We start from the raw sequence: 72089 nt of genomic DNA, 5'->3' as shown, positions 1-72089 counted from the left end.
CCAGGTGGCTGAGGTCTCCAGTAATTACTTTATAAACAGCTCGGACTATGGGGATATCTAGGGTATCCTCAGGGGGCCAGCCTACACCAAACGTAGGCCACTCTAATTCACAGAGGGTGCATAATTTCCCGGGGGTCGATCTGACCCCAGAGTCACCTGAAAATCCCTTAAAAAGACTTTTTAATGTTTATTTTTAAGAGAGAGAGAGAAGGAGATAGAGCACAAGCAGGGGAGGGGCAGAGAAAGTGGGAGAGACAATCTGAAGCAGGCTCCAGTTTCTGAGCTGTAAGCACACAGCCCAATGCAGGGCTCGAACTCCTGAACCGACAGATCATGACCTAAGCCAAAGTCAGACACTTAACAGACTGAGCCACTCAGTTGACCCCCTTTTTAAAATTCTTTTTTAAAAATTTATTTTATGTTTTATTTATTTCTGAGAGAGAAGGAGAGAGAGACAGCATGAGCAGAGGAGGGTCAGAGAAAGAGGGAGATACAGAATCTGAAACAGGCTCCAGGCTCTGAGCTAGTTGTCAGGACAGAGTCCAATGCGGGGCTCGAACCCACGAACTGTGAGATCATGACCTGAGCCAAAGTCGGCCACTTAACCGACTGAGCCACCCAGGCGCCCCTTAAAATTCTTAATCATATACTCCAAAACAGTTGGTTTTGAGGAATTACCCCCCATCCTGATATCCTTAGATGGGTCCCTCCCAATGTATGGTGTCACAGAACATACACAAGGAAAGAGGTAGCTTCATCTGCCTGGCCACTCCCATTGCAAGGATTTAGACGCCTATTAGCATTGGCAGGTCACTATAAACCCCTGACTCAGATCAGGCCTCTGCAAACCTGATTCTGCCTTAAGCAGTATAAGGTTGTCACAGAATCGCAGGATAGGACCCACTCGGGCTCCAAAGTCGAGACCGTGGAGCACAAGCACTCACACACACATTGAGACACATCGCAGAATTCCACCCAGGACTTCCCTGTGCTATGTGGCAACTATGTCACCTGGAAGGAGATCAAGCTCCCCTATTGCCTCTAGAGTAGGCCTGAATTTGGTCCTGGGTCCCCAGGGACATTTACCCCATCAGATGTCCCATCCTGGCAGAATTTCTGATTCCCCTGGTGTCCACTCAAGCACAGTGGTGGCCAGCTATTGTCAGGCCTGTGGATGGTTGGAGTCCAGTGAAATCACTAGTAGTGCACCTTACTTTCCATCACAGGGGTCCACGATGAGTGGCCTCTCCACTGGCCTCCCACAACAATGACGCAAGGGGGCAGGGCTGTCAACTTCCTGGTCAATGCACCAAAAGTGTTACAGCAAATACTTGGCACCCAGGAAGAGAGAGGAGACATGCACTCGGGGTGTGGTAGGAACCCCTCCCTAAGAAGAGAGAAAAAAAATGAAGGAGAGAGGAGAGAAGACTTTAAGGTCACCTAGATATGCACCCAGGTACCTACATCCCCCATGGCTTTGTAAACTGAGACAACTTAATCAGACTGCATGTTTATGTGTGTTACCATATATGGGAGACAAAGAAATAGAAAATGTATTAAAAAGCTATGCCATGTGATGTGGGCCGCTCAGTTCTTTGGGTACGAACCCAACTGAGAGGTGCCAGCATGAATAAAGTTGCTTCCTGGAAAGAAAAGCCTCGGTGTCAGTCATGACCAGAGAGTCATCTCTGTGCGAGAATCCTGCAACATTGCTTGGGGGCTCGCCCGGGACTCAGAAACGGTGCATTTCCACCTCCCTTGCCACCGGGGTAGGAGCCTCAGAGCACCAGGAGAAGCGACCTCACCTGGCGCCAGTGGACCTCTTGATCCGTAGGGGACTAGAGGGCCCTGTGTGCGCTAACGTAACCCCTGAGGCCCAGGAACCAGCTTAAGGAGCGCCGCCCATCTGACTGGTAAGAACCCGGGTTCGTTTTGGGGGACCTGCCCCTAAGAGGCAGAAGGGGAGCCTGATCACCTCCCAGAGTTGCACTAGTAAGTCCACAAGGGAAGAGGAACGAAGCTGCAACTCTAAGGTGCTGGATGTAAGGTGGTGGGCTGGAGTTGTTGTGTGACTGTGTGTGACTGAGACGGACAGTGGGAAGGTTCCGACCTGACCAAGGGCCGAAGCGAGTGTTGAATCCCAATCCGCGGTTCCATGGCCAACTCATACAGCTTAGGGTGGCGTCAGACTTCCTCTGGAGTCTGATCCGGGTCAGGGATTGAAACTTAACCCGCCAATGCTAAGAGGAGCCTGAAATATCTCCGAGAGGAGAGCGGCCGGAAATGGACAAAGCGGGTGTGCGTCCTTTCCAACCTGGTCCCTCTCCTTCCCTGGTCTTCCCCTTCTTGTGCATGAAAGTCGTCTGTTAGGGGGAGGAAATGGGTGGAAAGCAGAGTAAACCAACTCCCCTAGAGTGTATGTTGAGTAATTTCAAAAAGGGATATTCAGGAAATTATGGTGTAAAACTAACTCCTGAAAAGCTCCAGACATTCTGTGAAATTAACTGGCCATCATTCGGGGTGGGCTGGCCCTCTGAAGGCTCATTTGATAAGGAACTAGTTGGCCGAGTGTTCAGGGTCATTGCAGGGGACCCAGGCCACCCTGACCAATTTGCTTATATTGACTGTTGGCAAGACCTGGTCCTGTCCCGGCCTCCTTGGCTAAAAGTCTGTATTGAAAAGGGCTGTAAAGTAATCCTGGCTCCCCTCACGGCTTCCTCCAAATACTGGCCAGAGGTTAAACAGCCCATACTGTCAGGAGATCCTGAAGAAACCCCACCACCATATGTCCCACTGTACCCCTCCCTGCCACCTGAGCCTCCAGCAGCCCTCACTGCAGAGACCTCATCGGAGTCTGCCTCCAGCCCCAAAGCCTTACCACCCCTAGCACCGCCGACCTCCCCAAGTGTGACTGACTCACCTGAACCACCAGTCTTAACCCCTCATACACCTCCTGAACGGCGGCGACCAGAGATTCAGGCCAACAGAGGCAGCCCTTCCCTACAGCCACACTGAGGAGCCCCACAGATGCCGCTGAGGGAAATTAGGGGCCCTTTCTATTATGGTCAGGAAAGCCAGATCCAAGGAGGCCAGTGTATTTACATGTACCAGCCCTTTACCACTACGGATCTCCTGAATTGGAAGCACCATACCCCCTCCTATACGGAGAAGCCCCAAGCTTTGATTGACTTAATGCAGTCCATAATTCAGTCCCACAAACCCACCTGGACGGACTGCCGCCAACTTCTTTTGACTTTCTTCAATACAGAGGAGTGTCGCCGAATTATTCAGGCAGCTACAAAATGCTTGGAGGAAAATGCTCCAGCTGGGACACTAGACCCCCAAGCCTATGCCCGGGCTCACTTCCCAAGGGAGGACCCCAAATGGGACCCAAATGACTTAAGTATAGATGGAGGACTTACAAGGATTGAGCGATATAAAGAAGCTCTTCTAAATGGTGTAAAGAATGGGGGGTGGGGGGAAGGCCATAAATATGAGTAAAACATCAGAAGTGCTCCAAAGGCCGGAGGAGAGCCCGAGCCAATTTTATGAGAGATTATGTGAGGCATTCCGTCTCTATACTCCCTTTGATCCAGAAGCACCTGCCAACCAGCAGATGATTAATGCGGCTTTCATAGGCCAGGCCCAGGGAGATATTCGGCGCAAGCGCAGAAGCTAGAAGGTTTCACTGGCATGAATATCAGTCAGTTGCTAGAAGTAGCGACCCAGGTGTTCATTAACCGTGATCAGGCAGCACGGAAGGAAGAACACCGAGAGATGCAAAAACAGGCAGACTTGTTAGCTGCCGCTTTGGTGGAGCAGTCAAGACTCCCCCAGAAGAAAGCCCCACAGGGAAAGGGCCAAATCCAGAAAGGGGAGCAGCAAGGAGGAGGGTCTCACCCTAGATCAAAACTAGGCTGGAATCAGTGTGCTTTGTGCCGTCAGGAGGGCCACTGGAAAGGTGAGTGCCCCCAGCGACCAGATGATTCTCAGCAAGGTCCTAAGCAGAAAAAAAGGGGCCATGTGGTCCAGGGCTGGTACCAACTGGCCCCACAGCCTCATGGGGCCCCCAAGAATGATTTTGTGGGGCTGGCCGCCATGGAGGACTATGCGGAGGACTAGGACAGACCGGGCTCTATTTTGCTAGGCCCCCGGGAGCCCATGGTCAGAATGAAGGTGGGGGGCCGACCCATTGACTTTATGGTAGATACTGGAGCAGAGCACTCAGTAGTGACCCAACCTGTGGGCCCCCTCTCACGGAGACAAGCCACCATCATGGTGGCCACAGGCGATCAGATACATTGTCCCTTCCTGTTACCTCGACGATGCAGTTTAGGTGGCCACGAAGTCATCCATGAATTTCTGTACCTCCCTGACTGCCCCGTGGCTCTAATGGGCCGTGACCTACTGGGAAAACTGCAGGCCCAGATAATTTTCAACTCCCAGGGACAAGCTGCTCTGACCCTCCGAAAACCAGAGGCAAAGATTATGACTCTCACGACTCCTCAGAGGGAGGAATGGCATCTCTACAGCCTCAAGGAAAAACCACAACTGGTGCCTGAGCTTCCTTTTAAGGTCCCAGGGGTGTGGGCTGAAGATAACCCACCAGGACTGGCGCGAAACATAGCCCCTGTGGTTGTTGAACTAAAGCCTGGGGCAGAGCCCATCCGCCAGAGACAGTACTACATCCCTCACAAGGCACAGGTCGGGATCCAAAAGCACCTGGAAAGACTTTTAAGTACGGGATCCTCAGGCCATGCCAGTCGCCCTGGAACACACCCCTCTTGCCTGTTCAAAAACCAGGCACAGATGACTACTGGCCAGTTCAGGACCTGAGAGCAGTAAACCAGGTGACTGTCACCATACACCCAGTGGTCCTGAACCCCTATACACTTTTGGGGCTCATTCCTGCTGAAACCACTTTCTTCACCTGTTTGGACCTTAAGGATGCCTTTTTCTGCATCCGCCTGGCCCCCCAGAACCAATTGACTTTTGCCTTCCAATGAGAGGACCCTAAAAATGGTGACGGGGCCAATTAATCTGGACTAGGTTACCTCAAGGGTTCAAAAACTCCCCAACCATTTTTGGCACTGCATTAGCCTCTGACTTAGAAGCCTTCCCTAAGATCAATATGACTGTGTCCTGCTTCAGTACGTGGATGACTTGCTATTAGCTGGGAAGTCTCGGGAGGGTTGCATGGAATGGACTCGGCAGCTCCTTACCCTCCTATGGAAAGCCAGCTACAAGGTCTCAAGAAAAAAGGCCCAGATCTGTCAAGAAAGGGTTAAATATCTTGGCTTCCACCTATCTCAGGGGCAGCTGTCAGCTCAGCTCTGCCCAGAGAGAAAGCAGGCTGTTTGCTCTATCTGACTCCCACAACCTGTCCGCAGGTTCAAGAGTTTCTCGGGGCTGCAGGTTTCTGTAGGATCTGGATACCTAACTTTTCAGTCCTGGCAAAACCCCTCTATGAGGCTACAAAGGGGGGAGAAAGGGAACCCCTGATGTGGGAGTCAGTACAGCAAAAGGCCTTCAAGGAAATAAAGCGTGCTCTTACTAATGCGCCTGGTTTAGGGATCCCAGACATGACCAAGCCCTTCTTTCTGTATGTCCATGAGTGCACTGGTATCGCAGTGGGAGTACTGACTCAGATGTTGGGATCATGGCATTGCCCAGTGGCATATCTCTCCGAGCAACTTGACTCTGTGGCCCAGGGCTGGCCCCCCCTGCCTACGGGCACTAGCAGCCACAGCCCTCTTAGTGTCTGAGGCTGACAAGTTAACTATGGGACAGGAATTAACAGTCCGAGTGCCACATTCAGTATGAAAATTAATGGATTACAAGGGACAATACTGGCTCACCAACGCCAGGATGGTCAGGTATCAGGGAATGCTATGTGAGAACCCTCGCCTTCACCCTGAATTAGTGTTGACCCTGAACCCTGCAACCCTTTTGCCTGTCGGGCCAGGCCAGCCAGACCATGACTGCATTGAAGTCATGGATGAGGTGTTCTCCAGCAGACCAGACTTGCTGGATCAGGCTCTCAAAGACCCCGACACTAAATATTTCACCGACGGTAGCAGTTTTGTAGAAAGGGGAGAGCGTCTTGCAGGATATTCCGCGGTAACTCTAAACTCCGTCATTGAAGCAGAGGCCCTGCCGAAGGGGACTTCGGCACAAAAGGCAGAGCTAATTGTTTTAACCCGAGCCCTCCAACTGGCAGCAGGGATACGTGTTAATATATACACAGACTCTAAATACACTTTCACCTCTCTCCACGTACATGGGGCCTTATATAAGGAGAAGGGTTTAATAAACTCAGGAGGAAAGGACATAAAATATGGTAAGGAGATCCTTGAACTCTTAGACACCGTGTGGGCCCCTAAAAGTGTGGCAGTCATGCATTGCCGGGGACATCAAAGGGGGGACACCACAGCTGCACTGGGAAACCGAAAGGCTGACCTAGAGGCAAAGCTAGCAGCTTCCAAAGGAGCCATAAAATCAGCGGCTTTACCTGCTGCACTGTTCCCTAACCCACTGGCAGAGTGGGACCCTAATTACTCACAACATGAAAGTAATTGGGTTAAGACTGAGAGTGGCAACTACCTCCCAGGGGGATGGTGGAAAGCTGAAGACGGCCGAGTAGCAATTCCTGAGGCCTTTGCTCCAGCCTTTGTTAAGCAGTTCCATCAGGAAACTCACATCGGCCGGACAGCCCTTGAAACAATGTTAAGCCGGGATTTCTACATCCCTCGGCTCTCCAGCATAGCCCGAGTGGCATGTGAGCAATGTGAAACCTGCGCCTGAAACAACCCACGTCAGGGGCCCAAGGCCGCCCCTGGAATACAGAGCGTTGGGGGAGCCCCCTTTGAAAATGTGATGGTGGACTTCACGGAGCACCCCCCGGGTTCGGGGATGTAAATACCTGTTGGTCTTTGTATGTACTTTCTCAGGCTGGGTAAAGCTTTCCCTACCCAAACAGAAAACACGTGAAGTGGCCCGGCTTCTTCTCAAAGAAATTATCCCACGATTTGGGATCCCTATCACTGTGGGTTCAGATAACGGGCCAGCGTTTGTGGCTGAGGTGGTGCAGCTTGTGGCAAAAGAGCTAAAGATCACCTGGAAGTTACACACGCATACCGACCCCAGAGCTCCGGAAAGGTGGAACGAATGAACAGAACCTTGAAGCTGCAATTAAGTAAACTGTGCCAGGAGATCCATCTGCTCTTGGACCTGGTGTTGCCTTTAGCCTTGTTAAGAATCAGGTGCAGCGCCAATACGCAAACGGAGCTTTCCCCTTATGAAATCCTTTATGGGCGCCCTCCCCTAATTATTAAGGGGATAAGGGGAGATTTAAATGAGATAAGCAATTTAACCCTAAGGCAGCAAATGCAGGTTCTGGGCTCTACTCTAGCCAGTCTACACCGATGAGTTAAAGAGCGATTGCCTGTGAGTCTGTCCGCAGATGCTCACTCCTTTGAGCCAGGAGATGCTGTATGGGTAAAGGAGTGGAATGTCCAACCACTCAAACCTCTTTGGAGGGGCCCGTTTACTGTCATTTTGTCAACCCCTACTGCAGTAAAAGTAGCCGAGGTGGGTCCCTGGATTCACCACAGCAGAGCAAAGCCGGCATCTGGGGACTGGGAGTGCGTTCCTGATCCGCCCACGCCGTGTGAGCTGACCATAAGGAAGAAGAAGCGAGCTGCAATGGCGGAGACTGCAACGGGAGACGACAGCCCTGCGTCAGTCACTCCGGAAGCTGACTCATCTACGCACGGCGGAAGCTTGAGGAATCGCCGGTCTGGTGAAATAAATAGACGGTCCTTATTTCTTACATCTGCCTCTTACTGTAATGCACTGTCACCCCTTGTCTCTCACAAATTATTGCAATTTTTGCTTTACTTCTTGCTGTTGGATTGGCAGAGCTTGCCCCAGCCAGCTGGATATGTGGGAGAACAGCCTATACAGTACTCCCTTCAGGCTGGTCAGGGTCATGTGTGCTGGGAACTATTCGCCCATCCTTCTTCCTACTCCCACTTGCAGAAGAACATCTGGGAGTTCAAATATATGGAGATAGGAAAGTTCAAAGAAAGCGGAGTGCCTTGCAAATTGGCAACTGGAAAGATGATGAATGGCCTCCTGAGCGGATAATTCATTATTATGGCCCTGCTACCTGGGCTGAGGATGGGTCTTGGGGCTACCGCACCCCCATTTATATGCTAAACCGCATAATTAGGCTGCAAGCAGTTGTAGAAATTATGACCAATGAAACTGCCAGAGCTCTTAACTTACTAGCTATGCAGCAAACCAAAATGCGCAATGCCATCTACCAAAATCGCCTCGCCTTAGATCACCTGCTTGCTTCTGAGGGTGGTGTTGTGGAAAATTCAACCTGAGCAACTGCTGCCTACAGATAGATGATGAAGGAAAAGTCATAGAGGAGATCACAGATCGAATGAGAAAGATTGCTCATGTCCCAGTCCAAACCTGGAACGGTTGGAACCCCAGGGAGTTATTTAGAGGATGGTTTTCATCTTTCGGGGGATTCAAAACCCTCATAGGTATTGTCCTCCTAACTCTGGGAGGATGTTTCTTGGCTCCCTTGATTATACGATCGGTCTCCAGTCTCACTGAGACTACGGTTGAGAGAAAAACGGCTGCTCATGTAATGATGTTATGGAAATATAAACCTCTAAGCCAGGATGCTGCTCTTTGACCCAAAATAGAGGGGTCCGAGCATCAAAGGGGGGAATGTGGTAGGAACTCTTCCCTAAGGAGAGAGAAAAAAAAAAAAATGAAGAAGAGAGGAGAGAAGACTTCAAGGTCACCTAGATATGCACCCAGGTGCTTACATCCCCCATGGCCTTGTAAACTGAGACAACTTAATCAGACTGCATGTTTATGTGTGTTACCATATATGGGAGACAAAGAAATAGAAAATGTATAAAAAAAAACTATGCCATGTGATGTGGGCCGCTCAGTTCTTTGGGTACGAACCCAACTGAGCAGTGCCGGCACAAAGTTGCTTCCTGGAAAGAAAAGCCTCGGTGTCACCACTCTCTGTGCGAGAATCCTGCAACAGGGGAATCAGAAAAGACTGTTTATTTTGCACCTGTGCCAGCCTAGTGGATCACCTCCAAAGGCTGAGTACCCGGTTCGGGTTTTTCTGATCTTTTATACATATGTGCTTCCAGGTTGAGCGGGACTAGTATACTCAAGCTTCTGGCTCCTTGCTGCTGACTGATGCAAGAGGCAAGCAAGATGGTAGAAGCCAAAATCATGCAAGGGGAGTGTCTGTCCTCAGACACTGGGTGGCCCTTTTTTTTAATCTGCTCACACCAGCTTTTCTTCTCACTGGGATATGAGCTGGATTACATAAGAAATAAGTATGACCATCTATTCTAGGATATCCTTCTGGATATACATAAAACTTATACTAAACATTTAATCTGCCATTTAGAAACCACATCACAAGAAAATAAAATCCATGCAAGTAGTTTTCACATTAACTTTCATAGTTTCCATGCATCATTGATCCAGTGATGACAAAAATCAGGAGCTCTATGAAAGTGAGTTCCTGCTGCCCCTAAATACCTGTTTCTAATGAATGATGCTAAATAAAGTATAAATATTATCTAATAAGGTTTCCACTATTCATTACACATTATGAACATAAAAACTTTGTCCTGACTATTGGTCTTTCATATCTCCCATATAGTATACACTTCGTAGATATCACTTCTTGAAAAGAAGCCTTATAGGGGTGCCTGGGTGGCTTGGTTGGTTAAGCGTCCAACTTCAACTCAGGCCATGATCTCACGGTTCATGGGTTCAAGCCCCATGTCAGACTCTGTGCTGACAGCTCAGAGCCCGGAGCCCGTTTCAGATTCTGTGTCTCCCTCTCTCTCTGCCCCTCCCCCACTCATGCTCTGTCTCGGTCTCAAAAATAAACTGAAAAAATAAAAAATAAAATAAAATAAAAATACTGAAACAAGACACTTAAGTGGTACCATATGAAAAAAACATCTGAAGAAGAAAAATGGATATTGTGCTATAGCAAAAACTGAATACCAAAATAGGATATTCACTCACTCCCTTTCACTTACTGTGTCTTTCCATTAGACAACCTGCACCCTGTATTTTAGCTTCTTTTTCTAGTGGGACACAATAACAGTGAAAACGGAAACCAGCGCATTTTGGCTCATCAGAGCCACCAAAATTTTTAAAAAAATTAAAAAATAAAAAGTTTCAGTCAAGACCACCCGCGAACTTCATCTATGCTCTGACTCTCTGGAAATTTTCTTTTCTTTTTTAATATTTTATTTAGTTCTGAGAGAGAGACAGCATGAACAGGGGAGGGTCAGAGAGAGAGAGAGGGAGGTACAGAATCTGAAGCAGGCTCCAGGCTCTGAGCTAGCAGTCAGCACACAGCCCAACGCGGGGCTTGAACCCACGAACTGTGAGATCATGGCCTGAGCCAAAGTCGGACGCTTAACCGACTAAGCCACCCAGGCACCCCTTTCTCTCTGGAAACTTTCTAAGTGGCCATGAGGACCCAAGAGCCACTAGTGTCTGCCTGGAAAGGTTGGAGAGGGTGTCTATGCTACTGAATTCCTATGCAGAAATTCCTAGGTTTCTTCAGGAGCCCGGGAAAGGCCACTGCCCCAAATGGGAATCTCACGGGAAGCTTCCTAGGCCTGCCTGGAAAGACTGCTGCCGGACTAGAAGTCGCCGAGGAGATGCACACACTGAGAAACGACAACAAATTTTCTAAGTCCGGCAGGGGGAGGCGGGGCAGGGAACGACTTGTACCATCCCTGAACACTTGTACAAAAGGATAAAGGAAACTTGAAAACGCACACCTAGTGGAAACCTTAGCCCACGGCCAGCTCAGTCAAAAGGTCACAAGAACGAAGGGAAGCTGTTAGACGAGGTCTGTTAATATAAAAAAGGATCATTATCCTCACTGAGGGCACGTGAAATTGGTGTAAAATTACTGAGCACCCAACAGTATTTTCAAAATGCAGCGAAGGCCGGGAAAACACGGAGGCCTCTAGCTTGACCCTCACACAATACGGCTACAAGGGAAAGGACCGTGGACAGCAGGAAAGGAATGAATGCGGGGTGTGCCCCCTGCTCCCCACCGCCCCCGCCGCGCCGACCGGTGAAGGCCCCTCCCCCAGCCCTCCGCTGCTCCCGCCGCGTCGACCCCGGGCACCACCGTTCACTAGGACGGCTTTCTCCAGGGCACAACACCCCCCACCCCCCACGTGGCATCCTCTAGGTTGCTCCTTTTACTCACTCTCCCTTCGCGGTCGCCCGGCGTCTCCCTCCCGGTCTTTCTTCCCTCAAGTCGCCGCCCACTCGGCACTCAGCGACGCAACGGATGCCGCCTGCGTCCTAGCAGCTCACTTTCCAGTGGGTTACCGGGAATGTAGACACGCTCTGGCAGGTACGGCCGGGGGAACAGGTGTGGGGACGAAACAGCAGGAGATGTCATACAACGGGGTGGTCCCTCCCCCAGCCTGGGGCCCAGGGGCCTCGCCCAGGTGACCGCGAAGGGGAGGCTTGGAGGCGGCAGGGTCTCACTGCGGGAGGATGAGAACCGCTCGGAGGTGGGTCTGGGCGAGGAACGGAGTTACGCCAATCTCAGGGCCAGGGGCGGAGGCGGCAGCCCGGGCGCTAGCGGGGTGTGAAGGGGAACGTGAAGAGCCTAGGACCCTAGCGAGCATAAGCAAACGGCGTGGGGCCGGAACTGCGGAGGGAAAGGAGAGTCCAGGAGGCGTCTTCAGTGGAGGGGCGGGGCCGGCGCGGGGCGTAACCGGCGTGGGGCGTGACTTAGGGAAAGTGAGCTGAAACCTGGAGGGGACATCAGCGGAAGGACCGGGTCGTTTGGGGGCGCAGCTAGCACAGGATGGGGCCTAGAGAGGGTGAGCAGAGAGAGGGAACGGGGACGTCCACAGAAGGTCGTGGCTGCTGTAGGACGTAGCGAACGTGGGGCGGGACCTAGGGAGAGTGAGCGGGAACGGGACAAAAGCCGAGGCCCAGGGCCGGTGAGGACGTGGGCCGCGTGAGAAGGGGACTAGGGAGGTGGAACGCAGACCAGAAAGAGACAGAAGCGGAGGGGCGGGGCCGGTGCAATACGTGTGCAGAGCGAGGCGGGACCTAGGAAGCGGTCGCGGGAACGGGGCGTCAGCGGAGGGGCGGGGCTAGTGTAGGACCCGGCCAGCGTGGGGCGGGGCCTAGGGAGGTTGAGCGCGGACAGGGCTTCAAGAGAGGGGCGGGACCGGCGCAGGACGTGGCAGCGTAGGGCGGGGCCTCGGGAATATGAGCGAGGCGAAGCGTAAAACGTGGTGGGGCCGACCGAAGGGCCGGAGCGGCGTAAAACGCGTTCGCCGTGAGGCGGGTCCTAGGGAGGGTGAGTGGTTTGCCCAGACGCGGCGTCAGCGACTGGCGGGCCAGCTTGGGGCGGGGCCAACTGAAGGGGAGCGAAGAACGAGAACGGCACGTCCGCGCAGGGGCGAGGCCGGTGCTGGACGCGGCTACATTGGGGCGGAGTCAAGGAAGTCGAGTTTGGGCGGGGGCGGTTTGGGGGCGTGGTTACGCCCCGTTTCGTCCCGCCTTTCCCAGCCAGCCCCTCCTTCGGTCCTATCCACCCGCACGTTGGTTGCTCCTGTGGGTTTGGGGGTGTTTTGTGTCCGAAGTAGGTGGCTGCTGCTTCCCTACCTGGCGTGACTGTTTCGGGCAGTTCCAGGTGAGACTCAGAGCCCTGGGGCCTCTTGCACTGAACGCGCCCGTGTGTCCCCGTTAGGGTGACCGGTGTGTCCGCAGCCCCCATTGGCTGGACACGCCGGGCTGGGGGCGTGGGTCTCGCGGAACCCAGGCAGCAGCGGCGGCCGCTCTTGGCGCGAGTTAGTGGACTGAGCAGGGCAGGGGGGGGGTCTGTGCTGGTGGCGGAGAGCCGGCGAGAGAGGCGGGACGTGGCCCAGAGCAGCGGGTGCTCAGCTGGATGCTGAGTGTCCGGAACCCGGGGAGAAGCGTGGGTGCCACCGAGAATCGCTTTGGGTCGTTAATTTGTCAGTGTTGCGGTTTCACATTTTCCTGGGGTGACTCCGAGCTATCTGAAGATTTCTTTTATAAGTATGGGATATTCTTTTATTTCTTTCCTTTTTATTGTATTTAGAGTACAAGTGGGTGGGGCAGAGGGAGGGAGAGAATGCCAAGCAGGCGGCACACCCAGCGCGGACAATGCAGCGCTGGATCGCAGACCCTGGGATGATGACCTCAGTGAAAATCAGGAGTCTGAACCTCAACTGTCTGAGACACCCAGGCGCCCAAAAAGTATGGGATATTCTAATCACTGTTTTTGTTTTCTATTTCTTAATGTTTTATGTCAAGCTGGGATAATGAATGAGGCTTATATAATGGGTACCACTTAGGAAATATGTGGATTTTGCTTCTAATTAATGGAAAAGTAATTTTTCAATATCTGAGGATATTTGATATCTGAGGGATGTTTCTTGTTTGCCGTTGTTAACCTTAAACACAACTGCCAAGGGACACCAGGGTAGCTCATTCGGTGGGCTTCAGACTCTGGATTTCTGCTCAGGTCTTAATGCCAGGGTCATGAATGGAGCCCCAAATCAGACTCCACGGTCAGCATGGAGACTGCTTGGATTCTCTCTCTCCCTGTTCCCCTTTTACCTCCTCTGCTGGAGAGCATATTCTCTCTCTTTCTTCCTCCCTCCAAAAAATAAAAAAGTAGAACTTCCTGTTATTTTAGCAGCAACTGATGGAGTTAGTCGGGAGTGAATAAAAGAGAATTACATTCTGGGACAAGCAAGCTTTAGGAAAACTGTAGGAAATACAGGAACAAAGAAGAAGCATGCTTATTTAAGGAAAAAGAGGGTAATCGGGAAGGTTGCTGTGTACTACAAATCCATTGGAGTAAACGGAGAGTTTGTAGTGTGGTGGCTTCTCACAGGCAGAACTGGTGTCCTGGGGGATAAGGAAAGCCTCTCTTCGTCCTGCTGGAGTTGTTGAGTAGTATCCACGTGCAAGGTCAAGTGCCTGAAGGGTCCAGTCCCTCTTCCCATTGGGTCTGCACTTGACTGTGTGTTGTCAGGTGGGAAAGTTTTCCCTGCCCTATCTCCCCACTCTATTTTACAGAGATTTTCTATTACTAGGTTTCATACCATAAACATTAAAAATTAGCAGTCAAATTGGATTTTCAAATTTCAATAACTTCATTTATACCTTTTAAAAGTTTTATTTATTTTGAGAGAGAGCATGAGCAACAGAGAGGCAGAGAGGGAGAAAGAGGATCCCAAGCAGGCTCTACTGCACAAAGCCACATGTGGGGCTCGACTCACGAACCGTGGAATAGTGACCTGAGCTGAAGTCAGGAGTGGGAGGCTCAACCCACTGAGCCCCCCAAGTGCTCCAATGTACACTTCATAAACTTTAACATGAAAGTGTAAGTTAACATCTCTTTTTTATGTTTCCTTTGGAAAATCTGATCCTGGTTGGAATTTGGCAATACCTGATTCCAACTACTCATGCTGAGTAACTTCTCCAAGATTATTTACAAGAGAAGACATTCTTCTGACTTTCTTGAAACTTAAAAAAAAATTTTTTAAATATTTTTGTGAGAGGGTGAGCCACAGGGGAGGGACAGAGAGAAAGTCAGACAGACAGAGGATCTCATATCCATGCTGATATGAGACAGCCCAACGTGGGGCTCAAACTCAGGAAACATGAGATCATGGCCTGACCCAAGGTCAGATGCTTAACCAACTGAGCCACCCAGGTGCTCTCTTTCTCAAAACTTTTGAGTTGATTTAATAATAGTATTTGAACTCAAATCAATTCAGAATTTGGAGTATATATTTCTGTTAGGCAACAGAACAGTAACCACTATGGAGTTCCTATAAAGACTGGCAGAATTGTTGTCCCATTCCCTGGGCTCGGTTTACTCTGCTCAGACCTGCTGGGAACTGGACTCTGATTAAGGAGTCAGGAGTTTACACCATTAGTGGTTAAGTGGCCTTGACATTTGGACTCTCATTTGGTTTTCTTCATCCCTTTCTGCTTACCTAGGAGTCAAATGACGGAATTCTTTCTGTGTGACCCATTCAGCCTCCAGACCACCTTCTCTATCAAATCTTTAATGTTTAGATGAACACATAATATGTACTTGGGAGTCTCCACATCAGATGGAGTGAGTTTTCCTGGGTCTATGTGGGGTGCATATCTTCCCATGAGAAGCTGAGCCCATAAGGTGGGTGCCTTGAGGAAACCAAACGCTGTACAGTGTCTCTGAGTCTCTGTTTTCTTGGGTCGTTTTTTTTTTCCCTCAGGAGAAACTTCAACCCTACATAAGTACTGTTTATTATAATGGAAATTATTCTTAAACTACTTTTCATTGAGGCTACAAATTATTTCACATAATTATGTGAATTTTGACATGTGCATGTGCTTTTTGTGGGTGGATCTTTGCATGTTATCAAAATTCTCTGAAGAAATACCTCTGTGAACACATGTCTACAGGAGCATACACACACAAACCAGCTGGGGCATTTGCCGAAATGTAGTAGCTGGTAAGGGCTGGGGATTATTGATGTTTTTGTGGCATGAAGAACAGTGATAGGTGATGTCAGCTGACTCAATACATGAAAGATCACATTTGTGATCTGAAAGACTCAAAAGGATAACCAACCTGATAGGTTGAAGATAACATCACCTCTCTCATCTGAATGACCATTGTCCCGTGACTGAATGTTAACACTGAGAATGGATAACTGAGACACAAATCAGGATGCCAGAATTTCAAGTGACCCACCACTCCTGTATTGAAACGTTGAGCCACTCTGCCTCTTCCTGGCAACTGGACATAGCAGCTGTCTCTTAGTCATTTTGAGCTTCCATCAAGGAAGCTTGCCTTTTCCAGTTAGAAGCCTTGTAGAAATCATAGATGCATAAAAAGCTGCAACATAAGGATACCCTAGGAAATCTTTGGAAATTATGTAGCTACAGGCAGGGCCTAGGGATTTGGTATTTTCTTATTGTTTTCTGAAATGAACACTGCTTATGTTCTGTCTGACAAACACTATTTTTCTTGGGCTGTTAAGTTAAAGAGTAGAAGGAACCATGGGTGCCTGGATGTGTCACTCAATTGAGCATCCAGCTTCAGCTCAGGTCCTGATCTCACGGTTTGAGCCGTGGGGTTTGAGCCCCACTTTGGGCTCTGTGTTGACAGCTTGGAGCCTGGAGCCTGATTTGTGTTCTGTGTCTCTCTTCCCCTACCCCAATCCCACTCTCTCTCTCAAAAATAAATAAAACATAATAATAATAATAATAATAATAATAATACAGATAAAAGGAACCGGGAATAGGAAGCTAACTATCTGAGACCCAATTCAGGTATCTGTCTTATTACTTTAAGATGTCTGCCTTCTCCACTCTGCCTCGGATATCATTATTTTAGGACAAATATAAGGAGCTCTGTCCCAGAAATTGTATCTTAATGCTTCTATCCAATTTCCTTTCACAAATAAGCTTCCATGTTGTCTTTTGTTTGCCTGAAAATTGCACAAACTGATTTTAATACTTTTTGCCAACAATGGAAACAGCACAAAACAAATGATATTTGATAAATATTAAAACATAGCTTATTAGCTGTCACCCGAGGGTGTTACTATGACTCTCTATGCAAGTGCCAGGATGCACTTGCTAATTCACAGTCCTGTTTGGCTTGTCCTACCTCAGGGCATTTGCACTTGTCATTCTTCTCTGCATGGGTCTTTCCCAGTCCTGAATGACTGCCACTCTCATTTCTCTTTCTCAGAACCATGTTCTCTGAGCACATGTTTCTAAATCAACTTTTGTTTCTAACAATATTTTCAGATTTATTCAGTTCTTTCATCTATAGAACTGCACCTACAGTTTAAGGAGGGGAACCTCCTGTATCTGTTTTTGTATTTTTTTTTTCCTCTAGAAATCTTTGTAAGCTTTCATTCCTGTATAATTTATCAATCTTCTGGGTCTTGCATCCATATGTCTGAGACACCACTGCCCCTGGCATTCTGCAGAATGGGTGCTGTGTTAGCAGGCATGAAAACTAAGTAATCTTACTGTCCATTTCCATGACAGCTCCTGGGTGACCAGGTGCATTGTCAGTGAGCAGTGATATTTTTGAAAAGAAGGTTTTGTTTTGTTTTGGTTTGGTTTCTGAGCTCTTGGTCTCAACAGTGGGCTCAAAATACTCAGCAAACCACATTCTGAACAGATGTGCTATCATCTAGCCTTTGTTATTCCGTTGATGGAGCACAGACAGGGTAGATCTATATCATCCCTAAGAGCCCCAGGATTTTCAGGATGGTACACGGGCATTGGCTTCAGCTCAGTCACCAGCTGCATTAGCTCCTACCAAGAGTCAATTTTGAGGCAACCACTGACTTCTCCCTGGTGTTGAAAGTCCTGGATGATATCTTCTTCCAGCAGAAGGCTTCCAGTAGATTCTCCAACTTAAAAGCAGTGGTCAGTGTAGCCACTTGCATGAATTGTCTCAGCTGGGTCCTCTGGATAACTGGCTGCAGCTTCTGCATCAGCACTTGATGTCTCACCTTGCAGTTTTATGTTATGGAGACGACTTCTGTCCTTAACTCCCACCAACCATCCTCTACTCACTTCAGACGGCTTCTGAAGCTTCCTCAACTCCCTCAGCCTTCAGAGAATTGAAGAGAGTCAGGGCCTTGCTCTGAATTAGGCTTTGCTTTACGAGGATGTTGATCTATCCAGACCTCAAACCTTCTCCATATCTGCAATAGGTCTGCCTCAATTCACTTTTTTTTTAATGTTTATTTATTGTTGAGATAGAGACCAATCACGAGCAGAGGAGGGGCAGAGAGACACACACACATGCTCTGAGCTGTCAGCACAGAGCCCGACGTGGGGCTGGATCCCACAAACTGTGAGGTCATGACCTGAGCCGAAGTCAGACGTCCAACCGACTGAGCCACCCAGGCGCCCCTTACTTCACATTCTTACCACCCGTTCACTGGAGTAGCACTTTTAATTTCCTTCAAGGACTCTTCTTTTGCGTTCACAGCTCGGCTGACTGTTTGACACAAGAGACCTAGCTTTCATCTGATCTCTGCTTTCAGCATGCCTTCCTCATGAAGCTTATTAATTTTAGCTCTTGATTTAATGTGAGAGACCTGTAACACTTGGGAGGCCAGTGTAGACTTATTAATTGGCCTGATATCAGTATTACCAAACTGTGACACAGAGATAACAACATGAGCAATTGCTTTAAGAAAACTGGCACTGATCAACATTGCCACACACCTTTGTAGAAAGCAGTATCTGTAAAGCACAACAAGACACGGTGTGCCTGCCTGTGGTCAGACTGTAAGGGAAAGAAGTTCTGTATCCTTGTAGGCCCAGGCCTTCAAACCCCCCTATACTTCATCTCCAGAAGGGCAAATGAAGTGCAGAGCTGACCCTTCATCTTCTCCAAGTCAGATTTACTTGACATCTTACTGACTGCCATGCTCTACACGCTTCAAAATATGATAGGCTTCATGAATAAATTATGAGCTCTTGGTCTCAACAGAGCTCAATTTATTCTCATGAATAAATTATTAAATGAACTTTTAATGTTCATTTTCCCATAAATAGGATGTGTTTCAACTAATTTTGAATAATATGAAAAAGTATATACATCTTAGGACCTGTCTTCATATACCAAAGAATAAATTACTGAGGAAAAACCAGGCAATATATTTTCATTTCAGGCACAGGCGTTTGGTTCCAAAAAGAACACTTTGTCTTTTTTCTTCTTCTTAATGTGTTTGTATCAAATATAAAAATGAACCTAGAGTAACTCTCAGAAGGGAGCATTATTTTTACAGCAGACATTTAAGGTAACCAAGTTCTCATTTCCTGGTTCTCTGACACATTCCCACTTGCCAGCCTCGACACACTGCACCATCCTTGCGGCAGTGAGAAAGGAGTGTCTGCGGTAGGAGACTGTGGACACGGCTTGTGCCAGGCAGAGAGTGGAGCTCTGTTACAGAGTAAAAAGGATACGTTATCAGATCCTGGGTTGTGTAATGCCTCATTTAGGAGAGATCATTTTAGAAATTGTTTTAAAAAAAGAAAACTTTTGGAACAGAATCATAAAGGGTATCATATCTTTTTGGAAAACTTGTGGAAAATACAAGTATTTTAGTTAATTTCTTAAACACTTATTTGAGCAAAGCTTTAGAAATCCTCATGGAGAAGGTAGGAATACTATTAGAGACTTCCCCCCCCCCCCCCCCCCCCCCCCCGCCCATGGTAACAGAACTTATATAAAATTGCTGAGAGAAGCCAAACCTATTGTGCCTCAGGAGCTGAGAGCAGACTACAGTCAGGTGAGTTGGGTGAGTTGGGACAGGGAGGCAGGCTAGTGGATTTCTGAAGATGGTGGCAGGTCTAAAGATCCTACCTGTAAGGCCAGTGAGAAAACAGGGAAGAAATTAAAGCCGGAGAGTGTTTATGATAAACTTGTGTTTGTAAGTGATGTCAGCCTCACCCAGCAGCCTCTGGGGAGGGACGTGGTTCCTGGAGGTTGAGCTCTATAAACACTCTTGAACACCCAGGTTTGGAGTTTGGAGACCAACCTCTGGGCTGGTGAGAGCTTCCATCTGCTGCCACCTCCATGGGGATGGCGGGACCTTGCACTCTGGGGGGACCCTTCTGGACCTCACCCCGTGTACCTCTTCCTCTGGCTGTTCATCCTTAAAATAAACCAGTAAAACCAAGTAAAGTGTTATCCTAAATTCAGGAGTCAGTCTAGAAAATTACCAAACCTAATTTGAGCGGTTGTGGGAACCCTAGACTCTCTGGTGCTCTCAGCAGAAATGTGGACAGCCTGGGCACTACATTTGTGGCTGGCATCGGAAGTAGAGGAAGTCCCATGGGGCTAAGACTTTGATCTTGCGGGGTCTGATGCTGACTCCAGGATGATGGTGTCAGAATTGAACTGAATCCTTGGACACTCAGGCAGTGTCAGGGAATTAGTTGTTGGTGTGAAGAAAACTCCTCAAACAAATATTTAGATTTTGAGAAATCTATGACTGTTGTGTTTTATAGGGTGTTGGTCATTTAGAGGGTTAAAGAAATGGACGTAAAAGTAAGGTAAGGCAGAACTAACAATATATGTTTTTTTAATCTCTTATTATTGAGCACGAGCCACGCAACCAGGCCTTGGGATAGTTCCTGCGTATGCAGTTGGTATAAAACTGCATTAAAAAATTTTTTTTTTCCTGAGAGAGAGAGAGAGAGAGAGAGAGAGAGCGTGAGCAAGGGAGGGTTAGAGAGAGAAGGAGACACAGACTCTGAAGCAGGCTCCAAGCTCTGAGCTAGCTGTCAGCACAGAACCCGATCGGGGCTCAAACCCACAAACTGTGAGATCATGACCTGAGCCAGAATCGAGCGCTTAACTGACTGAGCCACCCAGGTGCCCCTTTCTTAATATTTTTTAATGTTTTATTTATTTTTGAGAGAGAGATAGAGACAGTGTGAGCGGGGAAGGGTCAGAGAGAGACGGAGACACAGAATCAGAAGACAGGCTCCAGGCTCTGAGCTGGCTGTCAGCACAGAGCCTACGCGGGGCTGGAACCTATGAACCATGACATCATGACCTGAGCTGAAGTCAGACGCTTAGCCGACTGAGCCACCCAGGCGCCCCTAAAACTGCATTTTTTTTTCCTCGATGCATGCAGAAAGGATACATGGGGATTGAGGTAGGCAGTTAAAGGGCTGGAATCAGGGGTTGATAGACTTCAAGTGGTGTCAGTGGAATGTAGGTCTCCAGGTGTGGAGAGCGTGGGCATGGGGAATGATTCTGTGGGCAAACTGAAAGACAGAGGCTGTGGTTGCTGGAGGGATCTAGGATTCTTCATCGGACGGGGGGCAATCCTGGTAAGACCTGGCAGGAGGCTGTACCCCTTAAGAGGACCATGTTTAGAAATCTGCGTTTGGGAAACAACAGAATTGAAATACTACCTGTGTCATTCCTTAGCCATGTAATTTTCTCCTATTTCTAAAGCCTTTTTTTTTTTTTAAATATTTTTATTTATTTCTAGGAGAGAGAGAGGGAGACAGCGTGAGCAGGGGAGGGTCAGAGAGAGAGGGAGATAGAGACTCTGAAATAGGTTCCAGGCTCTGCAGTCAGCACAGAGCCCGACGTGGGGATCGAACCCACGAACTGCGAGATCATGACCTAAGCGAAAGTCGGACACTTAACCGACTAAGCCACCCAGGCGCCCCTCCTATTTCTAAAGCTTTCTGAAACTGTCATTCGTGTATATAATTCTGGGCTGCAGTAATAAAATACCACAGACTTGGTGGCTTCAGCAACCCACATTTGTTTTTCACAGTTCTGGAGCCTGGAACTCCCAGGACCAAGGTGTCAGCAGACTCAGTACTCACTGATGGACCGGTTCCTGGCTTGCAGGAGCCTGCCTTCTCAATGTGTCCCAACATGGTAGAGACAGAGAGAGAGCTGTGGTCTGTTCCTCTTAGAATGATTCCAGTCCTTTCACGGGGGACCTCTTCTCATGACCTCATCTAAACCTAATTACCTCCCAAATGCCCCCCCTCTGCATACCATCATATAGGGAATTAGGGCTTTGACATATGGATTTGGGTGGGGGTGGAGGGGACACAGGCATTCAGTCCATAACAGTGACTGTACTGAGATCAGCAGAGTCTTTGTGAGGATTAACTCAGTGAATGTTTTTAAGTTTCCAAGCAGAGTCCTGTTTATTAAACTTTGATTTTGTCTTCTTATTTTCTGGACGCTAGGTGTAAGGAGGTGAGTTACATCTACTACTTTTGGTGATGTAATGTCATTTTTTCATGGAGTACATTTAGGTACCAACAAAATTTTGGTAAGAACTCAAAGTTTACCAGTATGTTTCAGTATAAGATTTATGAAACGCTATGGTGTCATTTGTGGTAATGACTAATATAGGACAATAATCCAGTTACAACTTTACGAAAATGTCAGATAGAACAGATCTATTTCCTTGCAAAACTTCCGCACTATACATTTTCTAAGTCAGGGACTTTTAGGGTGGGGGATCAGGGAGGGAATTAAATAACCCTATGAAAAAGTTGCTAGTTAACGTAAAATAGTAATTTTCATTTCCTTGTCTGAAAATAAAAAAGAACATTCCTATTTTATTGACCACCAACAGTAGCCAAAGCCTTGTCACTTCTGATCCAAGCGGAAGTGAGAGCTCCACCACCTCTCTCAGTGCATGTGGTGTGTTCTTGTAGGGGGAGCTGGGGGGTTGCATGCAGGCACATCAGGGATTCGTGATCGGGGGTCTGGGAATTGTGCGTAAGACTGGAGTCTCTTGGCTTCTCTCTCCTTGCCCAGCTTTTCCTGCATATGGTTGGCACTCTCTGAGTGGAAATCCAGAGGAAGAGACGCGGTGGCCGAACCCTTGATGATGCAACTGCAGGTGAGTGGATATGTGATCCTTCTCCCGAATGAAGCCTCTGTTGCCTGTGGCTGGGAAGGCTTCTCTTGGCCTGAGTCTTCTAAGTGCATCCAGCCAGTATTCAAGGATCTGGGCTCTACTTCATTGCTCCCAGGACGCACGGATGCTATTTTGGTAGGTCAGGGATGGATCGGGAAGTAATCTCCTTCCCCTTATTTACAGCAGTGCATCTCATTCTCCATTAAAAATGTCCTTGCAGGAAAGAAATGTGCAGAGTTTTCTTTCCTTATCCGTTGTATGGACTTGGTTGGGAAATTATTTACCCATGGGCCTTAGTAGTTGGTGCAGTGGGCCTAGCACGTGGTCCCAGGTGCTAGAGATGAGCAGGACCAGCAGTTTACAGTCCACTGAGGGGGCAGGCATTCCAGCCAATTAGCTCTACAGTTTTCCAGAGAACACAAGAAACATTTGTGTATGAGAAGAAATCAGTATCATTTATTTCCCCCTTAGTTTTAAGCTTACTAAATGTTTGGAAACATATAGTTGACTAATTTGGAAACTCCCAAAGGTGACTAAATCCTCTTTACTACCCTTATCCCATTTCACCCACTTTTCCTCTTTGTAAGCGAAGTTTGATAAAATTGGAAATCTGAAAACAATGCCTAGGGAGTATTTTTTAAATTAACTCTGCATCTGCCTGAATGTATATAGAAATTAGAGTACAACTTAGAATCCTGTTGCAATTTTGGAAGGACTAATAGATGCTAGAATTAATCAAGAGGATTCTGTTGCCTTTGAACCAAAAAACAGGATTAATAGGGGCGCCTGGGTGGCTTAGTCGGTTAAGCGTCCGACTTTCGCTTAGGTCATGATCTCACGGTTCGTGGGTTCGAGCCCCGAGTCGGGCTCTGTGTTGACTGCCAGCTCAGAGCCTGGAGCCTGTTTCGGTCTGTGACTCCCTCTCTCTCTGACCCTCCCCTGCTCACGCTGTCTCTCTCTCTCTCCTAGAAATAAATAAAACATTAAAAAAAAAAAAAAAACAGGATTAATATATGGAGGATTGATGCAGTGATCATTGGTGTTAAGAATGGAGAGCTCACTGCAGGAGAGATCACTGTGGGGCTATCCTTCCAACGAGCCATCTCAGGAGCCCCTAACCGGACCGCAGGACCTGTCTGCCATGATATCTTATAAAGAACAAGTGAGTTTTTAGATGAGAGGTGCCACTTGGTGACCCCAAGTTCTGCATACAAGTTGTTCATCCTACAGACTGCTGGGCATTGCCTCATAGTTCTCTATCTTTGATATTAGTATACCTATCACTTGTACATATGAAGTGTTTGCTGTAAAAGAAGCATCAGCACATTAGCTCATTGGAATTCTCAATACCACTGTTTTTTTAGTAATTTCTACAGCAAACATGGGGCTCAAACTCATGATCCTGAGGCCGGGAGCCACTTGCTTCCAACCGAGCTAGCCAGGTGTTTCTAATACTACTATTTAACCCTTTAACCCAGGTTTATAACGCCAACCAGGAAATCAAACTATATCAGCTTATTGGAAAGTTGCCAGGTTATTTCATATTGAGATTTCATTATGATGAAGTAATTACGTGTATTTCCTTTTTAATGGGTCTGAGGACAGAAGGCAGATCCTAATGGGAGCACATTTGATATGTACCACAATTGAGCTTGAGCTTTCTATATATGCAGCTCCCCCCTCTGTTTTCACTATCTTGTTGACAGTTGTCCCCTAGGTATTGTTCAGCCTAGCCCCCCTTAATCATTTTCTGATATATTAGGATTCTGTGACCTACAAAGATATAGCTGTAGACTTTACCCAGGAAGAATGGGCCCTGATGGATTTATCTCAGAGAACGCTGTACAGAGATTTGATGCTGGAGAACATTAGTCATCTGGTCTCTCTGGGTGAGTCTGTCACCATCCATTCATTCATCCATCCTTACATCCATCTTTTTATTTATTAACCTTGTTCCAGGATAGCTTCCACATATTCTAATACAGCTGTCTGCTCTAACTCATATTCTTTTGTAGCATTTCCAACTACTAGATAAATTTGTATCGTTCTTTCATCATGTGCGTTACATGATAATTTGAATATAGTCTTGGACACAAGTGTGTATCTACTGTACGTTTTCCAAGACCCAGAACAATGCTGGTAATACAGTGAATGTTTTTTGAATGAATAAATAAACATCCTGAATATTTTCTGTCCTGGGCAGTATGGTGAGGCATGAGCATACTAGAAAATATAACATCTTGTATCACTTTCCACATAAATTCCACGATATATTGTTGTGGAGCTTATGTTCATTGTATTCCTTTGAAAGTAATGTTCACCCCATGTGAGAACATTTCCTTCCTTCTAGATGCAAACACTAAGCCTCTTGCACTCTCGCAGCTTGGGCAAGAACATCAGCAATTAGAGATCTTAGTGTATCGGGTGCAGTGTTTGGCTGAGAACTTTTTCCCATGTTTTTAGTTTTCAAGGTGTTACTCTCTGGGCTGTTCTTCAATGCTCACCTTGTTCTTCTTCAGTAGCCTGTACAGTAGAGTTTCAGGCACTGTTCTCGGCAAGAAATTGCAAATTCACATACCATTCTCCATTGATATAGGGTGTCCTTTCTTCAGATCAGATGTGATCTCCCAGTCAGAACACAGAGGGGAGCTGTGGAGGGAAGAAAGAGGACCTCCTCAAGGCTGGAGTCCAGGTGAGCTGCAGACATGTACTCAGTGTGAGAAGAATAGTGAGTAAGCAGGGTCTTACTGATGTCCGTGCAGATTTCCTTGAGTGAACGACAGCTTCAGGAACTGTGAGTGGCCAGTCAGATAACATTCCTCAGATTGTGTCATTATTTGGCCCATGTCCGTTTCTCTTCATGTGCCTGTACTTACATTTGACCTCAGAAAAGCAATGTCCTGTCCTCGTTGAAGGTCAAATTTCACATTGTGGGCTTTGTCATGATTTCTGGTCTCTTTCTTTTAGGATTTCCACTCTGATATTCTCTACAACAGCCCATCATTATATTATTTTTTCTCTTAACTTAAACATGGAGTTTTGTCCTAATGATATTATCCAAAATGTATGTCTTCACCAGTATTTTCCTCAATTTCACATCATTTGGTCATGTGTGCTTACCTGGTCTCGTGAGCTTTTCAACACTTTAATTCCCTACTCAAGGTGTTCTTAGGTTTATTTCTTTTTTTTTTTCTTCAATTATTTTAGGTACGAAAAATAGCCATAATAAGCAAGAAATAATACCTATGCAAGATATCTGCACGAAGGACCCACCTAACTGCTGGACAGTAGTAAGTGTCATGAAGACAAACCTTGCCTATCCGTGTTCAAGGCCTGGGAAGAGCCTAAGTCATCAATTGAGGAGAATCACATAACAGTTGTTAGAGTTTGCTATAAGTACCTTCTCACAGAATGTGATTGAAAATTTAAATCTGGGGAAGATACTAGCTTGGATTTGAGCTATAACTGTTCTGATAAATGGATAATTTCATAAGTATGGTTTATTGGCATGACATATAATGAAATCTTCTAAAACAGTCAGCCCTCCAGTAAAGATGCTTCTAAGTGTAAATATGTTTGTGCATGCTGGAGATGAACACCCCATGTACATGTAAGTGATCTAGGAAAGGTTTTATTTGGAAGGGTCATCCTGGAATTCATAGGTAGAGAACAGGATGCATAGATGTTCAGGAGAAGTCCTGTAACAGTCTTCTATCTCTTTCCCAAAAGCAGAGATATCACCCAAGAGAAGACCTCTCTGTATATAGTGGGTATGATGAAGTTTTCACTCGCGTCTACACAATGACTCAGTATGTCTTAAGTCACACTGGACAGAAACTGTATAAATGCAATGAATGTGGAAAACACTTCACCCGAAATGCCAACCTTCATACCCATAAAATAAGTCACACAGGAGAGAATCCATTTGCTTGTAATCAGTGTGGGAGGCGCTTCAGGTACTTTTCATCTTTAACTAGACATAACCGAATTCATACTGGAGAGAAGCCTTATGAATGTCATCTATGTGGGAAAGCATTTGTTCGTAGTTCCCTGAAACAACATCAGAGAACTCACACTGGAGAGAAACCATATTCCTGTCAACTATGTGGAAAAGGCTTCGTGACAAAGTCTAATCTTCGAGAACATGAGAGAACTCACAGTGGAGAGAAACCATATAAATGTCATCTATGTGGAAAAGCCTTTGTTCAAAGCTCTTGTCTTAGAAAACACGAGAAAACTCACACTGGCGAGAAACCATATAAATGTCATCTCTGTGGAAAATCCTTTGTTCAAAACTCTTATCTTCGAGAACACGAGAGAACTCACACTGGAGAGAAACCATATAAATGTCATCTATGTGGAAAAGCCTTTGTTCGAAGCTCTTGTCTTAGAAGACATGAGAGAATTCACACTGGAGAGGAACCATATCATTGTCATTTATGTGGAAAAGCCTTTGTTACACGCTCTGATTTTAAAAAACACATTAAAACTCACATTGGTGAAAAACCATATACGTGTCATCAGTGTGGAAAAGCTTTTGATCATCGCTCATGTCTTAGAAGACACGAGAAAACTCACACTGGCGAGAAACCATATACATGTCATCTATGTGGAAAAGCTTTTGTTCAAAGCTCTAATCTTCGAAAACATGAGAGAACACACTGGTGAGAAACCATATCAATGTCATCTATTTGAAAAAGCCTTTGTTCAAAGCTCCTGTCTTAGAAACCACGAGAAACTACACTAGACAGAAACCATAAGTATGTCATCTATGTGGAAAAGCCTTTGTTACAAGCGCTGATCTCAGAGACCACTAGGGAACTCACTCTAACTCTAGTGAATGAACATCAAAGTGCCTTCAGCCACAGCACTAATGTGAAACCAGCTAGAGGACTCAGGTGGGGGAAGTTCCATGGCCATATTCATTATGGAAATGCCTTCATTTTTAGCTTCTCCTTACACAACATGAGTGAACTGCATTTGGAGGAACCCTATATTTATAATCAAAGGGGAAGAGACAGCTGGCCTCTCATGATAGGGTGCACAAGAAAATCAAGTATGAATAATAATCTAATGTCCTTAACTGGGAAATTACACAGGAAAATCTTTACAGAAGGATGTCACTCTAGGAGAATAACAGAAAAGTTAATGCTAGAGAACTTATTCATTGTTATATGCCTGGAGAAAACGTTGACTAGTAAAAAAAACTACGGTAGGCATGTGAAGTTTCACACTCTATGTAATAGTGAATGAATAGAAGTCTTCAGAGATTTATAATTCCTTAGCTAACATGTAGTTTCTTGCACTGTATATATACCATTGCTAAATTCAGATGAAAGGTTACTTTGCATTAGAAATCCCTGACTAGGAAAAACATTTATCAAGATGTCTTAATACAGTTTAGACATTATTTTGTAATTTTACCTAATGACCTATTATTATAAAAATGTAAGGAAGATATATAGGACTATGATATCATCTGGAAATTCTAAATTCAGAATTTTGTAACTGATTTTTTTTTTTTTTGGAGTAGTACTTGGAACTGCATATGAAGTAAAGTTGTTGCTAAAAAGTCCATGATGTTGGTCAGGGCCTATTTTTCATGCAGCAGTAGTAATTATGATGATTGGATTCAACTAAAAAGTATCTTTGAATATTAAAATGAAAAACAAAACACAAGATGATGCGTCATTACTGCATATTGTTAACCATGTGCGTGGGTCATAATGATGAATTAAAGATTGTTTCGTAGGTATTGTGACTGAATTCTGTATAAATTTTCATTTTAAAATGCCAGTATTGAGACAGTGGCGGGTATTACATAACCATAAGGGTGTCCATTCAACAAGAGGATATAACATCTGTAAATATTTATGCACTCAACATAGGAGCACCTACATATATAAAACAAATTTGAACAGATGTAAAGGGAGAGACAGGTATGCAATAGAAGGGGCACATTAATACACACTTTCATCAATGAATGAATCATTCAGACTAAATCAGAAAACATGAACTGTCAGTGACAGATTAGATGAGATGGCCTTCACAGAGGTACACCACACACTTCATCCAAAAGCAGCAGAATAACACAGTCTTCGCAGAATTGTGACATTCTCCAGAATTGGTCATAGTTAGTACCAATGGGTAATTTTTCTCTTATCTAAGCCATGTAATTCTCCCTCTTCCTATCTGAAAACCCCCCTGCTTTCACTCCACAGATGGAACACTTTTCTGGTTACTGCTGGAATCGATGCTTCCCAAACTGCAATTCTTTAATCCTAAACAAACACTCATCTGCCTCTTGTTGCAGCTCTTGTTTTCAGGTTGGCAGAGGGGACAAGAAACGTTTCTTTTCCTTTCTTGGTCAGGCACTACAGAGCGAGGTCTAGCAGAGCTGACTTTGGAAGGAAGACTAACCCTTTTCTGGCTCTCCCAGTCTTCAGAATCCCATCTGCAGCTCCCAAGTATTTATTTTTGAGAGGGAGAGAAAAAGAGAACATAAGCAGGAGAGGGATGGAGGCGGGGCGGGGGGAGGGAGATCTAAGTAGGCTCTGTGCTGTCCCTGCAGGGCCCAATGGAGGGCTCAAACTCACGAACCATGAGATCATGACCTGAGCCGAAGTCAGTCACCTAACTGACCCATCCAGGTACCCCTAAAATGGCACATTCTTTGTTATGTTTATTTTACCACAATTATTTAAAAAAATAGAACTACTCTATGATCAGGCAATTGCATAATTAGGTATTTACCCAAAGGATACAAAAATACAGATTCAGAGGGGGACATGCACCCCGATGTTTATAGCAGTATTCTCAACAATGACCAAGCGATGGAAAGAGCCAAAATGTCCACTGACTGATGAATGGATAAAGACAATGTGGTATATATATATATTGGAATGTTACTTGGTGATCAAAAAGAACCATATCTTGCCATTTGCAACAGCGTGGATGGAACTAGAATGTATGATGCTAAGTGAAATAAGTCAATCAAGAAAGACAAGTACCACATGCTTTCACTCATATGTAGAACTTAAGAAATAAAACAGATGAACATATGGGAAGGGGGGGAAGAGAAGAGAGGGAAATAAACCACAAGAGACACTTAACAACAGAAAACAAACTAAAAGTTGATGGAGGAAGCTGGGTTAGATGGGTTGTGGACATTAAGGAGGACACCGGTGGGGCGCCTGGGTAGCTCAGCCGGTTAGGTGTCCGACTTTAGCTCGGGTCATGATCTTACAGTCAATGAATACGAGCCTCAAGTTGGGCTCTGTACTGACAGCTCAGAGCCTGGAGCCTGGTTCAGATTCTGTGTTTCCCTCTGCCCCTCCACAACTCACATGCTGTCTCTCTCTTGTCTCTCAAAGATGAATACACATTAAAAAAAATTTAAACAAAAAAAGAGGACACTTGTGATGAGCACTGGGTGTTGGTTGTATGTGACAAATCACTGAATTCTACTCCTGAAACCAATATTGTTATCTAAAATGCAAATTTAAAAAAGAAAAGAAAAAGGAAATAATTTGGCACTACATATTAAAGTAAAACATGTACATACTCTGACCTTCAGTTATACACAACCACAAGAACACACGTACTAGGACACACAAACATGGACATTCTTAGCCACAAAGAGACAAAATCTGAAACCAATCTGAATGCCATCAGAAACAGAATGGAGGGGTGCCTGGGGGGCTCAGTCCATTGAGCTCTGACTCTCAATTTTGGCTCAGGTCATGATCCCAGGGTGGTGGGCCCAAGCTCTGTGATGAGTGTGGAGCCTGCTTGGGATTCTCTCTCCACCTGTCTCCCAAGTTGCATGTTCTCACTCTCTAAAAACAAAAACAAAGAAAGCAGAATGGAGACAGGAACTAAGCATATGTATACGTGATGGAATATTCCACAGCAATAAAATAAATTTTTACTTAACATTAAAACTCATAGCTTATTTTAAAAATTGTATCTACACTATGGAAGAATGTCACAGACACCGCACTGAGCCAACAAGAGGGACAAATCAGACTGCACTAGTGCCTCCCACATAAACAGGTGAACCTAGGCAGAGCTGGGCCACATCATTTATGGGTGCATATGTGGGGCACACCACAAGCACCACAATATTGTCGCCACCAAATTCAGGACAATAGTTATGGCACGGAGGAACTTAAGAGGGCAGTGCACCTCAGGGCACTTACCGTCTATGCTCTGTTTCTTGACCTGGATGATGGCTCCGTAATTACAATTTTATGATTATATTTTCCACATATAAACAAAATTTCTAACATACAAGGTTATTGTTTGTTTTTTAAAAAGTGGTCTTCCTAAACAAAGTGTTAGAAATAGGATGGCTTCTACCAGTAATCGTAAGGCCTTGGCTGCTTCAACCCTCAAGTATGACAGCAAACCCCCCATACTTGGGGATACAGGGCAATGATGCTCAGAAGGAAGCTCCCATGACCTCAGGCCCTGAGTCAGTCCCAGACTCCACGGAGCCCACCACACCTGGTCAAACTTCTCAGTCATTTTGTGCATCGCAATCTTGCCTTGGTTGCTCTGCTATGTTTGGCTGCCACCACCCCTGGGAGGGAAAGAAGAAATGTACTTGAGAAAGAAGGGCTGTTCAAGCCGCCTCACCTTCCCTGGGGGGTGATGTCTTGTCTCTAAGGGAGGATGGCAACGCCACAGAATCTAGCCTTGCTGGCTCAGGTCTGCACATGCTCTGGCCCCATGTGTTTCATGCTGCAGGGATTCTGTAAGGACCCTCAGCAGCCCAGGCAGATCCTGCCACATTTACAACTCCTGTGACAGATTCTGGATGTGGCACTGGAATCCCCTAGCTGTTTCTTCCTGATAACAATTTTATTAAGATATACTTTACATACCAGACAATCAGCTCACCTAAAATATAAACCTCAGGGGCATCTGTGTGGCTCAGTCGGTGAAGCGTGCAACTCTTGATCTCTTGATCTCGGGGTTGTGAGTTGAGCCCCATGCTGGGTGTAGAGATAACTTTAAAAAAATAAACTTTAAAAAAAATAATGAAAAAATAAAAATTACAAAACTCTAAACCTCAGTGTTGTTTCGTAGAGTCACAGAGTGGTACAACCATTGCCACAGTCCAAATCCCCATTATCCTACCCTTAGGTGGCCACCTCTCATTCCCCAGCCCCCAGGAACCACTGGGGTGCTTTCCATCTGTGGACCTGACTGTCCTGAACATTTCATGGCCTCTTAGTTCTGGTTTCTCTTACTTAGCACACGTGTCCACCCTATTCCTGTTTATAGCTGAATACTATGCACCCTCTCTGCTTCTAATTTATACGGAAGCAGGGCTCCCAGCCCTCATTCCACATGACTGGTGAGAAATGCACTTCCCATCGTCCTGGGAGAAACACTTGGCACTGTTACCCCCAGGCCTCTGTGTGGAGGCTGAAAGCCCAACCGCCCACCTCGGCTCCAGTGATGTCCTGTGTGGACTGGAGCCCCAGTAGGAAGGCTGCGATGGTCAAGCAAGTATAGACGTGCAGCACCCTACAGTTCCCTAAGAAACCAGCTGGCTGGTCAGCATGCTGTCGGAGCAGCTGTACAGGGACATGGAGCCGTCTGTCGGGGACCACAGCGCTGCCCTCCATTGAGACCCACCCACAGCAGCTCCCAAGTGTGAAAGTGCTGAGGCTCCAGAAGAGGGTCCTTCCTGATTCTTCTAGCTTCTGGGGGCTCCAAGTATCCCTTGGCTGTGTCGCTTCCATCACTGTCTGTCTTTAAATGGCTTTTCCTCTTCCTACAAGGACATAAGTCACACAGGGCCACCCTAATGACTCCTATTACTTACTTACATCTGCAAAAGTTCTCCTGAATAAGCTCACATCTTGGGGTCCTAGGGTGTACCTCTGGGGGCACAATTTGCCCTTCACTCTGAAATAACAGATACTGGCTCAGAAAAGCAGCAAGTTCTCCTGCTTAAACCCACCCCTAGAAAAGGTCCTACCTGCCCAGTCTCTTCAAATCCCACATGGGCAGGACAGTCAGGCCCCGCAGGCCCATCTGTGAAGGACACACAGAAGTCTGCTTATTTCCCCTTGGCCTGCTGGGTTCAGGTCAGTGTCCCTAGACCTGCACATCCCAGGGTCCAGAGAGCTTCCTCTCCCAAATTCTTTCTGATATGGCAGCTTGAAACTGGCCAGACAGACTCCTCTTGGACTGCACACTTGGCTGGGCCCAGGGCTTCCAGGGGTCTGTGTTCGGTGGGTCCCACAGACAACCCCACGCAAGCCTGCCTGGGGCTTCTGGGGCTCTCAACCACCTGAACACCCTCTAAGGCAGAAGGTACCCGCCTCTACAAAAACGTTTCTGAGCCAACAGTCAATCCCCAAGCTGCTGCCTACCTCCCTGATGGCGCTCCAGGCTCACCAGGAATCCGGGTTCCCAGGCCTGGAGAGACAGAGAGGCCCTGTCTGGCCAAGGCAGTCCATGCTCTTCCAGCTTTACTTTTGCAGGGGGAAAGTAGGCTCATCTATGCAGCACAGAGCTGGGAATCAGGCAGAGGCCTTGGACAGCCAAAGGCCTACCCACAACGCCCTCCACACACTTGTTCTCTCCCAGTCCTTGACCGCCTGCACCTGCACACTAGCCACCCTTTCACCTGTTTTGAGGAAGCCAGGTCTCTCTCTGCCTATGGAGCTCTGCCCACATCCAAACCACCCACATAGCCTCTTGGGCAGTGGGACTCCACCCCTGAGAATTTTTCAGAGGTGGCAGTCCGTCCCCATGCAGCCTGTCTGCCTGCCAGATGGAGTCCCCAGCTTCACCAGAAATCAAGGCCCCCAGGGGTCTTCTGTGGGAGCATACCCCAGCCAGGTGGTGTATTGACAAGGCAGTGCAATTGCTTCTAGCTCAGCCACCAGTGGAGATACGTACGTCCATGTTGGCTAAAGCTTCCAGTGAGACTGATTTCAGGGTCACCCATGACCTGGCATCTTCCCTGTCAAGTCAGCCCAGATTCCTCCACCTCTGCTTCGGGGGTGATACATGCAATTGTCTAGGATGGGGCTTGGATTCTTTAGATGCCACGGGCCACTAAGAGCTTGGTCTCAGGGCTAGGCTCTGCTTATGGCTGTTTCTTTAAGGTCCAGGCCATGCGGGGCTTGTGGCAGCCATGTAGCAGCCATGTGCACTCAGCCCCCATCACTGGCCTCCAAGGCCACCCTGCCAGTCAGAGCCATGCCAGGATGCTGGGATCAGAGAGCCCTCCAGAAGCCTACTCTGGGGCCAGGCTTCTATCTGTGGTCTCCCATCTCAGATCCAAGATTCCCCTCAAGCCTGAGCGGAACTCTGCCCGTGTAGCCAGCCCTCCTGGCTGTAACCAACTCTTCTGGCTGAGCCCCTCTGGGAATGTCAGGCTTGGGCCTGTGCCCCAAACTGCACCACCCAAGGGTGGAGAGGGGTTTGAAAATTATTTCAAAGGTGGCAGCTTCAGGCTGGCACAGACGGATGCCTTTGGAACTGGGTGCCTCATGGATCCCAGGGCTCCTCACACAACCAGTGCTCCCTGATGTCTGTCTTGAGGTCAGAGGGGTCAATCCACAGCCTGCACCAGGGCCCAAACTCTCCCTCCCTCCTATTCGTCTTTTTGGCTCTACACAGTCCCTCAGTCCTGGGCCTCCTATTCATGCTCTGTCAGACATCTCTCATCATAGGTTCCCGATCATCAGGCGCAGCCTAAGGGCGCAGTTAAGCCCCTCACTACTACCTTGCTTTTGTCTGCTGGTAACCTTGTGGGCTGTTGGGCTCATCTTGGTCCCCCAAACCTACATACCACCATGGTCTAGACTGGTTACTCCCTGAAATGCTTTCAAAGCTGGCAGCTTGAAACTGGCCACAGACAGAGCCCTTTTGGACTGGATGCCTGATTGGGCAGAGGGATCCTCTAACACCCAAGGCTCCTGTGGGTCTGTGTTTGGAGGGTCCCTGAGAACACCCCACACCCCCCAGCCTGAACAGAGCTGCCTAGATTCCTCCACCTGTGCCCTCAGGGCGGATATGCTCTGTGGTTCTGATGAATGATTAAGATGAGGTAGCTTTCTCCTGCTCCCAATGGGCCACCCTCAACAGCTGCCTTGTGCCCATCACTGGCTTTGCTGGGTTTTGTGCTCATGGATGCACAGTACAGCACCTATTCCACCACTTGAGGGCAGTGGGGCCAGTTAAGGCCCTCCAGGCCACTGGTGCCGTTCGCTCTGGAACCACCCCAACACCCTACAGGGCAGAAAGAGCCCTCCTACACCAGAGTGCATCTTCGGACCCAGTGTGCACTTGAACTCAGTGGCTGCTAATGGCATGCCTGGCTTAACAGGATTCAAGTCTCCCAGGTGTCATAGTGAAGAATATCTCAGCAGCCACACAGTCCTGTGCAGAAAAGGCAGTCCATACATTTTTAGCAATACATTTTGGGATGAAATGTGTGCCTTTCATATTTCTAACACAGAAATATGAATTAGGGAGATTTGCGGGCCGATACTGAAAAACGTCCACAACATTAACAGTCCCTGTCTATCTGTCCAACCCCCAGGTAGAGGGAGGCCACCCACTGAAAATCTTTCTGAGGCGGCAACCTTCAACTGGCCACAGTCACTCACCCTTTAGACAGGTTACACTCGGAGCTCCCAGGTTCCACCTCGGGCTGGCGCCTGGTCCCAGGGGTGGGCCCCAGCCTGGCAGGGCAAACCCAAGGCCTGTGGGTCTGCCCTAAGGGAGACCAACATGCCCAATTGTGCAGGAAAGGGTTGGAAAAATGCAGATGCTGCCATGAACCCCCAAAGAGTTTCCATCAGTCCCCCAACCTGGCTGGACATTGCCCTGTTCTGGGTTCTGGCTTCTCTGACCTGTCCTACCTGACCCTAAACAGTCACCTGGGAGCTGGCCCCGGATGCCAGGGATGTTCCAGTCCCGTGAAGGTCTGGCCTAAGCTGTCCACCTGCACAGCCTCCAGGGTGAGGGGGCTTGCACTCTGAATGGCTTTTTGAGGCTTCATCTGATACTGTCAGTCCCTTCGGGGATTGGCTGCCTCTGTGGGGACCGGGGCTTCTTCAGCAGTCAAGGTCTCCCAGGTGTCTCTCCTTGCTGGGCTCCTCAAAGTGCCATTTGGCCAGAAGGAGCAAGTATCCCTTCTCTCCTGAGCTGAATGATTCAGTCACTCTTATTTCTAGCCAGAAAACTTACCCAAGCCTTCTATCAATTAGTATAGCGCTAAATTAAAACAACCAACCCATCGACTCCAACCTCTCCTTTAGGTTATTCCCACCTAAAGAACACGACTGGTAACCTTCAACAGCTAGAATAAAAGTCAAGACCCTCAACCTAAATTGAGGAGGTTGGGTTATCAGGAGAACTCACCTGATAAGCCCATGAGGTGCAGAGAAGTTAGAGAGGCACAAAAGGCCCGGGCTGGAATCAAGCACCGTACCCTGGTGACTACAACAAGAAATGTGGATGCAAAGTGAACACACCGTTTAGAATCTCTAGAAGATAGAGTTTTATTCCAGCCCAAGTTAGGACAGCTACCCGGGAAACACACTCTTCACAGGGAAGAAAGGGCTTCAGAGAATGAACAGTTTTTACAGGTTTGTACACTTTTTACACCTTACAGCAGCTCAAAAGATTATAAATGAACACATAGGCAGCATTCACGAGTTTTATCGTGAAGGAATGCAGGGAGTAGGAGTGTTCAGCGGTATCGCAAGTACAAGGTTTTCCTTTAGGCTTCAGGCCGCTCATTCACAAAGCAGATGTACAGGTCATGTGTGGTAGAATCAGACTTAGGGTTTGAACAAAGTTTGTATACAGTTATGTTGACCTAGAAAGCAATCTAAAAAGGTTTCCTTTGTGTATTAGCCCTTTAGAAAGTTTTCCTCTCATCAGCACAGCGATGATACCTTTCACATACCAGATTTAATTCCTACCTTCAGGAAGAAAGAGGAGGGTCTGAATTTCCTAGCATAGACTGTCTCTTAGGTAATTCTTATTTACGGGACGCCTGGGTGGCTCAGTTGAGCATCCGACTCTTGATTTCAGCTCAGGTCATGATCTCATGGTTCATGAGCTTGAACCTACATCAGGCTCTGTGCTGACAGAGTGGAACCTGTTTGGGATTTCCTCTCTCAATCTCTCTCTCTCTCTTTCTCTCTTTCTCTCCCCCTCCCCTGCTCGCACTCTCTCTCAAAATAAACAAACAAAAAAGTAATTTTTACTTAAAATAATCAACATGTCATTGTGGTACCCTTTGGGACAGGCTGCTCGTAGCCCCCACAATATCTGGCCAAGTCCCGCATCCTCCACTAACCCACAGCTGATGTATGATCGTCATGGACGATCTTCAGCAAAACCTATTAGTAGTCATTGTAGTCACAATCCCCCTTAACCCTCCCATCTCTCTTATTTATTTTCTACCCACTGACCCCTGCCTCTGCTCCTCCGCTATAAATTACCAATCGGCAGGCTATATTCAGAGTTGAGTCCAATCTCCCCCTCTGCAATATAAAATCCTATTGTAGAGCTAGCCCCCCACACACTGAAAAAAATATCCGTAACTGTGCTTTAACAAACGTCATTGATTTTTTTCTTAAACAATTACACACTTTGAGACAGCTCTGGGAGTCGCCCCAGGAAAACGTGAAGCTGCAACACCGACGACCTAACAACCCAAAGCGATTCTCGGTGGCACCCACGCTTCTCCCCGGGTCCCGGACCCTCAGTCTCCCGGTGAGCACGCCCTGCTCTGGGCAGCGTCCCGCCGGCTCTCCGCCACCAGCACAGACCCCGCCTGCCCTGCTCGGCCCACTAACCCGCGCCAAGCGCGGCCGCCGGGGTCCCGGGAGGCCCGCGCCCGCAGCCCAGCGTGTCCAGCCAACGGGGGCTGTGCACACACCTGTCACCCTAACGGGGACACATCGGCGCGTTCAGGGCTCTGAGTCTCACCTGGAACTGCCAGAAAGAGTCACTGTGGGTAGGGAGGCAGCACCCGGCTTCCACGGATTCAAACACCCGCGAACTGACTTGAACTGTTAGCCGGCCGGCGCGTGGGCCTGAAGGAGGGATGGGGGCGTGGCCACACCACAAACCGGTCCCGCCCCACGCTGGGCACGTTGAACACAGCGGGGCTGACGTACTCTCCCCGCTCACCTTCCCTCGGCCCTGCCTCGCGCGGCCGGGTCCTGCACCGGCCCCGACCCACCGCTAACGTCCCCTTCTGGTCTTTGCTCTCCCTCCCTAGGCCCGTCCCCCCTCACCCTCCCTAGGCCCGGTCCCTCCTCTCCCCCCCTAGGCCCCGCCCCACGGTGCCCCCGTCCGACACGGTCCTCCGTGACGCCCCGCCCCGCCGTGACGTCCGTCCGCTCTCCGCTCACCCTCCCTAAGCTCCTCCCCACGCTGGTCGAGCCCTGGACCGGCCCCGTCCCTCCACTGTCGCGTCGTCCCCGCTCTCCGCTCACTCTCTCCGGGTGCAGCCCCACGCTCCTCAGACGTCCGGTCCCCACTCCCCACTCTCCCTCTCCAGGCCACGCCCTTCGCGTAATTCCCTACCAACCCGGAAGCGGATTTCCGGAAGAGCAGGTATCGGTCGGTAAGTGAATTCTGGTGTTTGAGGTTTAAACCCGCTCTCCTCAGCCCCTTCCCGGCTCCATTCTCCACACCCGGGGTCCAGGGATTCCTGCCACTTACAGGTCCCTGCCACAGGCCCCGTACTCGCCCGTCAGACCCGCGAAGAGCTCAGCGTTGCCTTGAGGCGCTCAGGACGTCGATCCCTCTGCTCCCTGGTCCTCCGGTCCGTGTCGGTTTCCGGCTGAAGTCGTCCCGAGGCCTCCCACGGAACCCAGTCCTCTTCTGAGACCCTTGCCATCCTCGTCCGCGCGTGGCTGGAGGCACAGTCACCGCCTCAGAGAGGCCCGTGGGCCCCGGCCTGAGGGCAGAGACCGATCCTGTGCTAGGAGCCCCTGTGTACTCCTGTCCCATTGCTGCCCCCGCTCGCTGTGTCTGACAGGGTGTGTTTACACTGTCCACATCCCACTGGAAAGGGAGCTCTTCCTGGGCAGAGATCAGCTGTGATCCCATCCCTTTGAATGTCCAGTTGTGTCCGCAGGATGAGGATACAAGAGACGAGAAGGAGATGGAGGGAGAGTAAGGGAGAGTCAAGTGGAGGATGCGAAGTGGGTGGTTACAATGGACTTTCAAAGGAACAGTGACAGAAAGTGACCTGGGGAGAAAATAGTACAGTGTGTGAAAATAGACAAAAAGATCAGTATGGGTATAGGGACAGAGCATGTAATGAGACTTTGACCAACACTAGCATTGGGGCGATAGAAGGGTAGATTGCAGACTCATTAGATTTCTTTTTAATTTCTAAATTGCTTTCCCTATTAAATTGTTACATTCAGACTATGAGTGCGCAGTGCTTTTCATGACCACCATATACTGAAAGTATTTTGTTGATTAGTAAATAATTTCACAATATTTCTGTGTGCAGTTGTTGGAAATACTGATGATTTTTGTCTTGGCATTCAAAACAAAGTTCAAACAGGTATCCTAATATTCAACAGCCTCCTTTCTTTTCCTCTGTGATCTTTTAATTGTATGGTCTGAGAGCTAAGGTTTCCAACTAAGTGTACGATTTCTTTGAATTCCCTTTTTCCTTCTCCTTTGTTGTTGTTGTTCTTCTTTAACCAAATATTGTGGGATAGGCTGCATGGTCCTGGAACCTTTATTCTAACGTGTCTCATCTTATCATGATACATACGTTGCTCAAAGGTACTTCCATACCTGACCTTGTATATTTCCTAATTATGTGCCAATAATTAGGTCTTCATAATATTACATTTTTTGATGTATTAATATGATGTTCTGGGAAAAAGAAATTAAAACCTGTTAATCAGTATGAGGAAAACCATGAAATAGAGAAGCTGCTCTTGCTCAGGAGAATGAAATATGGGCAGGAATTTTCAGGGGCAGGGGTGAGAAGGGCAAGCCTTACTACTATCAAATGCAAGCCAGCTCATGCATAAAGACAATAATGATTACCCTCCACTGGCCTCTCCTTTTCACATCTCTGCCTCGCCCAAAATACACAGAGCACAGGGCAGCTGGGAAGGGAAAGCCCAGGAATTTTATAAATAATCACGGAACAGAGGTGTCTCTCCAGTGAGGAGGTAATACTTGGTTCTGTGATGGGAAGGGAAAGCACTTGGGGTGTTAATGGATGGGAGGGCACCCGAGAAACTCAGAGACAGGAGAGGAGAAGCCTTCACATCCTCCTTTGGTGATCCTGTGTTCAGCATACCCTGCAGGAGTGCCAGCATTGTGACTTGAATAGGTCACACAGACTCACATTCCCATGGCTCCGAGGTGGCGTGTGGGTGTCACCAGGATACAGGGTATTGTGAAACACAGGGTAACACGTGTTCCTCTCCATTTACAAGTTTATTATCCCTGTTCCCTGGTGGCCTAGTAGAGAGCAGAGGACCGTCTCTTCCACAATCTGATTCCCTCCCCACTTCAGTGCTCGTAGCCCAGGAATGGGGCGAGTTATTCAAAGATCTGATTGGCACATTTTCCAACCTGGAAGAGTTCATTTATCTGAGTACTCCCTCTCCTTCCTGGAACGGTTCTCTTAGGACACACTGATCTCTGCCACTCAGGCGTTCTGCCTGACATATTTCCTCACACCCACAGCTTTCCCTCAGTACTTTCCTGACTCCAGACCAGTTCCATCCCTCTGGGAGCCAGTGACATGGAACTTGTGAAGTGACTCTGTTTAGGGGATCTTTGTGAGAAGTGCTTCATGCCCAGACATCGAGCAGGGAAAGGACTGGATGCCATGGTACCAATGAGGTTTGCTGGTGGGTACTGTGTAAGGACCAAATCCGGGTGTACTGTTAGCTCTTTACACACCAGGATTAAAGAAAGTGCACGCATTAGTAGTGAATCTCAGGAGTACCTGAAAAATCCTGGAAAAGAATACCAATAAGGGGAAATTTGTTGCTCCCAATTGTGTAAGTTATTTGAAGCTTAAAGTAAATGTGTGCATCTGAACTAAAAATATTAACAATTTTCAATAGAAGGGAGAGACAACAAACTAATAGCCATGACAAACTAAGGTGGCACTTCAACACATGATGAGTGTTCACTGATTACTATTATAGTCAAACTAAATGTCTGACATAAAGAGGGTTTTAAATTGTTCACAGCACCTCGATTCCAGTGAGACATTAGTGTTCATGGATCTGTAAAGAATCCACTTCTCTGCAGATACCTGAGGGTTTCTACACTCTGGGTAAGTAGGAGTTTTCTGGGCCAAGAGATGGCACCTTTCATATTGTGATAGATTCTGGCCTGGCGATCCCCCTAAAAATGCAAAGAAATCTTTATCAATGACCTACTCTTTAGGTTTCCCCCCTGCAAAAGCCAGGAATGAATTGTATTTGTACATTACATGCATACATACGATACAGATTTGAATGTAATGACAACTCTTTGTTTTTATTTTCATTTCACTATTTTATTTTTGTAGACATGTATAATTAAATGTTTTTCCAATTCTTTATGTTATTTATTTATTTTGAGAGAGAGAGCGAGAGAGAGCACAAGCAGGGGAGGGGCAGAGAGAGAAGGGAGAGAGTCCTAAGCAGGTTTCACGCTATCAGCACAGAGCCTGATCTAGGGCTCGCACTCACACACTGTGAAATTATGACCTGAAATCAGGAGTCAGACACTTTGACTGGGCCACCCAGGCACCCCTCTAATTCATTTTTGATGTGCATTTGCATACTATTTTTTATTTTGTAGTTTCACCATATACACACAGGCACTTACACATTTTGGTATTATAATGTTTTTGTGGTGAAGCCAAAATCCTTTCTTCATGCCCTTTGCTTTTTATTTTTCCTGTGGAAGGCATCACCTATTTCACATTTAAAAGTGTTATGTCCCATCGGTTGTAATATATCATTGAATATTGTTTATTTTAACTACTTCACTTCAATTGTGTTAAAGTTTCAGATAATGTAGGGCTACTTGGGTGGCTCAGTTGGTTAACTGTCTGACTTTGGCTCAGGTCATAATCTCGCAGTTGGTGAGTCTGAGCCGCACATTGGGCTTTGTGCTGATAGCTCAGAGTCTAGAATCTGCTTCAGATTCTGTGTCTCCTGTATCTGCCCCTCCCCTGCTCATGCTCTGTCTCTCTCTCTCTCTGTTTCTCTCTCTCTCAAAAGTAAATATTAAAGTTTCAGATAAGGTATCTTTAGATATAATTTTACCTACTTTCATTTTTTTTCTGTTCCAAATTGTTTTGGTAATAGCCTCACCCAAAATCAAAATTGACACAAAATTGACTTGTAAGATAATTCTCAATTTTTATGTGAAACATCATGCTACTTTTAAATTTAGATTACACCAAATTTCTGTAGTCACTGAGGTTTTTATGTCACGATGTCCTCTAGGTTAAGAATTGGTTTGGGGGGGCGCCTGGGTGGCTTAGTCGGTTAAGCGTCTGACTTTCGCTTAGGTCATGATCTCGCGGTTCGTGGGTTCGTGCCCCGCGTCGGGCTCTGTGCTGACTGCCAGCTCAGAGCCTGGAGCCTGTTTCAGTCTGCGACTCCCTCTCTCTGACCCTCCCCTGCTCGCGCTGTCTCTCTCTCTCCTAGAAATAAATAAAACATTAAAAAAAAATTAAAAAAAAAAAAAGAATTGGTTTGCCAGGCTTTACTCCTGTCCTTTTATGTCTTCAAAAAGTTTTTTTTTTTAATTTTTAATTTTATTTATTTTTTTAACATTTATTTATTTTTGAGAGAGAGAGCATGAGCAGCGGAGGGACAGAGTGCTGGAGTCACAGAATCCAAAGCAGGCTTCAGGCTCTGACCTGTCAGCACAGAGCCCGACGGGGGGCTTGAATTCCCCAACCATGAGATCATGACCTGAGTCGAAGTAGACGCTCAACTGACTGAGCCACCCAGGTGCCCCTATCTTCAGAAAGTTTCAAAGATGTTTTTATATGGGTCTACAAAATGATTTCAAATGGGAGCCATAATATTTGGCTATTGTAAGTAGACTGGTGTGTGTATGTGTTGTGTTTGCTTAGTTTTTAAATTATTGTACTAAGCAGTATTGATTTCAGTGTATTAAGAATAGCCTTGTCCACTTTTTTAAATATTTTTATTAAGTGTGGTCATTAAAAAGGATTCTGTTTTTGGAATTTGAAATCCTGTCTTCTGAGAACAGCTCCTTTTCCGGGTCTTTGGCTCCACACTGTTGTATCTCCTCCCATTGTGTCTCCTGCTTGCCCTGCACCCAGCACCCTGTGTGCTGGAATGGCTGGGGTCCTGGCCAGCCCTCCTCTCTCAGCCTTCACTTCAGTGAGGCCGCTTCTTTGTCTGCTGCTGAATATGTTTGCTGAGCTTTTTTTGATTAACAAGAATTATTCCCCACTATTTGACATGAATTTTAAGGATTTCCGATTATTTTGAGAGGTAATGTTTTTCTAACAGTCTATTGATGTGCTCTAATTATTGAGGTATTTAAAAGTATTTAATGAAGGTGATACGTTTTCTAGTATTGAATCACTCATTGCAATAAACTACACTTGACAATGTTGTATAAGTGCTTTAACATTGGGAGAAGTCACAAATCCATTTTATGGATGGAAACTGATATATATAATTTCTATATTAAAATTGGCTGATGGCATTGTTCTTACTTGTGAATGACTGTTCATAATATTTTCTTGGAAGTTAATCAATTTCTCCTACATTTATAATAACAATATAATTCCTGTTTTTCTTACATTTAAGTTACTGCTTTTAAATGAATACATGGTTTATTTTATTTGCCAGTGTTATTGTTTTTCATAGGTCCTTTGTGATTGCTTGATTTCACTGTGCAGACTTTTATTAATTTCTGTCAAACCTGTTTTTTTTTCATTTCATTCTTTATTTACTCCTTTTATTCGTCTTCTATAAATATGTGCTTTATTTGTGAACATTTGAAAACTCAAAAGTCTTCTTTCCTTTTTTCTTCTTTTGGTTTATAAGTGTTTTTAAACTCATTGAAAGTTTGGCTTTAACTCTTCTCCAGAGGGTTAAAATGTGGAGCAATTCTTGATACAAAGCTATTCTTTACACATGGCCAACCAAATGCAGAGTTCACTTCTCTAAGAAAATATCTTTAGGTTATACAGTAACGTAGTTTTGCAACTTAATATTTATGTCATTATTGTATTTTAAATGCATTCAAGGAGGAAAATATTTTTTCTTAAGTACATGCACAGCCTGACTCATAATTAGCACAAAGTCTGACTCATAATTAGTGATCAATAAGAACTGACAAATTTTTAAATGTATTATTTTGTTTATACTTCCTTTTCTTTAGTTCTCATATGCTTCCACAGGTTTCACTGTCAACACACTATGCCAGACAAATACCTAATTCTTAAAAATTAAACATTTCCTAATTGTTATACTGTATTCTTCAGCAAAAGACCAATTTACAAACACAAATCTGTTCCTATTTCTTGCTTGCAGTTCTCCAGTGGATTCCCATTAGCTTTAAAAATTAAAAGAAAGACCAATCCAATCACAATGACCTTTGGGCCCTGAAATCCACTTGCCTGCCACCGTCTCAGGTTCATCGCCGTTACTCAGCTGCCTGCCAGTATGTTCTCCTTTCATGGGTGGCACTGGGCCCTGCAGTGTATCTACAGGGTTACACTTTCTCCCTGGGAGTGGGGGCAAGGAAGGGGGGAGGGGGGCATGCGGGTGAGCCTATTTCTATCTCTGCTGAACTTTCTAATGCTTTCCCAAGTAAAATATTAAGGTATCAGATAAATGGTACGTCCATTTTAAGAGTGTTTCCCCACTTCCACAAATGGAATGCTTTCGTATACGTACAGAGAAAAATCCTTGTCATTATTTCTTTAAAAATCTCTAGTTCTAAACTAGACAACTCCACAAGGACAGGTGATCTCTCTGCTTTGCTCATCCCATGTAATTTCATTGTCTGGTATAGTCTTGGCTCTGAGTTGACTTGAAACAGATTTATTTAAAATTTTTAATGTTTAGTTTTGAGAGAGAGAGAGAGAGGACAGAGACAGAGACCGAGCACAAGCAGAGGGGAGGGGCAGAGAAAGAGGGAGACAGAATCTGAAGCAGGCTCTGGACTCTGAGCTGTCAGCAGAGAACCCTACACAGGACTTGAACCCATGAACTGTGAGATCATTATATGGGCTGAAGTCGGATGCTTAACTGACTGAGCCACCCAGGCGCCCCTTGAGACGTATATTTATTAATGACAAAAGAAGTTCATCTCTTGTTCTCAAATGACTCAGATGTTGCAGTAAATAGGTTGAAAAGACAGAATATATCAAAGATACATGATAATCAAAATGTTCACAACTAACGGTTTTCCACTAAAATAATATATTCTAAAGATCTGCTGACAGAAGATTAAAATGTTTAGAAAACGACAAAGTATTTCTTATGACATCCTACCTAAAAGGAAAATACATTGCATGATTTTTCTTCCAAAATAATATATTCTATAAAGGAATGTCTTAATATTTAAAATTTTTTATTCCTTTTACCATCACTTTAAAATATACACTATTTAGAGCCAGTAGAAATTCCATGGTTATCAGAGGGTGAGGGTGGGGAAGAGGAATGGGAGTGGTTTAACGAGAACCTGTTTTCAGGTTTGGAAGATGGGAAGAGTTCTGGAGATAATGGTGGTGATGGCTGCACAACATTATGAATGTATCCAATGCCACTGAATCAGACCGTCAAAAATGATTTGAATGAGGGGTACCTGGAGTGGAGTGAAGCTCAGTCAGTGGAGCATATGACTCTTGATCTCAGGGTTGAGTTCAAGCCTCACATTGGGTATGGAGATTATTTAAAAATAAAATCTTAAGGGGCACCTGGGTGGCTCAGTCATTTAAGAGTCCAACTTTGGCTCAAGTCATGATCTCATGGTTCGTGGGTTCGAGCCCCGCGTCGGGCTCTGTACTGACAGCTAGCTCAGAGCCTGGAGCCTGTTTTGGATTCTGTGTCTCCCTCTCTCTCTGACCCTCCCCTTCTCATGCTGTCTCTCTCTCAGAAATAAAAAAAAAAAAAAAAGTTAAAAAAATTTTTAAATAAAATCTTAAAAAACATGATTAGAATGGTAAATGTATGAATTTTTCCACAATAAAATAAAATAGAAAAATATCCTATTTATAGTAAAATCAGTGCTTAAAGTGACCATTCACTCTGGAAATAAAACATCAAGTCATATAATTCATGCACTTAGTGGTAAAAATCTCATTTTTGGATAGAGGGAAGAAATCAGAATGTGTGAGTTCAAAGGCACAGAGCAGGTTTGAAATAGTTAAGGAACATGGAAGATTTACTAGTTACCAAACAAGAACGGTGTTGCCAGATATATGTGGATGCCGCCGTGAGGAGGGTCAGTATCCTAATGCTGTGCTGCATGTACAGTCATGGAACAGGCAGGTATTTGGAGTCCCCTTCTGTTGGGAAGGAAAATTCCAGTTCTAGCGATACCACTTTCTAACGTATGCTTATGGGTATGTATATGCTGGTATGTGTATAGTGGTGTCCTGGACCGCTGATGATGGCATTGATTAAATTAGTGCAAAATCATAACTAGCAGAATTATTTTGAGGAATAAATGAACAACTGTGTGTAAATTTTCAAGCACAGAGTCACATAAAATAAAACTATTGTTGTCCTGATATGAGATACAAATGGGTGAGTTAAACCTACTTCTGTTTGTGACTCATTATTATCATTTCTCCGTGAAATATACTTACTATGGATGTTTTAGGGAGGATTTCCAATTTATAAATGCTTTCACAGATACACACGTACAGAAAATCAAACCGTGAAACTCAGGAAAGTTGCAGCTAATGCAGATTTCAGTGAACAATTTTCTAAAACTTTAGTTGGAGCAAATAAATGCCCTCTTTAAATCCTTTTATTGTACAATTTCTGGGAGTACTACCCTGTAAAGATTGTTGAACATGACAGTAGTGCTGTAACCCACATATTCCTACAGTTCTCTGATGAAGGGGATTTTAAGGGTTAAATATGTGGCAGGGGTGTCATTGATTCTCAAAATGAAGTAAGTCGCCGAACTGATTAACCTTACCATAAAATGCATTCTTAATTCTGTTGTTTCATAACCAAACCCATTCAGAACAGGTCCAAAGGTCAATGTTGAGGGAGTGATATGTCTGGAGAGCCTTCTTGGAGGAGACCATGATTGATACGGAATCCAGAGGTCAGGGGGCAGGGAAGAATAGGAATGGAGGGAGATACCAGAGGGCTGAAGAGGAGCCAGGGAAAGTGCTAGTTAATACACAAACTAATACCTTAGCCTGAGAACTGTCACAAGGGTTCCACATATGGCAGGTGCCAGAAATCCTGTTTCGGAATCAGGAGGGAAGTGGGTTTTCACATTCTTCTTCCTAAATTGAGGGTACTTATGTCTTCTCTCCAAGCAACAAGAATCAGAGCCTTATGTTTTTCCCTGGTAATGGAGAGCCATCCTCCCTGCCCCCACATTTCCCTTGGAGTATAGTCAGTTGTGCTGGGGGTCACTTCCAGGTGAAGGACTGGGGCTTCATAACACGTGGGTATGGAAATGTGGGCAGCTGGAGTTTCATGGCTCCTTTCTCCTTCCTCAGCTTTGCCTCCTGTTCCTTGGACTGTATGAATGAAAACCCAGAAAACAGAATGGAATCACAAGTGAGTAGGCAATTATTATTTCTACTGAAATATCATGTCCATTGCTATCATATGGATATATATCTCCTATAAGTATTCATGTTATAAGTACACTCAAGTTTTTCAAGGATCTGAACTTGTTTTCCAAGAACTGTGAAATCATCATGTTTGGTCAAGGATTTTTCATGTGATAATCTCCTTCCCAAATGGTACCCTAAGATATCTCAGCCTAGGTTAATGACAGGTATTTACAAGACAGATATCAGAGATTTTCTTTGTCCATATCCAACCCATGGCCTTCTTGGCACCAAAAAAGCCTGCTCATTAACCATTTTATTGACTGTATTGGGCTTAGGTTGAGGTCAGTGCAGGTGATAAAGATGATTAAGAGCAAAACCTTACAGCCCAATAGGGAGGTAGCTGTTCCCACAGGTGAGCTCCAATGCAGTATTCTATGTGCTTGCTGCAGGGAGTGCTAATTAATATTGAGGGAAGATGAATGATGGCCATGCCGGAGAAGCCAGTGAGGAGTCATATTCATTCTCTCTCTCTCTCTCTCTCTCTCTCTCTCTCTCTCTTTTTCCCCCAAATTTAAACCTTGTAAAAGTTTTGATAGAATGTATTTGTACTTTTTGAAACTTATGAAAGAGAAAACAAATTCTCATTACTTCTCATGTACCAAATCCTACTTTTTCTCTCTTTGTAATTTCCCTTTGTTCAGATTTGGTAACTAGAAACGATGTTTAGGGAGTATTATTTTCTTAATTTCTTACTGCAATTCAGTAAAAGTATAGGAGGTAAAATAAAATTTAAGGACCTTTGGAGATTTTTGATGAGCTGAAGAGACAACAATAGTGGCTTTAAATATTCTTGAACAAAGACACAAGATGAAGAAACAAAAAGCACAGTATTAGCTGCTGTTGGTAGGACCTGAGGCCATAGGAAGGGTTCGATTAATACTGTCTTTTATTACAGAAGTCTGAGAGTCTCTGACTTGTGCTCATGAACCATTTAGCCTTATACTTTATAATGAGCAACATAGTTATGTGAAGATTAAAGGATGTGCCTGCTGATCTCCTATCCTGTGTGAATTCTGTTCAGTTTTGCAGAATTATGGACAGTGCATCAATATTATCTGACATTTATTGAATAATAAGACTAGAAGTTGTGTTTAGTGAAATGTTTGGAAGGGGTGCCTGGGTGGCTCAGTCAGTTGAGCATCCAACTCTTGATTTCAGCTCAGGTCATGATCTCATGGTTCGTGAATTTGGGCTACATGCTTGGGTCTCTCTCTCTCTCTCTCCCTCTCTCTCTGCCCCTCCCCCACTTACTCATGTGCATGTGTGCACTCTCAAAAACATTTAAAATTTCTAAAAATTAAAAAAAAAAGAAGTGTTTGTTCATTAGCAGTTTACTACGTCTTTGGATCTTTAAGAACTCATAAACAGTCACTACATCATTTCATGGATGATGAAACTGAGGTCATAAAGGGGAATAATTTAATCATAGTACTTAAAAAGTGGCAAGTTGTATAATGAGTCCATAGATTTCCTTGAAATTAGCAGAGAATAGTGTTTTAAGTTTTCAGGAGAAACTTTTATACTCGTGATATGGAGGTCTTCTTTTTTAATGTTTATTTATTTTGAGAGAGACAGAGGCAGCACAAGTAGGGTAGGGGCAGAGAGACACACACAGAGAGAGAGAGAGAGAGAGAGAGAGAGACTGAGAATCCCAAGCAGGCTCCATGCTGTTAGTAGAGAGCCTGATGCAAGGCTGAACTCAAAACTGTGAGGTCATGACCTGAGCGGAAACCAAGACTCAGACACTTAACCAACTGAGCCACCTAGGTAACCTGATCTGGAAGTCTTAATTACAAGTTTATTGGGAAATTCACAGATTATATTATGCCACATCTCATCTGATATCTCTTTATAATGAAAGTTATGTATTTAGAATGTGTATGCCGTGGGTCTGTTTGAAAGTCAGATGTCCAGATGTGCACCGCAAACGATGACCGAACCCAGCATCCTATTTGAACTTTCTGTACATGCAGCCCCCACTTCCTTAGTGCTGTCCCCTATACCATCCTTCCATGAATATTGGCAGAAATGACCCTGTCTGAAAACAATGTCCATAATGCTCTAGGAATCACTGACCTTTGAGGATGTAGCTGTAGATTTTACCCAGGAAGAGTGGACCCTGCTGGACAGGTCCCAGAGAAAACTTTTCAGAGATGTGATGCTGGAGAACATGAGTCATCTGGTCTCAATTGGTGAGTCTCTTACTATTTATCATGTATGTATATGTTTATCCGTCCACTCATTCATTCAGCAACCACATAGAAGAGCTTCCTCATTTCTCACTGCAGACTCTGTCTTGATTCTTTTTTAACTCTTACAACTACCTTACAACAGACTTCTTCACGTTTTACTTTATCATCCCACTAGAATGTAATCTTCCTCACACAATTTCATGCTGTTCTTGCTACTTAATCTCCAGAACGCTCAAACAGTGGTGAGAACTCATTATTTTTGAATTAATAAGTCAATGTATTGACTTTTTAAAAAAATATTTTTTTTCCTGTTGGGACTTTGGTTAGATCAGACCACGGTATTAAAAACAAACTATTTTTGGGGGTGCCTGGGTGGCTCAGTCGGTTAAGCGTCCAACTTCGGCTCAGGTCGTGATCTCACAATTCATGGGTTTGAGCTCCACATCGGGCTCTGTGCTGACAGCTAGCTCAGAGCCTGGAGCCTGCTTCAGATTCTGTATTTTCCTCTCTTTCTGAGCCTCCCCTGCTCACGCTGCCTCTCTCTCTCACACACAAATAAATAAAAACATTAAAAAATAAAAAATAAAAATAAAAACAAACTATTTTCCACATAGAACCTGGATTTTTTGGGTGGGGTTATTATTCATTGTATTCGTTTGGGATATAATATTCACACATTTTGAGAACTTATATATCTTCTTACTGTATTAAAATATCCAAGATTGCACAATTTGTCTTTGAACTTTGTTGGGCATCAACATTAGGTCCTTAATGTTTTTGGGAACAAGTGAATAGTTAAGCTTTTGTTGGTGAAGAACCAACATGTTCTTCCCTGGGATGACTTTCAGAGGTTACCTTATTCTTTCTTATTAGTTGGCTCTGTATTGATGATCATGCACTGTTTTGGACACAAAACCCAAAATTTGATTATCTTTTTTCTACTAACAGGTAAACAACTCTACAAATCAGATACAGTTTCTCACTTGGAGCAAGGAGTGCAACTTTCAAGAGAAGGAATAGGTTTGCTGCAATGCCAGAGTCTAGGTGAGCTACAGGAAGAGCCTAATCAGTGAGTGAGTAGGTCCTAATAATCATCAAATGAAATTTAGTGGCTTTTTTTTTTTTTAAAGCTAGACAATGTCTTGGGGGAAATTTCTTCAGACGTTGTCATTATACTTTATAGGTGTCAATTTCTATTCTGTCTTTGGCTTTAGGAAGGTAATAGTTATGTACTTCTTGGTTAAGATTCACAAAAATGTCTCTTTTTGTGATTCTCTTCTATGAAGATTTTCCCTCTCTTTTCATTCCCAAATTGTCATCTCCATCTTATTTTTCTCATATTTCAGTACTGAAAATGTCAACTGCTGATGTCCTATGTGTTTCTTCTTACAGTATTCCCTAATTTGGCATTTTTCCTTCCCATCTCTGTGTTAGCATTTGAAACATATTCAAATGAGTATTTGGTGTCTTCAGCATTTTAATTCCCTCAATGTCACTATGACAATTTTTCCCCCAATCATTTCAGATAGGGAAGATGATCTTAAAAACCAAGACATGATATTCATGCAACATATCTACAAGAAGGACACGACATTAATCTGTGCAATGGTAAGCTTTAAGAGTGTGAACTTGTTCTTCCAAATGGTCTGGATATTGAATATGTAAGGAATTGGGCACAATTACCCAACCATAATTGAAAATGGAATCAAGAGCTGTCCCAGTAGGAAGTTTTGGTTTGATTTTAGTGAAGAAGTTAATCTGAGTTCAAAACCATAACTTGAGTTCTTGTAAAGAGATAGCTGCATAATTATCACTTATTATACCTAATGTTTGAAACCTAATGTCTCTTGGGATGCTACAAAAATTTGTGCTTGCCGGAATTAATACCCTGTGTTTATGTAACTAATATAAAAAGTTTTGTAGGACTCTGTCACCAAATGATGACTGTAGAATTTATATGTAGATGAATGAAGGAATAAATATGAGCAAATTTTTAACAGTCTCTCATTTCCTTTCAAAAACCAGAAATCTCATACCCAAGAAGATTCTTTTGAACACAATGATTTTGGAGAAAATTTTACTGAAATATTAACATGGACTCAATATGTGGTACCTAAAATGGGAAAGGATCTCTATATCAGCAACAGATGTGAACAAGACAGCAGTTATTTGACATCCGTTAATGTACATAAGCAGAGTCACACTACAAGTAAATCATATGAATGTCATCAAGGTGGGAATGCCTTTATTCAAAGCTCTGTTCTTAGACAACCCAATAATACTCAAAATGGAGAGAAAACATTTGAATGTCATGAATGTGGGAAAGCCTTTGGAAAAAGTTCTAACCTTAGGCGACATGAGCTGATTCACACTGGAGTGAAACCACATGGATGCCATCTCTGTGGGAAAGCCTTCACTCATTGTTCCGACCTTAGAAAACATGAGAGAATTCACACTGGAGAGAAATCATATCGATGTCATCTGTGTGGGAAAGCCTTCAGTAAGAGTTATAACCTTAGGCGACATGAGATGATTCACACTAGAAAAAAACCTCATGAATGTCATCTATGTGGGAAAGCCTTCACTCATTGTTCTGACCTTAACAAACATGAAAGAACTCACTTTGGAGAGAAACCATATGGATGCCATATATGTGGGAAGACATTCAGTAAAACATCGTACCTTAGACAACATGAGCGAACTCATAATGGAGAGAAACCGTATGAGTGTCACCTCTGTGGGAAGGCGTTCACTCATTGTTCTCACCTTAGAAAACATGAGAGAACCCACACTGGAGAGAAACCATATGAATGTCATCTATGTGGGAAAGCCTTTACTGAATCTTCTGTCCTTAGACGACATGAGAGAACCCACACTGGAGAGAAACCTTATGAATGTCATCTGTGTTGGAAAGCCTTCACTGACTCATCTGTCCTTAAACGACATGAGAGAACTCACACTGGAGAGAAACCATATGAATGTCACCTATGCGGGAAAGCTTTCAATCACTCTTCTGTACTTAGACGACATGAGAGAACTCACACTGGTGAGAAACCATATAAATGCAATGTATGTGGGAAAGCCTTCAATAGAAGCTATAACTTTAGACTACATAAGAGAATCCACACTGGAGAGAAACCATATAAATGTTATGTATGTCCGAAAGCCTTCAGTAAATATTTTAACCTTAGACAACACGAGAAAACACATGTGAAGGTAATAAATTCAGAAGATCCACCACCTATAGCTTTAAACACTCTTGAGGGCCCAAACACTTAAGAAACACTTTGTAATCAGTGTGGGAGAGCCTTTATACATCCTTGACTTCACTCAGCCAAAGTTAATCCAAAATGGAGAGAATCCATATATGGGCCATCTGTATGACAAAGCCTTTAGATAGTGGACTGACCTGGGAGTCAATATATGACCTGGGAGAATGTAAATGAAGTGAATGTGGAAGAATTTTCATCCACAGTTCTGTTAAACCTAATGGAGAAGTCATGTAAGAGATGAATCTGTGTCGTTAATCAATGTAGAAATACTTTCATTTATCCCTTAAATAAGCAAATAAATTGCACAGGAGAGATTCTAGATCTGTAATCACTTTGTACTCATTGAATTGAGCAACACACTTGGCATCCAGAAGAAAACTCGGTGATATATATCTGCTAAAACAAGAATTAAGTGGGAAAGAATCATTACTAGGAAGACAAGAGAATTTTGTTGCCAAAGGGTTGTGTTCAGTGAGAACTAGGACATGAAAACGACTGAAGACATTTTAGAGTATCCTATTTCCAGAATGCCTAATATACTTACACCAATCTCTCTAGGGACAAAGCACTACTACTACTAGTGACAAAAAAAAAAAAAACACTGTTTGGCAAAGCTGAAAGCAAAGGCAAAGACAATCTGACCTTGCCTATATCCCCATCACAACAGCTACGAATCCACAAATCATCAAGTGAGAATGAGACCTGAGAGTCCCAGCCCCTCCACATGCAAATGCAGAAAGCTAGGAGAGTGGTTAGTTGGTGCTTCTCTTCTGCCAGGATAACAAGAGAAGGCCAAGTCATTATTTGAATGTGATTAGTAATCCTGCTTCACAAGTGGCAAAAAAGATAATGTAGATGCTTATAATTATTTTATAGTATGAGGGAGTATGCAATGCCTTTTCCAACCCCCCACTTTATTTCTGTCCTTTGGTTTGATTATATATTATTGCTGTGTCCTCAAACTGACTTAATTTCGTTTTCAGTGTGTAAAGTCTATTAAACTCATCCATTAATGTCACCAACAGGACATAGTTTCTGAAATCTAGAACTACTAAATTTCTCCATCTTTTCATATTTCTTATAACTTCCTCTTTTTAGTGTACTGTTATAAATTTTCCTAACTCCAGTCTCAAGATACATGTGGATTTGTTCATTGTGTCTTTTTTATTTTTCCATCACCTTTCCTGCTGCTTTCCAATGATCGTTTTTTTTTCCACACATGGACTTTAAAAAAAAAAAAAAAAGGAGAGACTGAAGTTGATATTCTTTTATCCAGAGTAGTTTATTATTCTCTTAACATCACTTCTTCCATTCAGGAATTGAAGTACATTCATAAAAAGGGGCCATCTGGGTGGCTCAGCTAGTTAAGCATTCAAGTCAGTTTCAGCTCAGGTCATGATCTGTTTGTGAGTTCGAGCTCCACATTGGGCTTCGCACATACTGCACAGAGCTTAGTTGGATTTTTGTCTCTTCTGCTCCTCCCCTATCCATGCTTTCTCTCTCTCTCAAAATAAACTTAAAAATTACACTCAGGTTAGGTTGCAGCTTTTATTTTATTCAAACATTCATACCTTTCAGGTCATTCTTCTAGACTTACTGAAGACACCTTCCGAAGTACTATAAACTGAGAAGATAAAACGCTGACTTTCTTTTCCTTTGTATCCCTACCTAAAAACCTATGGGGAAAAGGATCCCAGTATTAGACATTCTCTATATTTCAATCAGCCTATGCAAGTCCACATTTACATACCGATCTACTTGTTATTGTTCCCTGGTGGTGAACTTTTGTCTATGATTTTCAATGTCTGTACTAAGCAAATTCACCCAGGTATGGAAATTAGATGATCTCTTCTCTTCCTGGAATTATGGTTCTTACAGTCCTCTCTGATTCCACAAATCTCTGAATTTAGAACAATACAACTTTTATTTGAACCTTTAATTTCCTCTTGTCTCTCTACTCATACATCTTACCTGGAAGTAGAAGCCTCAATTTTTTTTTCACATTAAAACACTCATAACTGAAGTATTTTTATTTTATGTACAATGAGTTGGTATTGAGATAGGTTATCTTGGGGGTGCCTGGGTGGCTCAGTCGGTAAGAGTCCGACTTCGGCTCAGGTCATGATCTCACGGTTCGTGGGTTCGAGCCCCACATCGGGCTCTGTGCTGACAGCCAGCTCAGAGCCTGGAGCCTCCTTTAGGTTCTGTGTCTCCCTCTCTCTCTGACCCTCCCCTGCTCATGCTGCCTCTCTCTCTCTCTCAGAAATAAAACATTAAAAAGTTTTTTTAAAAAAAAAAGATAGGTTATCTTGGATATCTGCAGTGAAGGTAGATATCTTGGATGACCCACTCAAGGAAGTTCACTTAATCCAACTTAATGAAGCCTATATCCTTCATATGTTGGTGGAAACAGTGGTGGCACATGTTGAGGCCATATTTCCAGATCAGACTGCTGGTTTGAGCAGATGTAGCAAGAACAAGAACCCTGGCCAGATTTTCTCTGATGGTTCCAGTACAGCTGCTGGTGACTCATCTTGCTCTCTCAGATGCAATGAGGCAAAAGGCAGAAGCCTCAATATTTTGTGTAAACAAAGCGAAACTAGCATTTTGGCATCAGGCCTGTGAAATTTACTGGGGCCATGTCTAAGGGAAGGCCAGATCCTGACCAGTGGAAAACTAGAATCAAGGGTCTGAATGGTTCACAGATGGGGAAACCTGTTGTGCACTAGTGATGAGAGCTGGGAGTGGAAGAGTTCTTGAATTTGGACACAACGTTGGGGACTGAGTTATGGAAATATGTGGTGGAAAGCCTATAGGTCGGGGGATCAGAAAACCTAAACTCTCCACCACGGGAAAGGACCACGGCCACTTTGAGGCAACAATTCCAAGGTGAAAATGTGAGGTGATACGTGTTGGAGGAAGGAGGTGCAGGTGCAGAAACACCTGAGAGTAGGGTAGATGAGGCATAGACTCCTGACACTGGCCATTTGTTTCTCAAAACCCAGCACCACCTGACCCAAGCCTCAGAGTCCTTGCCCCGTTCTGGATGAGGAGGGCTCTTTGGCCACACCCCTCTTTGACCAACACCACCTGCCCTATAGTATCCTGTTGAGCTAGAAGCAGATTTCCTGGAACAAAGGTGCCACTCTAGCGGCCAAGGTGCTCTGGTCTTTAGATTCAAATGTTGCACCCATTGACACCCTTCCCACCAGTTCTCCACGTCTGGTTGCAGGGGTCTCTGCAGACATCACAGTCCATGTACTTTCCCATACCATTATTGGAGAGACCCACATCATCCTGAGGCGCAGGACGCTCGTCATTCTGCTGCCAGATCTGACTCATTTTGTTTCTGGTTGAGAATTCATGGTTAACTATCTCTGTCTGGACGTTCTGCCTTTCGGTTCTTCACAGACTTCTGTACCAACGCAATGTCGGGTCACAAGGGGAGTGGATTATTGCCCTTCACCACCATCAAACCTGTAGGCCATGCCATCTCTGGTCCTAGGAGTCTGCAGACCCTAGTTCTCTCCTGAGGCCCCTTTTCTGTTCTGGGAGCTGCGCCCTGCTGCTTCTCAGGCCTTCCCTTCAGTCTACCTTAGGGAGGTCCCTGAGCCCTGGATGGGAGAGGTCGCCAACCTCTCCTGACATCCCATGTCCTTCTGTTCCAAATTTCACCTTCTTTGCTATGCTGGCATGGTGTTTACATTCCCAGGGTTTCACTGGAAACTCAACTTTTCCTAGGAGGTGGGGATTTTTAGTATATCCATACAGATGTATGAGTTGTGTGTGAGGATATGGAGGAAAGAACAAATCAAAGAGGGAAAACAAGGAAGGCAGAATGAGTCAGAGAAAGTGAGGTAGAATGAGAGACTAAAATAAAGGTCGGGGGGGAGTGGGTGCAATGAACTCATAAAGACATGGAAGCAAAATAAGTGGTCTGGATAAGAATCGGTGGGGTAAATGAAAACAGATAAAAATGGGAAGATCAGAGATGTAAGAGGACAGAATAGAAGTAGGCCTTAAACAACAGAAGCACAGGGTACAAAGGAAGGGCAAATGCCATAATCATTACATTTTTAAAAATTTTCTAAACTACTTCCCCCTCAAAATTTATTGTCATATTATGAGGCCTCAGTGTTTTTCAGTATTGTATACTGGAAATATTCTCCAGTCCTTGGTAAATAATTTGGCATCATTTCAATATACAGTGTGTAAGGATATTCAATTTTTTATATAAATAAGTAAAAGATTGTTTAACCAGTTACTCTAATATTCAGCACCATCCTTCCTCTCCTTATGTGATCCTCTGACTTAATAAATAGGAAGCTCAACATGATTAGTAGATTGCATAAAGCCATCTCCATAGCAGACTTTTCAGGGTTTCCTGGATCTTTTACTTATAATTTTATACAGTCAAACATAAAAACTTTCCTTCATGCCCCCTCTTTTTAGCCTTCCTGTAAATGACTCCCTATTTTGCTATTATGATATATTACTTTCTGAGAAAACAGACTTCATTAACATGCCAGAATAATTTTTCTGTTGTCTTCCTCTTAAAGAACACTGATTAGACCATGATCCATGGATGAGAGGGCCTGTGTGGAAATCTGGGAAGCCAGCAGAGAAGCTCCAGGACGCTGCTGGAGCAAGGAAAAAGAAGACTGGATGCATTAAAAAGCACAAGAGTCAAAGTTTCACTTCAACTGTGTCTGCATGTGGCCTGGCTTTGCAGTAGCAAGAGAAGGCATACAATCAGGAATTCCACACCCCGCAACAGGGGACAAGAAATGTGGTGCAGGACTACACACAGAAAAGGTATGAGAAAGGATATAGCAAATACAAGATTTAAAAGAACATAAAGAATGAAGGAAACATGAAACCGCCAAAATTACACAATAGTTTTCCAGCATCGGACCACAAAGAAATGGAAGCGTGCAAGTTGCCCATTAGACTTCAAACGGGTGCCTGGGTGGCTCAGTCAGTTAAGCGTACGACTTCACCTCAGGTCATGATCTCATGGTTCGTGGGTTCGAGCCCTGAGTTGGGCTCTGTGCTGATGGCTAGCTCAGAGCCTGGAGCCTGTTTCAGATTCTGTATCTCCCTCTCTCTCTGACACTCCCCTGCTCATGCTCGCTCTCTCTCTCTCTCTCTCTCAGAAATAAATAAACATTTTTAAAAAATTTTAAGACTTCGGGGGCGCCTGGGTGGCTTAGTCGGTTAAGCGACTGACTTTCGCTTAGGTCATGATCTCGCGGTTCGTGGGTTCGAGCCCCGCGTCGGGCTCTGTGCTGACTGCCAGCTCAGAGCCTGGAGCCTGTTTCAGTCTGTGACTCCCTCTCTCTCTGGCCCTCCCCTGCTCACGCTGTCTCTCTCTCTCTCCTAGAAATAAATAAAAATATTAAAAAAAATTTTTTTTAAGACTTCAAAACAGTTGTTTTAAGGATCTTAGTGAGCCACAAGAAAACACAGAACAATTCAACAGAATGAGGAAATCAGTACATGAACAAATTGGGAAGTTAACAAAGTGATAAAAATTTTAAGAACCAAACAAATGCTGGAGCAGAAGAATACAATAAATGAAATAAAAAATGCAATGGGGTACAGCAATAAACAGACTGGATCAAGCAAACAGAATCTGTGAGAAAAGAGGTCATTTGAAATTATCCAATTAGAGGAGACCAAACAAAAATAATGAAAAAGAGTAAAGAACGAATATATTAACAAGGGGCACCATTAAGACTTTATGTAAGTTGGGGTGCCTGGGTGGCTCAGTCGGTTAAGTGGCCGACTTTGGCTCAGGTCATGATCTCACAGTTCGAGGGTTCAAGCCCCGTGTCAGGCTCTGTGCTGACAGCTAGCTCAGAGCCTGGAGCCTGCTTCAGATTCTGTATCTCCCTCTCTCTCTGATCCTCCCCTGCTCATGCTGTCTCTCTCTCTCTCTCTCTCTCTCTCTCTCAGAAATAAATAAAACATTTTAAAAATTGTTTTAAGACTTTATGTAAGTCCAACAATAAGAGTCAGAGAAAGTGGCACAGAGCTTATTTTAAAAAAATAATAAAAATAATAATAATGACAGAGAATTTCCTAAATCTAGGGAGAGACTAGGACATCCAAGTTCATGTAATAAAACTGTCAAACATCAAAGGAAAAGAGAAAATATTGAAAGCAGCAAGAGAAAAGAAAAGAAGTTTATCACTGACTGGGGCAGCCTCTCCCCCAGTAAGACAGTGACAGTTTCTCAGCAGAAACTTTGCAGGCCAGGAGGGGGTAGACTAACATACTTCCAAGTGCTGAGAGGGTAAAAAAATCTACCAAACCTAGCAAAGCACTCTAAATGAAGAAGAGAGAAAGACATTCCCAGATAAGCAAAAGCTGAGGTAATGCATCACCCATGAACTTCCTTGAAGAAATGCTGAAGGGAGTTGAAAGGACACTAGTAACAAAAAAATAAAAAGGCACATAATGTAGTTAAATTGTCAAATTCAGAATACTGCAGTACTGTTATACAATGACTCACTAGCCACTTACTTCCAGCATACAGGTTAAAGGACAAAAGTACTGAAAATAACTATAGCTACCTTAACTTTTTAAGGACACACAATATGAAGAGAAATAAATTGTGATATTGAAAACAAAACATGAGAGGGAAAGAAGTTGTTTATCAGCTTATGTTAGACTATTATATCTAAATGATATTTTATGTAAGTCTTACAGTAACCACAAAGCAACAATAAATACACAAGATAAAAAGGCATGAATCAAAGCATACCACTACAGAAAATCATCAATACACAAAGACAGGAAGAAAGGAACAAGAGAATTGCAGAACATCCAAAAAAGAATAAGATGGTATTAGTAAGCTCTTGCCTATAATAATTATTTAAGATGTGAGTGGATTAAATTCTACAATAAGAAGGCATATGAAGGCTGACTGGATTAAAAACAATACCCAGGGATGCCTGAGTGGCCCAGTCAGTTAAGCATCTGACTCTTATTTTGGGCTCAGGTCATGAGTTCATGGGATGGAGCCCCACACTGGGCTCTGTGCTGACAGGATGGAGCCTGTTGGGATAGTCTCTCTTTCCCTCTCTCTCTGCCCTTCCTCCACTCATGCTCACACACACTCTCTCAAAATAAACATGAAAAAAAACCCAATATCCAAATATATGCTACCTACAAAAAATTCACTTCAGCTTTAAAGACACACACAGACTCAAAGTGTTGAAACACAAAAACATATTCCATGTCAATGGAAGTCCTAAAGAGAGCAGAGGTAGCTATACTTACATCAGATAAAACAGACTTTAACTCAAAAGCTGTAACAAGACTATTATATGTCAACACAAAAATAAATTCATCGAGAAAATATAACATGGTAAGTAGATTAAATGATATAATACTCAGACTAAAATCAATAATATTTTGTAATAGCAGAATAGGGGAAGCTATAATAAAAATAGTGATAGCATGAAGATTTATATTTTAATGTATAAAAATTATAACTAAAATAGATTAAAGTGCACACGTTTGTGTAAATGACTGTGTGTGCATGATAAAACTACAGAATATAAAATATGTAAAATTACATGAGAAATGAGCCAAGGAGGAAAACTAATTGAAATGGACATGTCTGGAAATACAACTGTATTAAAAACATTTATTTAATTATCAGTGAAATATAAATAAAACCCACATTTTTCCTTATATACATAAAAATAAAGAGTGTAATATTGAGTCCTGTTTAAAGGCCCACATTGTGGTAGTTAAAGATGTCACTGCAACTCTAGGCAGGGGCGATCTTGCTAGAATCTATCAAAACATGAATGCACTATACTTCAAACCAGCATTCAAACCAACTTGCCCAAAGCATAGAAGCATGCATACGTCTTCAGACAAGTCATTGTGCTAAGAAGCAACAACTAGGAGATTGTTTACAAATCCATGAACGTCAAGGTCTCTCTGGAATGTAGGTGTTGTGAGCTACTTTTTTTTAAAACATCTACTCATATAAGACATTTAAGATTACATTTTTAAAAAGCAATTGTGGAATAAAACCCATCCTATCATATGGATTAAATGCAACCTTAATTTCATGATCAGTTTCTACATTCTCCCAATTTATTCCAAATCATTACTATTTTGAGGCCAGATCCACACTGACTCACTTTGCTAACCTTGGAGTGCATTATCAAGTCCAGAAGATCAGATTTTCCATTATCAATTTTATTTTCTAGGATTCTCCAGCAATTCCTGCACATTAATAAACCACTTATCTGTGCAGTTTCTTTAATCCTTATTCACAGATACATCCTGAAGTCCTTCCACTGATTTAGCCTCAAATGGAGATACTTCAAAAGTTTCATGTCAGTGCTTCATAGTGAGATGGAATCTCTCTGGAGATGGAAAAGGACTCTGAAAACACCATGAATGACTGAGAGTAAATGTTGTTAGATAGGATACCTGAGAGTTGAAGATTAGTAGGTTCTATAAAAGCATTTCAGGAAGGAGAGAACATATCAATAGAGAATATACTTTTTTATTTTCCTAAGAAAAATTCTTAACTCCTACTCATCTTCTTTCCTGTCTGAGCTTCCTTCTCAGGCAACATCACTCTTAACTCACTCCTGCGTGTTGAGACTATGCCTTTTAGGGCTTGGAATCAATACACCCCTTCTGGTACCTCAACCATACACATAGGGAGGGATTCACCATCGGATATGCAGTCCTCTGCTTTCCATGGAAACGCTGGGACATCTCCCACAGGAACTCCTATGTGGACAATAATCTTCAACACAGAGAACCAATTTGTTGTTTCTGTTCATTTGTTCAGAAAGTCTTCCTATCCTAGTTAAATCCATGTCATCTGGCAACAGTAGGTACATGATAGAAACTGACCTTCACATGAAATCAGACACTAAAGGTACTTATAATACACACTGAGTTTAGGATTTCCAGGTGAGGATGGGCAGAGATTTTCATTTCTCCCATTTCTGAGCTTCCAAGTGTCCCGCCCATTCCAGGCTCTTCAATCCTCTTCAGCACTCTTCTTTTCCTTCCCCAAGCCAGTTCACATTGCCAGGTGACCCTCTTCTCAGGAGAGACACTTGCATTCTCTGCTTAAACAGTCTTGGTCCTCTCCTACCAAACTGCCTTGCAACCCTGTTCTCGAATGTGTTGGAACACGCAAGGAGGTCAGTAGAAGCCAGCAGAATGCAACCTGCACTACCCTAACAGGAATAATGTGACCTGAATGCCATAGGGACAGGCTCTCTCCTCACCCCTATGTCCAAAGATTACTCCTTACTCTTCTTACTCCTCAGCAAAAGCAACTTCTCTTTCATGGTTTTAATCATAATGATCTCAAGTATTTCTTTTTTTCTGAAATAACACATTAAATATAAAGATATCAGAAAATATAAAGTTAAAAATTCTTAGTACTGAAAATCATAAAGGATAGCCACCAAAGTAAATAGCTTTACATGAGCTAGATTTTTCTGGAGCAGATGGGCTTTGGTAGAACAAAACATAAGTATAATTGAGACCATCCTTGAACATTTGCTGAGAAAGGATAAAGGGAGCATAGACTTAGTTGAAAACTTTACAGCCCATAAATTTAAGAGATCATATAAAGGAAGGAAGGAGTTAAGATGGTGGAGAAGTAAGGGGACCCTGGGCTTTCCTCATCCCTCAAACAACTCTGTTGAGGTCTGATCACTTGGACCACCCAGTAAATGGATCTGCAGACTGGCAGATCTCCACAGTTGAAGGAGACGGCGTGATAAGTGTAAGGTGCATGGAAAGGAATTAGGGGAGAGAAAAACTTCGGTGTCACAGAGGGAGGGAAGCCTTTCTATGGAGAGACAAAGGAACAGAGAGAGGGGCTAAGAAAGTGCAGTATCGAGTTAGCACAAGAAGGAAACCTCTCTGGACCATGGACTCCGGGGAGTGTCACAGGGTTTTTTTGTTTGTTGTTTATTTTCTTTGCCAACAGCATTTGGAGCTCAAACTCTGAGGTTTTGGAAGTGAGCAATATTCTCCAGAGCAGAGGTGTGGTGTGCACTCCTGAGGAGAAGGGAGCTGGCCCCAGAGTGTACAGCGTGATGTAGAGATATCACTAGGAGAAAATGATCCCCTTCCTGGAATACTTTTGAAAGACGGTTTATTGCCTCCACAAGGGAAAAAAGACCCTGCAGGTGCCAGCCAAAGGCCTTTCATCAAGAATCATGGAGAGGCTGTAATCTGGAGGATGGGAGTGGATCCGCACAAGTGCCAGGTACTTTAGACTGCGTTTTGAAACCCAGGCATGCACCAAAGAAAAAAATGGAGGACCGTTGTGGCACAAGACAAGCTGACTGCCCTCACTGCTGTGTGAGGACTGCTAAAATAGCAGAAGTTGAGATCCCGAGTCCCAGGAAGAGAGACTGGGATGATGCCATTTCCCCCCAACCCAACATGGTGGGAAGTCAGAGAGCAGCACAGCAGCCCCCAGTGGAGGTGGGACCCACTAACTCCAAACTCCCCCACCTCCCTCACCCCCTTTCCTGGCAACTGTTTACTTACTGGGGCATAAAAGATTCTGAGCCATTGCAACCAGCCTCTCCTCCAGAGCAGCCCAGGCCACACCCCCAGGCACATTGTGTCCCGGAAATTGAGTGCTTCAAAACGACACCTACAGTTTTTTTTTTTTTTTTCTTTTCTTCTTTTTCTCTTTTGGAATCAGGCTTAGAGTATTTGGGGGGTTTTTTGTTTGCTTTTTTCCATTTCATTTCTTTTTTCTTTTTGGATCAGGCTGTTTTATTCTTTCCTTTTTGTTGTTTTTTTCTTTTATTCTTTTTTCCCCCTTTCTTTTTCTTTGCAATCATCCTTACAGTTTTTTGAATCTCTGTTTAATTTTTTATTGTTGTTCCCTTTTCTCCATTTTGGGATCAGGCTTCCCCTCCACACCTTTTTCCCAGAGTAACTTCAACAAACAAATGAAAGCACACCTAGGTAAAGGTACAAACATTCCACCATTGCAAGCAAAGAGGAGCTCTGCAGAGGACTGACCAGTGGGAAAGAGCAGCCAAAATACAACAGCAGAGTGCACACAGCACACACCAGAAACTCCTCCTGGAGTGCCAGGCTCTGGACAGTGCATGATCCCCTTTATATAATACAGCAATACTCTCAGGTGCAGGAAACAAAACAAGCTTTTAAAACATGCAAAAGACAGAAACACAGCCAAAATGACAAGACAGAAGATTTCCCCCCAAAAGAAAGGTCAAAAAGAACAGATATAAGCAATGAATCTGAACAATAATTTAGAACTACTAGTAGTCCTACTAGTAGTTAGATTACTAGCTGGGCTTGAAAAAAGCATAGAACACCAGAGAAACCCTTGCTGCAGAGATCAAAGAAATAGGATAAATTTTAAAATGCTATAGCTGAGATGCAAAATATACTGACAGTGAGGGTGGAAAAAGTAAAAAAGAGAATAGGTATCAGAGAAGTCCCAAAAGAAGAAGGATGGGGAAAGGAAGAAGGTTCATTTGAACAAATTATAGCTTAAAACTTCCATAATCAAAGGAAGGAAACAGGCTTTCAGGTCCAAGAGGCAGAGAACTCCCCCCAAAATCCACAAAAACAGGTCAACACCATGACATATCATAGTGAAACTTGCAAAATACAAAGATAAAGACAATTCTGAAATCAGGGACAAACAAGCCTTAACCTACAAGGGAAGACAGATCAGGTTTACAGCAGACCTATCCACTGAAACTTGGCAGGCCAGAAGGGAGTGGCAGGAAATATTCAATGTGCTGAATGGAAAAAGTATGCAGCCAAAAATTCTTTGTCTAACAAGGCTGTCATTCAGAATAGGAGAGATAAAGACTTTCTCTTACCAAAATGAATGAATGAATAAATGAATGAATGAATGAATGAATGAATGAATAAATAAATAAATAAATAAATAAATAAATAAATTGAAGGAGTTTGTAACAACTCAACCAGCCCTGCAAGGAATATTAAGGGGGACTCTTTGAGTGGGTGTGGGTGTGGGGGAGACCAAAGCAACAAAGACTACAAAGGACTAGAGAACATCACCAGAAACACCAACTCTATAGGCAAAACAATGGCACTAGATTCACCTCTTTCAATAATCAATCTGAATGTAAAGGGACTAAATGTTCCAATCAAAAGACATAGGGTATCAGAATGGATTTAAAAAACAAGATCCATTTCTATGCAAGAGACTCATTTTAGACCTAAACACCTGAAGATTGAAAGTGAGGGGGTGGAGAAACATCTATCATGCTACTGGACTTAAAAAGAAAGCCAGAGTAGCCATACATAGATAAACTAGATTTTTTACAACAAAATTTTAATGCTTATTTTATTTCTGAGAGAGAGACAGAGTGTGGGCGGGGGAGGACAGATAGCGAGGGAGACACAGAATCCAAAGCAGGCTCCAGGCTCTGAGCTTTCCACAGAGCCCAATATGGTGCTCAAACTCACGAACCATGAGATCATGACCTGAGCCAAAGTTGGACTAACTAGATTTTTTAAGCAAAGACTTTAACAAGATATGAAGAAGGACATTATACTATGATTAAGGGTCTATCCATCAAGATCTAACCATTGTAAATATTTATACCCCCAACATGAGAGCACCCAAATAAACAAAACAATTAAAAACAAACATAAAGAAATTAATAATAATACCATAAGAGTAGGAGACATTAATAACCTACTTTCAGCAATGGACAGATCATATAAGCAGAAAATCAACAAGGAAACTATGGCTTTAAATATCACACTAGGAGCACCTGGGTGACTCAGTCAGTTGAGCATCTGACTCATGGTCTCATGGTTTGTGGGACTGAGCCCCACAACAGGCTCCGTGCTGAAAGCTCAGAGTCTCAAACCTGCTTCGGATTCTGTGTTTCCCAATCTCTCCGACCCTCCCCCATTTTCTCTCTCTCAAAAATAAACATAAAAATTTCTTTTAATGCCACACTAGACCCAATGGACTTAAACATATATATTCAAAACATCTCAAACTTAAAAAAAATTTTTTAATGGTTTTATTTATTTTTGAGAGAGAGAGAGAGAGAGCACACAAACAATGGAGGGGCAGAAAGAGACAGAGGCACAGAATTTGAAGCAGGCTCTAGGCTCTGAGTTGTCAGCACAGAGCCGACACAGGCCTCAAACTCATGAACCGTGAGATCATGACCTGAGCCGAAGTTGGTCGCTTAACCCACTGAGCCACCCAAGCACCCCATCAAAACACTTCATCCTAAAGCAACAGAATATTACATTCTTCTCAAGTGCACATAGAACATTCTCCAGAATAGATTACATACTGGGTCACAAATCAACCTTCAACAGGTACAAAAAGATCGAGATTATGCTGTGCGTAGTTTCAGATCACAACACTATGAAACTTGAAATCAACCACAAGAAAAAATTTGGAAAGCCCTCAAATACATGGACATCCTAGTTAAAGAATGGGGTAACAATAAAAATTAAAGAATACATTTAAAAAAGTACATGGAAGGAAATGGAAATAAAAATATGACAGCCCAAACCCTTTGGAAGCACCAAAGGCAGTCCTATGAGGAAAGTACACTGCAATTCAGGCCTATCTCAAGAAGCAAGAAAGGTCCTTACACCTAAAGGAGCTAGAAAAGGAGCAGCAAGTAAAGTCAAAAGCCAGCAGTAGGAGGGAAATTATAAACATTAGAGCAGAAATAAATTACCAAAACAAACAAAAATCAGTAGAACAGATAAATGAAACTAAATGCTGGTTCTTTGGAAGGATAAACAAAATTGATAAATCCCTAGCCAGACTTATCAGAGAGAGAGAAAGAGAGAGAGAACCCAAATAGTTGAAATCAGAAATGAAAGAGGGGAGATCAGAACCAACACCACAGAAATACACACAATTATAGGAGAATACTATGAAAATTATATGCCAACACAATGAACAATCTGGTAGAAATGGACAAATTCCTAGTCACCCACATACTACCAAAACTGAAACAGGAAGACACAGAAAGTTTGAACAGGCCCATAACCAGCAAACACAATCAATCAGTCATCAAAAATCTCCCAAAAAACAAGAGTTCTGGGCCAGATGGCTTCCCAGGGGAATTCTACCAGACATTTAAAAAAGAGTTAATACCTATTCTGCTCAAACTGTTCCAAAAATAGAAATGGTAGAAAAGCTTCCAAACTCATTCTATGAATCCTCTCAATAGATGCAGAGAAAGCATTTGACAAAATACAACATCTTTTCTTGATAAAATCCCTCAACAAAATAGGGATAGAAAGAACATGCCTCAACGTTATACAGGTTATATATAAAAGGAACACAGCTAATATCATCCACCATAGGAAAAACCTGAAAGCTTTCCCCCTAAGATCAGGAATGCAACAGGGATGTCCACTTTCACCACTGTTGTTCTACAAAGACCTAACCACAGCAATCAGAAAACAAAATGAAATAAAAGTCATATAAATTGGAAAATAAAAACTCAAAATTTAACTCTTCACAGATGACATGATGTTCTACATGGAAAACCTGAAAGACTCCACCAAAAAAACCCTGCTAGAACTAATACATGAATTCAGTAAAGTTGCAGTTTATAAAATCAATGTACAGAAATCAGTTGCATTTCTATACAACAGAAATGAAACAGCTGAAAGAGAAATCAAGGAATCGGTCCCATTTACAAATGTACCAAAAACAGTAAGATACCTAGGGATAAACCTAACCAAAGAGGTAAAAGATCTATAGGCTGAAAACTTTAAAACACTTCTGAGTGAAATTGAAGAAGACACAAAGAAACGGAAAAACATTCCATGCTCATGGATTGGAAGAACAAATATCATTAAAATGTCGGTACTACCCAAAGCAATCTACATATCCAGTGCAATCCGGATCAGAGTCACACCAGCATTCTTTACAGAGCTAGAATAATCCTAAAATTTGTATGAAACCAGGAAAGACCCCGAATAGCCAAAGTAATGTTGAAAAAGAAAACCAAAGCTGGAGGTATCACAATTCTGGACTTCAAGCTGTGCTACAAAGCTGTAGTCATCAAGACTGTATGGAACTGGCACAAAAACAGACACATGGATCAATGGAACAGAATAGAAAACCCAGAAAGGGACTCACAACTATCTGGTCAACCAGCTTCAACAAAGCAGGAAAGAATACCCAATGAAAAAAGACAATCTCGGAGCACCTGGGTGGCTCAGTCGGTTAAGCGTCCTACTTTGGCTCAGGTCATGATCTCACGGTTCCTGGGTTCGAGCCCCACGTCAGGCTTTGTGCTGACAGCTAGCTCAGAGCCTGCAGCCTGCTTCAGATTCTGTGTCTCCCTCTCTTTCTGACCTGGTCCTGCTCACGCTGTCTCTCTCTGAGAAATAAATTTTTTTTTAAATATTTTTATTTATTTCTAGGAGAGAGAGAGACAGTGTGAGCAGGGGAGGGTCAGAGAGAGAGGGAATCACAGACTGAAACAGGCTCCAGGCTCTGAGCTGGCAGTCAGCACAAAGCCCGACGCGGGGCTCGAACCCACGAACCCTAAGCGAAAGTCAGACGCTTAACCGACTAAGCCACCCAGGTGCCCCGAGAAATAAATTTTAAAAAATAAAAATAAATAAGAAAAAAAGACAATTTCTTAGGTAATTGGTATTGGAAAGATCGGACAGCAACATGCAGAAGAATGAAACTGGACCATTTTCTTACACCATACACAAAAATAAATTCATAATGGGTGAAAGACCTAAATATGAGACAGGAAACCATCAAAATCCTAGAGAAAACAGACAGCAACCTCTTTGACTTCAGCCAAAGCAGTTTCATTATTAAACATGTCTCTAGAGGCAAGAGAAACAAAAGTAAAAATGAACTAATGGGATCTCATCAAGATCAAAAGCTTCTGCACAGCAAAGGAAACAATCAGCAAAACTAGAAGGCAACCAATGGAATGGGAGAAGATATCTGAAAATGACATATCTGATAAAGGGTTACTATCCAAAATCTCTAAAGAACATATCAAACTCAACCCCCCAAAAACAAATAATCCAGTTAAAAATGGCCAGGAGACATGAATAGACATTTCGCCAAAGATATCCAGCTGGCCAGCAGACACATAAAAAGAGCTCAACATCACTCATCATCAGGAAAATACGAAACAAAACCACAATGAGATACCACCTCACACCTGTCAGAATGGCTACAATTAACAATTCAGGAAACCACTGAAGTTGGTGAGGATGCGGAGAAAGGTGAACACTTGCACTTTCGGTAGGAATGCAAACTGGTGCAGCCACTCTGGAGAACAGTATGGAGGTTCCTCAAAAAATTAAAATAGAACCGCTTATGACTCAGCAATTGCACTACGCAGTATTTATCCAAAGGATGCAAAAATGCTGATTTGAAGGGGCACATGCACTCCAATGTTTTAGCAATACTATCAATGATAGCCTAAGTATGGAAAGAGCCTAAATGTCCATCAACTAATGAATGGATAAAGAAGATGTGGTAGATATATACAATGGAATACTGCCCAGCAATTAAAAAAAAAAAATCTTGCCATTTGCAACAACATGAATGGAGCTAAAATGTATTACGCTAAGGGAAATAGGTCAGTCAGAAAAAGACAAATATCATATGCCTTCACTCATATGTGCAATTTAAGAGAAAAACATGAACATAGGAGGGAAGGAAAAATAAGATAAAAACAGAGAGGGAGGCAAACTATAAGAGACTCCTCAATTCAGAGAACTGAAGGTAGCTGGAGGGGAGATGGTTGGGGGGATAGGCTAAATGGGTGATGGGCATTAAGGAGGACACTTGTTGGGATAAGCAAGGGGTATTATACAGTATAAGAGATTATCTCTGGATTCTACTCTGACACTGTACGTTAAGAAACTTGAATTTAGGGGCGCCTGGGTGGCTTAGTCGGTTAAGCGTCCGACTTTCACTTAGGTCATGATCTCGCGGTTCGTGGGTTCAAGCTCCGCGTCGGGCTCTGTGCTGACTGCCAGCTCAGAGCCTGGAGCCTATTTCAGAGTCTGTATCTCCCCCTCTCTCTGACCCTCCCCTGCTCGCGCTGTCTCTCTCTCTCTCTCTAGAAATTAATAAAAAAATAAAATAAGAAACTTGAATTTAAATAAATATCTATATACTTTTTAAAGGTCATATAAAGGAAATTTATTATACAAATTGGTTAAATAGAGGGGCGCCTGGGTGGCTCAGTTGGTTGAGCAACCAACTTCGGCTCAGGTTATGACCTCACGGTTCGTGGGTTCGAGCCCCACTTCAGGCTCTGTGCTGACAGCTAGCTCAGAGCCTGGAACCTGTTTCAGATACTGTATCTCCCTCTCTCTCTGACCCTCCCCTGTTCACGCTGTCTGTCTCTCTCTCTCTCAGAAATAAATAAAACATTAAAAATTTTTAGAAAAAAAAACCAAATTGGTTAAATAGAATTTTGACTGTTTATACAAAAATTAAAAATAGGGGCACCTGGCTGGCCCGTCAGTTATGTTTTCAACTCTTGATTTCAGCTCAGGTCACAATCTCCCCATCATGGGATTGAGCCTCAATTCAGGCTCTGCACTGAGCCGGGAGCCTTCTTGGGATTTTCTCTCCCTCTCTTTCTGCCTGTCCCCTGTTCAGGAAAGCACTCTCTCTCACACACAAAAATAAATACAGCTAAAAATATATAAATAAAAGTCGCTATCCTTAACACATGCACATTGAGACAGTGTAAAATTAAGTTCCAAAGAGTATTTTCACCATAAAGAGTGGATAACTGTTGACGACTAATAACCTGAGTATGACACAATAAATGTGGAAGATAAAAAACAAACTGTAATGATTTTGGTATCTCTCCCTCTCCCCTTCTAGTCTCCCCTGTCCTAATGTCCTTTCCTTCTGTTTTCACTGAACGCACTGTTTCTTGCTCAGTTCACCTGTCCTTCACTATCCAACTGTGCTGTCAAGACCAGAGGACCAGCATGCTCTGCAACCTGTCACCCCTCATTACCCCCTCCCCCACCCATCCTCCCTTCGCAGTGCACACCACCATGTTCACAGGGACCCGTCACCCCTCTTCACCTCCTCCCCCGCCCAGACCCCTCCAACACCCACACCTTTCCACATAGACCTATTACCTCTCTTCACTCCTTTTCCCGCCCGGTTCTCCCCCTCAGACCCCCCCCCCCCCCCCCGCGCCACGTTCATAGGAACTTGTCCCCTCATCACCCCTCCGCTGTCCAGTACCCCCTCCACGTTCACAGGGAACCCTCTTCACCCCATCGCCCGCCCAGCCCCTACCGCGCCCACCCCCTTGTGCACAGGTCCTGTCATCCCTCTTCACCCTTTCCCCCGCCCGGTCTGCCCCCTACACACGCCAAGTTCACGGAGGGAACCGACACCGTCTTCACCCCTCCCCCGTCCCGTTTCCACCCCACACCCTCACGTTCACAGGAACCCATCACCCCTCTTCACCCCTGCTCCACTCGGTAACCTCCTAGCATCCCCGCATTCACAGGGACCCGTCTCCCCTGTTCACCCCTCCCCCGCACAGTCGCCCCCCTCCCCGTAACCTCACGTTCACAGTGGCCAGTTACCCCTCTACACCTCCTCCCCCGCACGGTACGCCCACCCCCGCGCACCCCTGTGTTTACGAGGACCCGTCACTTCTCTTCACACCTTCCCCTGCACGTTCATTCCCTGCGCCGCGCCCACTCCCGTGTTCACAGACACCCGTCACCCCTCTATACCACCTCCCCCGTCGTCCATCCTCCCTTCCAAGTGCGCAACACCACATTCACAGGGACAGTCAGACCTCTTCACACCCGCACCCCCGCGTTCACAGGGACCCGTCACCCCTCCTCACACTCTCCTCCGCCCTGTCCCCTCCCCGCACCCTCACGTTCAGAGGGACCCTTCATCCCTCATCAACCCCTCCCCCACGTTCACAGGGACCTATCATTACCCCTCTTCACCCCCTCCCTTCTCCATCCTACCTTCCCAGCGCGCACCACCACGTTCACAGAGCCCGTCACTCCTCTTCACATCCTCCTGTACCCGTCACCCTCCCCCCGCACCCTCACGTTCATAGGGATCCGTCCACTTCTATACCCCCTCCCCCTCCCGGTCCGCCCAGTCCCGCTCCCACCCCCGCGTTCGTAGGGACACAATCAAGACAGTCCCCGGAGTGGGGGGAGCGTTTGCGGCGGA

The 72089-nt window shown here is 44.4% G+C and overlaps 1 protein-coding gene, 2 long non-coding RNA genes and 1 pseudogene across 6 annotated transcripts in view; 1 reads left to right on the top strand and 3 right to left on the bottom strand.

Annotated features, from left to right (window-relative positions):
* Window positions 1–11752, bottom strand: part of LOC120226963 — a 20155-nt gene extending 8403 nt beyond the window's left edge. For 2 of the 3 annotated variants that reach the window (XR_005527129.1, XR_005527130.1), the window contains exons 1-2: window positions 11300–11752; window positions 10860–10932 (exon numbers count right to left, since the gene is read on the bottom strand). This is a non-coding gene — a long non-coding RNA (uncharacterized LOC120226963). The remainder of the gene's footprint in view (window positions 1–10859; window positions 10933–11299) is intronic. The other variant, XR_005527128.1, reaches the window with a different exon arrangement.
* Window positions 11753–21276: 9524 nt separating this feature from the next.
* Window positions 21277–53445, top strand: LOC120226958. The gene is given in 16 exon segments (XM_039225127.1): window positions 21277–21938; window positions 22433–22517; window positions 23540–23697; window positions 24298–24424; window positions 25132–25227; window positions 25743–25825; window positions 26265–27190; window positions 27192–27266; window positions 27268–27322; window positions 37185–37542; window positions 37953–38157; window positions 47263–47323; window positions 49448–49574; window positions 50523–50618; window positions 51100–51182; window positions 51600–53445. Coding segments are annotated over 14 exon segments (3660 nt in total). The 5' UTR covers window positions 21277–21938; window positions 22433–22517; window positions 23540–23583; the 3' UTR covers window positions 52854–53445.
* LOC120226964 lies at window positions 34898–37704 on the bottom strand. 2 transcript variants are annotated; one of them, XR_005527132.1, is made up of 3 exons: window positions 37515–37704; window positions 35934–36011; window positions 34898–34946 (listed from the first exon to the last, which is right to left on the bottom strand). It is a non-coding gene; the product is annotated as an uncharacterized LOC120226964 (long non-coding RNA). The 2 variants fall into 2 exon arrangements; XR_005527131.1 differs by lacking the exon at window positions 34898–34946 and adding an exon at window positions 35191–35251.
* A 1736-nt stretch (window positions 53446–55181) lies between the features above and the next one.
* Window positions 55182–55452, bottom strand: LOC120226962 (annotated as a pseudogene).
* Between the last annotated feature and the right edge of the window lie 16637 nt (window positions 55453–72089).

This window comes from Hyaena hyaena, unplaced genomic scaffold, assembly GCF_003009895.1.
Source record: "Hyaena hyaena isolate Hyena2069 unplaced genomic scaffold, ASM300989v1 scaffold_1918, whole genome shotgun sequence".
Classification (NCBI taxonomy): Eukaryota; Metazoa; Chordata; class Mammalia; order Carnivora; family Hyaenidae; genus Hyaena; species Hyaena hyaena.
Note: the sequence above shows the minus strand (reverse complement) of the source record. Positions and strands in the feature narration are given on the sequence as shown.